General features: G+C 39.7%; 1 non-coding gene across 1 annotated transcript; it reads right to left on the reverse strand.

Moving 5' to 3' along the window:
* Positions 1-32,472: 32,472 nt before the first annotated feature.
* On the reverse strand, positions 32,473-32,580 carry LOC112753763 (small nucleolar RNA R71). Its single transcript, XR_003178131.1, has one exon. It is a non-coding gene; the product is annotated as a small nucleolar RNA R71 (small nucleolar RNA).
* Positions 32,581-72,089: the final 39,509 nt, after the last annotated feature.

Consider the following 72,089-nt stretch of genomic DNA (forward strand, 5'->3'; position numbering starts at 1 on the left):
CACTCCTACTGCTTGTTTTTGAGTTTTGTCAGCCAGCCTGATGACTACATCTGTGGGCATTAGCTCATTGATCTGCAGCTTCTTCATAAGGGATAAAGGCATTAAGTTGATGCTTGCTTCCAAATCACAGAATCCCTTATCAAACATTGTTTCTCCTATGGCACAGGAGATGTGAAAACTCCCTGGGTCCTTCCTTTTTGTAGGCATCTCTGGTTGAATGAGAGCACTGCACTCCTTATTCATCACTATTGTTTGCCCTCCTTTGAGTGAGCTTTTCTTGGTCAGCAGCTCCTTCATATACTTAATGTATGAGGGCATTTGTTGGAGGGCCTTGATGAATGGTATGTTTACATGGAGAGATGCAAACATGTCAAGAAACCTTGAGTATATTCTCTTTTCTACACCACCCTTGAGTCTTTGGGAAAAAGGTGCATAGAGTCTCAGCAGCTCCTTCTGTGAAATTTTGATTTCTTGGTGATCCTCTTCCTGTTTCTCTACTGATGTATCTCCAGGTTGTTCTAATGGTTTGTTCGGCTCTTCCTCAGTCCCCTTATCACTTATAGTGACCATCTTGCAATCTTCCCATCTGACCTTCTTTGCTTCACCTCTCGGGTTCTTCTCTGTGTCACTTGGGAAGCTATCAGTAGGTTTGGGAATCTTCTCAGAGAGGTATCCCACTTGAAATTCCAGCCTCTTGATGGTGTCTCCCTGGTTCTTGATATTAGCTCGCACCTCCTCCTTGAACACTTTGTTATCTTGGATTTCCTTACATATGCCTTCAAGTAGAGTCTCAATCCTTGATAGTCTTTCTTCCGATGATGGTGAGTTGAGATTGGAGGGATGAGAAGGGCCATTTTGGCTTTGGTATGGATGTTGAGGTGTGTTGTTAGGTGGGTGCTGATATTATCTCTGTGTGGAATGTTGGTGAGCTACATTGTTGTTGGGGTTGTGGCGTCTCTGATCTTGTCCTTGGTCTTGTTGATTTCCCCACCCAAAGTTTAGGTGATTCCTCCAACCAGGATTATAGGTTTTGGAGTATGGGTCATAGTTCTGCCTAGGTGAATTTCCAATGTAGTTGGCTTGTTCCTGATCACCCTCTGCTTCTTCATTCACTCCTTCTTGAGCTGCTGTTGAGGTGGTGATTACTGCTACTTGATTCCTCTCCATCTTCTTGGTAAGGTCAACCAGCTGCTTGGTGATCATCTTATTTTGAGCTAGCAGTGCATCCACGTTGTTCAGCTCCATCACTCCTCTAGTGTTGCCTTTTTCAGAAGCATAGAAGTAGTCATTTTCAGCTACAGTCTCAATGACATCTATGGCATCTTCAATGGTCTTCTTCTTGTTCAGAGATCCCCCGGATGAGTGGTCTACTGCCTTCTTTGATTCATAAGAAAGACCTTCATAGAAAATGTGTAACTGCACCCATTCATTGAACATATCTGGCGGGCACCTTCTTGTCAAGTCTTTAAATCTCTCCCATGCTTCGTAGAGAGTCTCACCATCCTGTTGCCTGAAAGTTTGAACTTCAGCTCTCAACCTGTTGATTCTTTGAAGAGGATAGAATCTCGTCAAGAACTTGTTCACCACATCTTCCCAGGTTGTTAAGCTCTCCTTTGGGAAGGATTCCAGCCATTTAGATGCCTTATCCTTGAGTGAGAAGGGGAATAGAATCAGTCTGTAGGTGTCAGGATGAACACCATTAGACTTTACAGTATCACATATCCTCAGGAAGGTGGTTAGATGTTGATTGGGATCTTCTTGAACACTTCCTCCGAATGAACAGTTGTTCTGAACAAGGGTGATGAGCTGTGGCTTTAGTTCAAAGTTGTTGGCATGTATGGTTGGCTTTTGGATGCTACTTCCACAGTTTCCTGGGTTTGGATTGATGTAAGATCCCAGGACTCTTCTCTCTTGCCCAGCATGATTGATGAGCGGATATTTTATACGCTTTTTGGGGTTAATTTCATATAGTTTTTAGTATGTTTTAGTTAGTTTTTAGTTTATTTCCATTAGTTTTTAGGAAAAATTCATATTTCTGGACTTTACTATGAGTTGTATGTTTTTCTGTAATTTTAGGTATTTTTCTGGCTGAAATTGAGGGAGCTGAGCAAAAATCTGATTTAGGCTGAAAAAGGACTGCTGATGCTGTTGGATTCTGACCTCCCTGCACTCAAAGTGGATTTTCTGGAGCTACAGAACTCGAAATGGCGCCCTTCCAATTGCGTCGGAAAGTAGACATCCAGGGCTTTCCAGCAATATATAATAGCCCATACTTTGCTCAAGAATAGACGACGTAAACTGGCGTTCAACGCCAGTTTTCTGCCCAATTCTGGCGTCCAGCGCCAGAAAAGGAACAAAAGTTAGAGTTCAACGCCACAAAAGGATCCAAAACTGGCGTTGAACGCCCAAAACAGCCTTATGCACGTGAGAAGCTTAAGTCTCAGCCCCAGCACACACCAAGTGGTCCCCAGAAGTGGATCTCTACACCATCTGTCATAGTCTACTCACTTTTTGTAAACCTAGGCTACTAGTTTAGTATTTAAACAACTTTTAGAGACTTATTTTGTATCTCATGACATTTTAGATCTGAACTTTGTCCTCTTTGACGGCATGAGTCTCTAAACTCCATTGTTGGGGGTGAGGAGCTCTGCTGTGTCTCGATGAATTAATGCAAGTATTTCTGTTTTCCACTCAAACACGCTTGTTCCTATCTAAGATGTTCAATCGCGCTTAACTGTGATGAAGGTGATGATCCGTGACACTCATCACCTTCCTCAAACCATGAACGTGTGCCTGACAACCACCTCCATTCTATATCCGATTGAATGAATATCTCTTAGATTCCTTAATCAGAATCTTTGTGGTATAAGCTAGAACTGATGGCGGCATTCATGAGAATCCGGAAAGTCTAAACCTTGTCTGTGGTATTCCGAGTAGGATTCTGGGATTGGATGGCTGTGATGAACTTCAAACTCACGAGTGCTGGGTGTAGTGACAGACGCAAAAGGATAGCAGATCCTATTCCGGTGTGACTGAGAACCTGCAGATGATTAGCCGTGCGGTGACAGCGCACTTGGAATCTTTTCACTGGAAGGATGGATGGTAGCCATTGACAACGGTGATCCACCTACACACAGCTTGCCATAGGAGGACGTGCGTGCGTAAATCAGAAGACAGAGGAAAGCAGAAATTCAGAAGACAAAGCATCTCCAAAACTCCAACATATTCTCCATTACTGCATAACAAATAACTTTTAATTCATGCTCTCCTGTTTATTCGCAATTCAACTGATAAACATAATTGACTTCCTGACTAAGATTTACAAGGTAACCATAGATTTCTTCAAACCAACAATCTCCGTGGGATTCGACCCTTACTCACGTAAGGTATTACTTGGACGACCCAGTGCACTTGCTGGTTAGTGGTACGAGTTGTGAAAAGTGTAATTCACAATTCGTGCACCAAGTTTTTGGCGCCGTTGCCGGGGATTGTTCGTGTTTGGATAACTAACGGTTTATTTTGTTGCTTAGATTAGGAAAAATTTCTCTTTTTGTTTAGAGTCTCGTATTATTGTCGTGTTAAAATTTTAGAATCCTTATTTTCTTATTAAAATCTTTTTCAAAAATAATTTTTCTATTAGATCCTGTGCCAAACTTTAAGTTTGGTGTTTTCTTGTTAATTTTTCTTAAAATTTTCGAAAATTTATTTTGGTTTTCAAAAAAATTTTAAGTTTGGTGTTCTTCCTTCATGTCCTTGTGTTCTTGTGAGTCTTCAAAGTGTTCTTGAGTTTTTCTTGTGTCTTGATCTTAAAATTTCTAAGTTTGGTGTTCCTTGGTATTTTCCCTCCAAAATTTTCGAAAATAAGGAGCATTAGATCTAAAAATTTTAAATCTTGTGCTATCTTATTGTTTTTCTCTTTCCTCTTAAAAATCAAAAATATCTTTTCTCTCTATTTTAAAAAAAAAAACAAATTTTCGAAATATATTTCTAAAATTCGGATTTTTATTTAAAAATTAAAATTTTTTTTTTAAAAAATCATCATATCCTTTTCAAAACTTCCTAACCACTTTCTCTCTCCTCAGTTTTTCGAAAATCTTCACTCAATTTTTATTTATTTTATTTTAATTCATTTCATTTTCGAAATAAATATATAAATAAATAAATAAAAATATTTTTTCTATTTTGCATCATCTCCCTTTCTCCATCATGGACCTAAGCGGAAATGAACAGTCCAGGAGGACTCTGGGGTCATATTCTAACCCCTCTACTGCTTTATATGGGAGTAGTATCTGCATACCCTCCATTGGAGTCAGTAACTTTGAGTTGAATCCTCAGCTCATTATCATGGTGCAGCAAAGTTGCCAGTATTCCGGTCTTCCACAGGAAGAACCTACAGAGTTTCTGACACAGTTTTTACAAATTGCTGACACAGTACATGATAAAAAAATAGATCAGGATGTCTACAGACTATTACTGTTTCCATTTGCTGTAAAAGATCAAGCTAAGAGGTGGTTGAATAACCAACCTAAGGTCAGCATAAGGACATGGAAACAGCTGACAGAAAAATTCCTGAATCAATATTTTCCTCCAAAAAGGATGACACAGCTAAGGCTGGACATCCAAGGCTTTAAACAAGGAGATAATGAATCTCTTTATGATGCCTGGGAGAGATACAGAGAGATGCTTCGAAAATGCCCCTCTGAAATGTTTTCAGAGTGGGTTCAGTTAGACATCTTCTACTATGGGCTTACAGAAGGAGCTCAGATGTCTCTAGATTACTCAGCTGGTGGATCTATCCACATGAGAAAGACAGTTGAAGAGGCTCAAGAGCTCATTGATACAGTTGCCAGGAATCAGCATCTGTACCTAAGCAGCAACCCTTCCATGAATGAAGAGATTAAAACAGTAACTGCTGAACTCAGTCCTGTAAAACAAGCTGCTGAATTCAATCAGCAATTGGACTTTCTAACAAATCAGCTAGCCGAATTTAAAGATAGGTTACAAGAGACAAGGATGGCTAATATACATATGGACGAACAGTTTAAGCAAACAAAGCAGCAGCTGTCAAGGCAAATAGCAGAAGAATGCCAAGCAGTTCAACTAAGAAGTGGGAAAACATTAAATACCCCACCTCAAGGCAGCAAAAAGTTAAGAAATGAGCAAACCACCCAAAATTCACCTGAGGACAGTGAGAGCCCAGGGAAAAATAATTCTGGCACTAAAATGCCAGAAAATTGGTGGAAGGCTGGCGCTGAACGCCCAGACCATGCCCAAAACAGGCGTTCAACGCCAGAAACAAGGCAAAACTGGCGTTCAACGCCAGAAATGGGCAAGGATCTGGCGTTGAACGCCCAAAATGGGCAAGATCTGGCGCTGAGCGCCCAAAATGGGCACAGTTCTGGCGTTCAGACGCCAGGAGCAGACAAGGAGCTGGCATCCAGTTTCACTCCAGCTTCTAACTCTGGCACTCAATTGCCAGTGAGGGATCAGACACACACAAATGCTGATAACAACCCCTCTAAAAAGGCTTCTTCAACCACTTCTGTAGGCAATAAACCTGCAGCAACTAAGGTTGAAGAATATAAAGCCAGGATACCTTATCCTCAAAAACTCCGGAAAGAGGAGCAGGATAAGCAATTTGCTCGCTTTGCAGATTATCTCAGGACTCTTGAAATAAAGATTCCATTTGCAGAAGCACTTGAGCAAATACCTTCTTATGCCAAGTTCATGAAAGAGATCTTGAGTCATAAAAAGGATTGGAGAGAAACAGAAAGAGTTTTCCTCACTGAAGAATACAGTGCAGTCATTCTGAAGAGCTTTCCTGAAAAGCTTAAAGACCCTGGGAGTTTTCTGATACCATGCATATTAGAAGATAATTGCACCAAGACAGCTTTATGCGATCTTGGGGCAAGCATCAACCTAATACCTGCATCCACTATCAGGAAGCTTGGCTTAACTAAAGAAGTTAAACCAACCCGGATATGTCTCCAACTTGCTGATGGTTCCATTAAATACCCATCAGGCGTGATTGAAGACATGATTGTCAGAGTTGGGCCATTCGCCTTTCCCACTGACTTTGTTGTGCTGGAAATGGAGGAGCACAAGAGTGCTACTCTCATTCTAGGAAAACCCTTCCTAGCACAAGAGTCAATGATGATGAGTTCAAGTTGAACGCTGTCAAAGCCATGCAGCATCCAGACACATCAACAGACTGCATGAAAGTTGATCTTATTGACTCTTTGGTAGAAGAGATCAACATGGCTGAGAGTCTCGAATCAGAGTTGGAACATATCTTTAAGGATGTTTAGCCTGATTTGGAGGACTCAGAGGACATGAAAGAGCCTCTGAAATTTCTTCTGGAAGAGGAAAAACCTCCTAAACCTGAGCTCACGCCATTACCACCATCCTTGAAATATGCATTTCTGGGAGAAGGTGATACTTTTCCAGTGATCATAAGCTCTGCTTTAAATTCACAGGAAGAGGAAGCACTTATTCAAGTGCTAAGGACACACAAGACAGCTCTTGGGTGGTCCATAGGTGACCTTAAGGGCATAAGCCTAGCTAGATGCATGCACAAAATCTTATTGGAGGATAATGCCAAACCAGTGATTCAACCACAGAGGCGGCTAAATCCAGCCATGAAAGAAGTAGTGCAGAAAGAGGTCACCAAATTACTGGAGGCTGGGATTATTTATCCTATTTCTGATAGCCCATGGGTGAGCCCTGTTCAAGTCGTCCCAAAAAAAGGAGGCATGACAGTGATTCATAATGAAAAAAATGAACTGGTTCCTACAAGAACAGTTACAGGGTGGCGCATGTGTATTGACTACAGAAGGCTCAATACAGCCACCAGAAAGGATCATTTTCCTTTACCATTCATAGACCACATGCTAGAAAGACTAGCAGGTCATGATTATTACTGCTTTTTGGATGGCTACTCAGGCTATAACCAGATTGCAGTAGATCCCCAGGATCAAGAGAAAACAGCATTCACATGTCCATCTGGAGTGTTTGCTTATAGAAGGATGCCATTTGGGCTATGTAATGCGCCTGCAACCTTCCAGAGATGCATGCTCTCTATTTTCTCTGATATGGTGGAAACATTTCTGGAAGTCTTCATGGATGACTTCTCAGTATATGGAGACTCATTCAGCTCCTGTCTTGATCACCTGAAACTTGTTCTTAAAAGATGCCAAGAGACCAACCTAGTTTTAAATTGGGAAAGTGTCACTTCATGGTGACTGAAGGAATTGTTCTTGGGCATAAAATCTCAAACAAGGGAATAGAGGTGGATCAAGCAAAAATAGAGGTAATTGAAAAATTACCACCACCTGCCAATGTTAAGGCAATCAGAAGCTTTCTGGGGCATGCAGGATTCTATAGGAGGTTTATAAAGGATTTTTCAAAAATCGCAAAACCTCTAAGCAATCTGCTAGCTGCTGACACGCCATTTGTGTTTAACACAGAGTGCCTGCAGGCGTTTGAAATGCTGAAAGCTAAGCTGGTCACAGCACCAGTCATTTCTGCACCAGACTGGACGTTATCATTTGAGCTAATGTGTGATGCCAGTGATCACGCCATTGGTGCAGTATTGGGACAGAGGCATGACAAGCTTCTGCATGTCATTTATTATGCTAGTCGCGTTCTAAATGATGCCCAGAAAAACTACACAACCACAGAAAAAGAATTACTTGCAGTGGTTTACGCCATTGACAAGTTCAGGTCATACTTAGTAGGATCAAAAGTGATTGTGTATATTGATCATGCTGCTCTTAAATATCTACTCACAAAGCAAGATTCAAATCCCAGGCTCATTAGATGAGTGTTGCTTCTGCAAGAGTTTGATATAGAAATAAGAGACAGAAAAGGGACAGAGAACCAAGTGGCTGATCATCTATCACGGATAGAGCCAGTAGAAGGGACGCCCCTCCCCTCTCTTGAGATCTCTGAGACGTTTCCAGATGAGCACTTGTTTGCCATTCAGGAAACACCATGGTTTGCCGATATTGCAAACTATAAAGCTGCAAGGTTCATACCCAAGGAGTACAACAGGATACAGAAGAAAAAATTAATTACTGATGCAAAGTACTACTTGTGGGATGAACCTTATCTCTTTAAGAGATGTGCAGACGGAATTATCCGTAGGTGTGTGCCTAGAGAAGAAGCACAGAGGATCCTGTGGCATTGCCACGGATATCAATATGGAGGCCATTTCGGAGGTGAGCGAACAGCCACCAAGGTCCTCCAATGTGGCTTCTATTGGCCCACACTCTATAAAGATTCCTGAGAGTTTGTACGTAACTGTGATAGTTGCCAAAGAGCTGGTAATCTGCCTCATGGTTACGCCATGCCTCAATAGGGAATCTTGGAAATTGAGTTGTTTGACGTATGGGGAATTGACTTCATGGGACCTTTCTCACCGTCATACTCAAACACTTATATTCTGGTAGCAGTTAACTATGTATCAAAATGGGTTGAGGCCATTGCCACACCCACCAATGATACTAAAACAGTGCTGAAGTTCCTCCAGAAACATATCTTTAGCAGGTTTGGTGTCCCTAGAGTACTCATCAGTGATGGGGGCACTCACTTCTGCAATAAACAGCTTTACTCTGCCATGGTTCGGTATGGGATTCGCCACAAGGTGGCTACTCCATATCATCCACAAACCAATGGGTAAGCTGAAGTCTCTAACAGAGAATTAAAGAGAATCCTGGAACGGACAGTAAATACCTGTAGAAAGGATTGGGCACGGAGCTTGGATGATGCTCTGTGGGCTTACAGGACAGCATTCAAGACCCCTATAGGGACCTCTCCATACCAACTTGTGTATGGTAAGGCATGTCACCTACCCGTGGAACTGGAACATAAGGCCTACTGGGCAACCAGATTCCTAAACTTTGATGCCAAATTAGCAGGAGAAAAACGATTGCTCCAGCTAAACGAGCTAGAGGAATTCAGATTCACAGCTTTCGAAAATGCCAAGCTTTATAAAGAAAAATAAAAAAAAATGGCATGACAGAAAGCTGTCATCTAGAATCTTTGAACCAGGACAGAAGGTCCTGTTGTTTAACTCTAGACTCAGGTTATTCCCCGGGAAACTGAAATCCCGGTGGAGGGGACCATACGTGATTACAAGTGTATCACCATATGGTTATGTGGAGCTTCAAGATATTGATTCTGATAAGAAGTTCATTGTCAATGGACAGAGAATCAAGCATTATCTTGAAGGCAACATTGAGCAAGAATGCTCAAGGCTGAAGCTAGATTAAAAGCTCAGCAAGGTCCAGCTAAAGACAATAAAGAAGCGCTTGCTGGGAGGCAACCCAGCCATGGGGCAACAATCCTCTAAGCATTTTGCCCTATTTTTATTTTTATTTTATTTGTTTATATAAATTTCACTGACACTAAAGTGAGGAATCATTTACAGAAGACCTCGGCACACAAAACAGAGAAAAAGAGCTCACTGGCAAGAAAACGCCAGTAAAAGTGTATTTTGGGCGTTCAACGCCCAAAATGGGCATCCACTGGGCGTTGAACGCCAGTAATGGTAGCAATCTAGGCGTTCAACGCCAGAAATGGGCACCCACTGGGTGTTAAACGCCAGTAATGGCAGCAGCTGGGCGTTGAACGCCCAGGAGAGCAGCAATTGGGCGCTGAACGCCCAAAACAGGCAGTGTTTGGGCGTTCAAACGCCAGGATGGCAGGGAGGAGACAAAACTCGTTTTTATTCAAAACTTTTCATTCCAACCTTGATTTTCTTACTTCATTTCATGATTTCTTACATAAACATGTTAAGAACCCTGATTTCTAAATTCCATAATTTTTAAAAACCCTACCACTAAAAATATCAAATGTATTTTAATCCATAAGCACCAGGCATCTTTGCAAATTCAATCCAACTCTTTTCAAAATTGTTTACAAATCTATCTTTTTCAACTCATCAATATCTTTTTCAAAACCTCCACTTTATCTTTTTCAAAAATTAAATCTATCTTTCTCAAAAATCTTTCATATCCTCTCAATTTTAAACTATATCTTCTCTTATCATATCTTCTATCTTATCTTTTCCAAATAAATCTTTTTATCATATCTTTATCTCTTTTTTTTCGAAAACCCACCCTCCCCCCTTATAAATTTGAGTTCGGCCTCCCATCAACAATTGCACCTAGCTCTCCTTCTATCCCTCTCCTTTCTTTTCTTTTGCTTGAGGACAAGCAAACCTCTAAGTTTGGTGTGTTTATCCGCGATCACTAAGATCATGGCTCCCAAAGGAAAACAACCCACTCCAAGAGGCAAGAAAGAGAGCGTTCCAAAACCACTTTAGAATCAAGGGAAGTTCTTATCTAAAGAACATTCGGACCATTATAACAAAATAATGGGTCTGAGATCAGTAATCCCGGAAGTTAGATTCGATCTGAAAGAAGATGAATATCCGGAGATCCAGGAGCAAATTCGAATCAGGAATTGGGAAGTCCTAGCTAATCCTGAAACAAAAGTGGGAAGGAATATGGTCCAGGAGTTCTATGCTAATATGTGGCAGACTGACAAGCAAAAACTATCCGGAACTGCTTTCTATGAATATCGGACCATGGTCAGAGGAAAGATTGTTCATACCACCCCTGACAAGATCAGAGAGATCTTAAAGCTACCTCAGCTGAAAGATGATCCAGACTCCTTCAACAGGAGAATGATGAGAGCAGACAAGGGCCTGGATAAGATTCTAGAGGACATATGTATCCCTGGAGCCAGGTGGACCACCAACACAAAGGGTGTCCCAAATCAACTCAAGAGAGAAGATCTCAAACCAGTCGCCAGAGGATGGCTGGACTTCATTGGGCATTCTCTGTTACCTACTAGCAACCATTTTGAAGTCATAGTTAAAAGAGCAGTGATGATCCATTGCATCATGATGGGAAAAGAAGTGGAAGTTCATCAGCTGATCTCAGCTGAACTCTACAAAATTGCTAACAAAAATTCTAAAGAAGCCAGGTTGGCTTATCCAAACGTGATTTCTCTGCTCTGCAAGGACGCTGGAGTAAGGATGGGAATAACTGAGTACATCTCAGTTGAGAAGCCAATCACCAAGGCATCAATGGAAAAACAACAAGCACAGGATGATCCCATCAAGAAGAAAACGCAGGAATTTCTCCCAGAAATCCCTCAATCTGAATATTGGGAGTATCTTGAGACGTCTGTTACCAAGATACGGGAAGCTATGGAGCAAATAATAAAAGAATAGAAGGAACACAGTCAAATTCTCACCTATATGTTTAAAGAACAAGAAGAGCAAGGGCGTGACTTAAGGGACTTGAAGCGCCAGAAGTTATCTCTTGCAGGACTGAGCACCCCAAGGATCAGAGGAACCCCTGTTCCCCTAGAATAAAGGTTGTTAAATTTCAATTTCTGCTTTAAATCTGTGATAGTGTCATTAGAAAAGTTCACCTTAGGAGTCATATAGTAGTAATTAGTATCTATTTTGATCTTATCTCCAATTAAGCTATAGTTTATTTTTCTCATCATCAGCAAACATGAATAAAATAGTAGATCTTTTGAATAAGAGGCAATAAAATTTCGAGTTTTAATAAGAGAAATTCTAATTAGTTACATGTGGTGGCAATACTTTCTGTCTTCTGAATGAATGCTTGAACAGTGCATATGTCTTTTGAATTTGTTGCTTAAGACTGTTAAATATGTTGGCTCTTGAAAGAATGATGAACATGAGACATGTTATTGATAATCTGAAAAATCATAAAAATGATTCTTGAAGCAAGAAAAAGCAGCAAAGAACAAAGCTTGCAGAAAAAAAAAATAGGCAAAAAAAAAGTATATAGAAAGAAAAAGAAAAAGCAAGCAGAAAAAGCCAAAAGCTCTTAAAACCAAGAGGCAAGAGCAAAAAGCCAATAACCCTTAAAACCAAAAGGCAAGGGTAATAAAAAGGATCCCAAGGCTTTGAGCATCAGTGGATAGGAGGGCCTAAGGGAATAGAATCCTGGCCTAAGCAGCTAAACCAAGCTGTCCCTAGCCATGTGCTTGTGGCGTGAAGGTGTCAAGTGAAAACTTGAGACTGAGCAGTTAAAGTCAAGGTCCAAAGCAGAAAGAAGAGTGTGCTTAAGAACTCTGGACACCTCTAATTGGGGACTTTAGCAAAGCTGAGTCACAATCCAGAGGGTTTACCCAATTATGTGTCTGTGGCATTTATGTATCCAGTAGTAATACTGGAAAACAAAGTGCTTAGGGCCACGGCCAAGACTCATGAAATAGCTGTGTTCAAGAATCATCATACTGAAATAGGAGAATCAATAACACTATCTGAATTCTAAGTTCCTATAGATGCCAATCACTCTGAGCTTCAATGGATAAAGTGAGATGCCAAAACTGTTCAGAAGCAAAAAGCTACTAGTCCCGCTCATCTAATTAGAATCTGAGCTTCACTCAAAAACTCTGAGATATTATTGCTTCTCAACTTATTAGTCTTCTATTTTATTTGTCTAGTTGCTTGAGGACAAGCAACAGTTTAAGTTTGGTGTTGTGATGAGCGGAAATTTTATACGCTTTTTGGGGTTAATTTCATATAGTTTTTAGTATGTTTTAGTTATTTTTTAGTTTATTTCCATTAGTTTTTAGGAAAAATTCATATTTCTGGACTTTACTATGAGTTGTGTGTTTTTCTGTAATTTCAGGTATTTTTCTGGCTGAAATTGAGGGAGCTGAGCAAAAATCTGATTTAGGATGAAAAAGGACTGCTGATGCTGTTGGATTCTGACCTCCCTGCACTCAAAGTGGATTTTCTGGAGCTACAGAACTCGAAATGGCACGCTTCCAATTGCGTTGGAAAGTAGACATCTAGGGCTTTCCATCAATATATAATAGTCCATACTTTGCTCAATAATAAACGATGTAAACTGGCGTTCAACGCCAGTTTTCTGCCCAATTCTGGTGTCCAGCGCCAGAAAAGGATCAAAAGTTAGAGTTCAATGCCACAAAAGGATCCAAAACTGGCGTTGAACACCCAAAACAGCCTTATGCACGTGAGAAGCTTAAGTCTCAGCCCCAGCACACACCAAGTGGGCCCCAGAAGTGGATCTCTGCACCATCTGTCATAGTCTACTCACTTTTTGTAAACCTAGGCTACTAGTTTAGTATTTAAACAACTTTTAGAGACTTATTTTGTATCTCATGACATTTTAGATCTGAACTTTGTCCTCTTTGACGGCATGAGTCTCTAAACTCCATTGTTGGGGGTGAGGAGCTCTGCTGTGTCTCGATGAATTAATGCAAGTATTTTTGTTTTCCACTCAAACACGCTTGTTCCTATCTAAGATGTTCATTCGTGCTTAACTGTGATGAAGGTGATGATCCGTGACACTCATCACCTTCCTCAAACCATGAACGTGTGCCTGACAACCACCTCCGTTCTATATCCGATTGAATGAATATCTCTTAGATTCCTTAATCAGAATCTTCGTGGTATAAGCTAGAACTGATGGCGGCATTCATGAGAATCCGGAAAGTCTAAACCTTGTCTGTGGTATTTCGAGTAGGATTCTGGGATTGGATGGCTGTGACGAACTTCAAACTCACGAGTGTTGGGCGTAGTGACAGACGCAAAAGGATAGCAGATCCTATTCCGGTGTGACTGAGAACCTGCAGATGATTAGCCGTGCGGTGACAGCGCACTTGGAATCTTTTCACTGGAAGGATGGATGGTAGCCATTGACAACGGTGATCCACCTACACACAGCTTGCCATAGGAGGACGTGCGTGCGTGAATCAGAAGACAGAGGAAAGCAGAGATTCAGAAGACAAAGCATCTCCAAAACTCCAACATATTCTCCATTACTGCATAACAAGTAACTTTTAATTCATGCTCTCCTGTTTATTCGCAATTCAACTGATAAACATAATTGACTTCCTGACTAAGATTTACAAGGTAACCATAGATTGCTTCAAACCAACAATCTCCGTGGGATTCGACCCTTACTCACGTAAGGTATTACTTGGACGACCCAGTGCACTTGCTGGTTAGTGGTACGAGTTGTGAAAAGTGTAATTCACAATTCGTGCACCAATGATGCACTGGGCCTTCTCTGTCATGGTTGTGAGCCTATTCTTCATGATGGTTTTCCATATTCTCATCCATGTCTGGTTCAAAATACTCCTCCTCTTCCTCAGCACTAACGACTCTCTTTCCTCTTGCTTCCCTCCTCAATCTAAGGAAGGTCCTCTCTGGTTCAGAATCAAAGGAAGTTGAAGCCCTGCTTCTTCTACCTGTCATACAACCCACAAGTCACAAGCAAGAAAGATAGATGCAGATAGTATTCTCTACAGAAATGCTGTTAGTGTGAGTGATGCAATATATCAAACAGTTAGTGGGTCAGTGAACTAAATAGTAAAAAAATACAGATAACACCACAAACGGGTAAGGGGTAAAGGGAAGGAAATAACTAAGACTAAAAGTAAATTACTCAAATGAAATTAAATCAAACTAAAGAAAAAAAATGCTTAATCTAGTTATCCACCAATTTAATCATTGTTGATGCAAAATCAATCCTCAGCAACGGCGCCATAAACTTGATGCACGGAAACTTGTCTCTCAACAGATTTCCCTCGGCAAGTATACCGAATTGTCGTCAAGTAAAAACTCACAATACAGTGAGGTCGAATCCCATAGGGATTGATTGGTCAAGCAACTTTAATTGGAGGAATGTTCTAGTTGAGCTAAGCAGAATTTGATTTGAAAATTGCAGGAAATTAAATGGCGGGAAAGTAAATGGCAGAAAATGTAAATGCTGGAAATAAAGAGCTAAATATAAATGACGGAAAGTAAATTGCAGAATCTTAAATGGGGAATGGGGAATTTAGCATGAAAGTAAATGACAGAAAGTAAAGAGAATGGGTAAGATCAGAAATGGGGGATTCATTGGGCTTAGGAGATGTTGCATTCTCCGGATCAAGTTCATTTTCATCTATTCCTCAATCAATGCATTCATTGATCTCCTTGGCAATCTTAAGTGATTGAATTCCAATTCCTTGGTAATTCAATCTCTCAAATCTTGATCAATAGCCAATTCTTTGGTCTAATTGCTCATGAGAAGAGATGAAGTATGGTCACTGATTGTACCACATGTATTTCCAAATCAAAGTATTGGGAGAATTATATGTCACCATATCCGCCCAACCCCCAATTTGGTCCAACATGAGAAAGCATTTCTAGCATGATCCCTTCATTCCTCTTCCAAGGTTCCGAAGAGATCCAAGTATGAATAGCTTCTTTTCCATGACAACTATCCAATTGGATGAAGATTGAAAGCTTTCTAGTAAAATCAAGAGAAAAGAAAGAAGAAGAATAATGAAAACTATTATTGATCCATCAAATTACAACAGAGCTCCCTAACCCAATGAAAGGGGTTTAGTTGTTCATAGCTCTGGGAATAGAAAACAAAGATGGAGAATACATTCTGAAAGTAAAACTAGAAGTTGTAGAGAAAGTAAAATTATACAGAGAGTAGTTCTCTCAATCCAAAAAGCTTTTCTCTAGTTCAAAACTACTCCTATTTATACTACTCTTCTGATCTTCTAGTTGGCTCTTCAAGTCTTGGATATGGGCCTTTGCATCTTGAGTTGAAGCAGTTATCATCTTTAGTGGGCTCAGCTTCACTTGCAGAGAAAGTGTGCAGTAGGCATGGACTTTAGCTTAGGGCATTAGTGGTGTTAACGTTAAGTGAAAATGTGGGGTTGAGAACGTTAGTGACAATCACCTTTTTCACTAACGTTCCTAACCCAAAATGGTCCACGTTAACTTCAACGTTAGTGGCACTAACGTGACCACTAATGTTACCTCTTGGCCCTTCGCAAACGTTACTGAGGTTTACCTTTCCCAATAACGTTGAGAGTACCCCTTTCTCCCTACGTTAGAGTTCATGTTAGTATAGTTAACGTGACCTTTAACATAGGCTTGCCAAATCTTCGAGAGCGTTAGTGACACCTACCTTTTTTACTAATGCTCCAAAATGCCCCTTTCCCACGTTAGTGCCTCACGTTAATTACATTAACGTGACCACTAATTTGGTGTTGATTGCCATCTCCAATGTTAGTAACAAAGGTGAGTGTCACTAACGTTGGCTCATCATCCCTTTCCTCTACGTTAGCTTCCACATTAATGTAATTAACGTGGTAACTAACGTGGCTCATAGTGGCTTAGTCCAACGTTAGTGACAAAGGTGAGTGTTACTAACGTTGGCGATTCCTTGCTCCTTCCACGTTAGAGTTCACGTTAACTAAGTTAATGTGGCTCTTAACGTAGCCAATATGGGCTTAGTCCAATGTTAGTGACAAAGGTGAGTGTCACTAACATTGGCATTATCTTCCTCTTCCATGTTAGAGTTCACATTAACTGAGTTAACGTGACACTTAACGTGGCCAATTACCTTTTTGGAGCGTTAGTGGCACTCACTTTTACCACTAACGCTTGGAGGTTCCTTTTCCTCCACGTTAACTACCACGTAATGTAGTTAACATGGTAATTAACGTGGGCTATGATGGCTTCGAAGATGTTATTGGCGATCACTTTTCTCATTAACGTTGCAAGCTAGCTCCCATTCCACGAGTGGTCACGTTAGTTAGACTAACGTGGTTACTAACGTGGCTTTTCCTTGCTTCCTTTGTCCTGAAATCAAGCAGATAAAGTGCATCAAAGCTCTAATCCAAGTTATGAGTCATGCATCATCCAATTTGTCATTAAATTCATGCATAATTCTCATAAAATCATATAAAATTCACAATGTTTGCTTGAATCAAGATGTAAGTAAAATTCTACCCAAAACTTGCTTATTTCCTAAGAAAATGCATGAAACTACCCTAAAACACTAAAGAAAAGGTCAGTGAAACTGGCCGAAATGCCCTGGCATCAATGGTATTCATGTTGATAGAGTAGACTCCCAACTTGACTTGGGTGTTGATTAAATGGAGACACCTGAGTTGGAATGCTCAAGTGATTAGTTAAATTGGAAGTTGTTAGCTAATTCTCTATTTACTAATGCTAGTCCTTCCCAAGGGAGAGGACTAGGATTTGTGAATAAGAGTTAGCTCAATCACTTGACTTTTCTTTATTTAGTAAGGGTTAACTAAGTGAAAACAACAACCTCTTTATACTACACTTGAGAGAATTCCAACAAGGATAGAACTTCTAATTAATCATTCTCCCAGTCAAGGATTTTTATTTTGAATATAGAAATCTCTTTTAATTTTCATTGCTCTAATTTACAATTATTTATTTTCTGTCATTCAACTCTCAAAAATTTTTTGGAAAACTCCTGATTAATAAGATAGCACCCTTTTATCAACTCGTTGGGAGACAACTGACGATCGGAATTTTCTATCGGTAAAGAATAAAAGTAATCGCATTGTAAGTATAGTTTCTAAACCAACAGAAAATCCTTTGGTAGAAACGTTTTGGTTGTCACAAGTAACAAACCCCTAAATAAATTGATAACTGAAGTATTTAAACCTCGGGTCGTCTTCTCAAGGAACTGTAGGGAGGTTTGTTCTTATTATTGGTTATGAGTTTTGTAAATTGGGGTTTTGAAAGTGAGGAACAAGTAATTTAAATGACAAATAAAATAAATAAATAACTGTAAAATAAACTCTTAGCAAGGTATGAGAATTTAGAATTCCTATCCTAGTTATCCTTATCAGGTGTGATGAGAATTGGATTTTAATCCCACTTAGTTAAGTCAAGTGGACTAATTAGATTGATCCTCAAGTCCTAGTCAATCCCTGTGGGAAGACTAGCTTTAGAGCGATCTAGATTAATTAGGAATCTGCCAATTTCAACCACTGCTGAGTTTGACAACTCAAGTGTTACCAATTACTTAACCAAAGCCAAAAGAAAAAAATGTAAATTATTAATGTAAATAAAGGAAAGCAATCATAATTCTGAAATACCTCAAATCATATTAAAAATCAAATCTAAACATGAATGGTTCATAAGCCAAATTGGCAACAAAAGTAATTAAAGGAAAGCATTAGAATATCTGAAAGCAAAGTGAAATATAAAGTAAAGGAATATTGAACCTGATAAGGAGTTGAAATACTAAACTGAAATAATAAGAAATCCTAATCCTAAAACCTAAGAGAGAGGAGAGAACCTCTCCCGCTAAAAACTACATCTAAACTATGAAAAGTGAATAATTGGAGCTCTCCTCCATATGGATGCATTCCCCCACTTCGTAACCTCCAATCTGTGCCTTCTGGACTTGGATCAGGGTCAAAAGGGCTTCAGAAATTGCTGGGGACGTTTTCTATAATTTCTGGTGCGTGGCGTCTGTCACGCGTCTGCGTGGGTCACGCGGTCACGTCATCTGGAGTTTTCCTTATCGCGCGTTCGCTTAGGCCATGCGTCCGCGTCATCTGTGTTCTGCTCATAGCGCGCGTCCGCGTTAGTCACGCGTTCGCGTCACTATCTTTTCGCACTAGGCATGCGGCCGCGTCGTCCATGCGTTCGCGTCGCTGCCAGTTTCTTCAAAAACTCCATTTTGTGCTTTCCTTCCATTTTTGTATGTTTCCTTTCCATCCTTTAAGTCATTCATGCCTTAGGAGATCTGAAACTACTCAACACACAAATCACGGTATCGAATGGTAATAAAGGGTGATTAAAATAATTAATTTTTAAAGCATAGGAAACATGTATTTCACATATATCATATAATAGGGAAGGGAAAGTAAAACCATGTAATTTACATGAATAAGTGAGTGAAGGATTGAATAAATCTCTTGAATTGAGCACAATATATATCATAAAATATGGGTTTATCAACCTCCCCACACTTAAACAATAGCATGTCCTCATGCTAAGTCCAAGATAAAGAGTAAGGTAAGGTTAAAGTGGTGGAATCTCATGCAATGCAATCTATTCTAAATGCAACTACCTAAATGAATCATGCAATTCTAATTGTTATTCATTTGTATATAAAACTTACACGTAGTTAAGTTAATTCACATTCTCAAGGAATCATATATGCATAGCCAAACCCTAGATAATGTTAAAGCACTTTTACAATTGAGATGGGTAAAAATATTTTTCAAACTTGCAAGACAATTAACAATTTAAGCAGAGATATATGGTGATGAGCTATTGAACCCTCACTGGCTTTTGTGTTTACTCTCTAGTCACTCAATGTTTATTGGGTTAATCACTCTATTCTTCTTTTTATCTTTGCTTTCTATAGCTTTGTTCTTCATCTAACCAATCAACAATTATAGAATACAGACATATAAAAATTATGAGGTCTTTTTCAAGGTTGTAATGGGGCCAAGGTAAAGGTAAGGGTATATGTATAAGGCTAAGTGAGCTAATAAGTGAATCCTTGACTAGTCTAAGATCTCACCTAACATACATATTTGTAATTCAAAGTTTCTTATCTTATTTGCCCAGATTTTTCTCACTTTGTATTGCAAGCTCATTAACTTAAATTTTATCCCATGTGCATTGATTCTTTTTATTTTGCAATTGGAGAATTTTTGTATCCCCGTAATTAAATACTGAAAATAAACTTTTTTTTATTGCACATGGTAATTCAATTGTTTTGATTTCACATGAGCATGCTTTCCCAAATTTTTATTTTGAAATATCTTTATTCTTTTTAACTTTCCTACTTGTTTCTATCATCCATGTTCCCATAAAGTTCCCCACACTTAAACAATACACAATTTCTATCTTAAGCTAACCAATGATTCAACTTGGGATTTTTTATTTTGTTTTTCTGCTTAAGGCTAGTAATGTGATTTATATAACAAGAGGGGTTTAAAAGCTCAAGGGGGCTAACAAGGGTGATGTAAAAGGTAGGCTTATTTGGGATAAGTGAGCTAAAGAAGCAATGGCCTCAATCGTCTCTTAGTATGTATCTATACTCTATAATTGGACATATAGATTAAAACAAAGCAAAGAACATCAGAATAAAAAAGAAAGACGAAACACACAGGAATAAAAATTATGGTTTGAATGTAACCATACAATTAAGCTCAAAACTCACAGGCTGTGTGTTCTCTAGCTCAAAATTCATATATCAGTTATACATGTCATGCAAGTAAAAATTAAGAGTTCCCATTATTCTCAACGTAAAATTTCTTGGGTGGCTTTAAAGTTTTAGTGTTCCTCCTTGATGAAATGTTGTTAACTAACTAACATGTTATGTTCTATATACAAGGTGTATGGATTGTTTTTATTCTGTTAAAGTCTCTAGTTTACTTTCTTTTTATTTTCAATTTAAACCAACTATCACATGCTAAAGGGTAAACTATACTAATTAATCCACATATTCTATAACTAATAAGTTGGAATTGCAACTAAACTAACTGGCTAATGGTATAAACTAAAGTGCAAAATGCAGAAAGTAGAGTAAAAACACATGAAAAGAACAATGTATAAGTACTGAAAGATAAAAATAAAAATAAGGATAAAAATACAGAAAAATAACCAAAATAAAATAAAAGAGTCTGTAGTGGTTCACCAAAAAATACGCCAGAGATGGCGAACTCCCCACACTTAAAGTAAAGCATCGTCCTCGATGCTCACTCAAGCCGGGTGTGAAGGAGTGTCATCACTGGAAGGATGGGCTGCTGGAGTCTCGGTGGTGGTCTGAGGATCTGCAGACTGGATGAGGGTAGGTGGGTCTGTCTGCTGGAGTGGAGGCTCTGACTGGATAGGAATCTCTGGATCTGCGGCCTGTAGCTGGTGTGGCTCCCCCTGCTGTGGCGTAGCCTGCTTCGGTCCTGCCTGTGCAGCCTGGGTGGGGGTCTCCTCCTCGTGAGCATCCTTCTCCACCTCAGATGTATCAGAAGGTGTGTCAGGCTCGGAGGGGATGTCGCCGCCGGAATAGATCATCAACTTGACGTGCTCATAGCGTCGCTTGTTGCGATGCTCCATACGATCCAAGCGGGCGAAGAGTCGATGCACCAAATGGTAAATAGGCTCAGGAGCAACTGGAGGTGCAGTGGGTGGGGCAGGTGCAGCAGTGGAAGAAGAGGGGGCAGCTGAATGTGTGGTTGTCTCATCAGAAGCAAGAAGGAATAGAGGTTTGTATCCTAAAGCCAGAAAGTTCCTGCTGTGAGGAATGATCTTCTTGCAGTCCGCAGCAGGTGGCTTCTCATCAGCATCCTCCCAAGGCACGTCAGCTCGACAACCTAGCTGGGTGACCAGGTAAGGGAAAGGGAGGGTGCCTCTGACATGGACCCTGGCCATATAGTGCCGGATGAAACGAGGCAGATATAGGTCCTTACCCTCCATCACACACCAGAGGAGGGGAATCATAGCAGCAGGCAGTTCCGTCTCATGAGTGCTCGGCATAATAAAGTTACTCAGGATCTGGTGCCAGAGCCGAGCCTCATCATTCAAGAATATCTGCTTGATTCCTTTAGGCATGGTGGTGTTCTTACCCATGACCCATGGGACAGTAGGGTCAAGGGCTATCCTCTCCTTGACAGCGTCCCAGTCAAATGTCAGACACCTCATATCCTCTTCAGCCTTTTGGTAACCGTCAGGCTGATCTGACTTAGGTTGAAGGCGTAGAATATCCTCAATGGCCTCTTCAGTGACCAGTATCTGCTTCCCTCTGAGGTGCACTACATCAAGAGAAGTCTTAAATAATTGCAGTAAAATTCTCTTACCCAGGAAGCATTGACCTCAGTCAAATTTCTCTCCAAGAAGAACCAGCCTCTTTGTTTGATCTGATCGGAGGTGTACTGCTGTAGTTCTTCTGGAATTTTCAAAGTCCTCTCCAGGTACAGATTTCTGGAGGTAGCAAACACTGGATACTTCAGCTCACAGTATCGTTTTGCAAACTTAATTGGATCAGTGGCAGGGAGGAGCTGGTCAGCCTTCTTCTACGGGGTAAAGTGCTTCTCCCGCCAGGAGTCATCATGCATAAGCTCCAGGAGAGACATAGAGGATTCACCTCTTTTCCGTTTGCCAGTTTTTGCCTTGTCTTTTTCTTTTCTTTGAGTGTCAGACATCCTGAAAAATAGAAATCTAGGGTATAATAAAAGCAGGAAAACAAGTAGGTAAATAACAAGATAAGCACAAAGTGGCAAAGGAGCAGAAGAGTAATGAAATGGGTTGAATAATTATGCATTTTGGAGTGTTTTGGAGTTTAAAAAGCTAAGATGAGAAAGTTCAATCCAAAATGTAATATAAATAGAATTCATGTTAATTAGGAAAAACCATAATCATGCCTTGAGTTAAAAAAGTAAAAGTAAAGAGTAAGTCAAAAAACAGAGGGGATTGGTAGAAAGTTAAAAGTGGTTTTAAATTGAAAAAAGAGGTTAGAAAGCAAAATTCAGTGAGTTAGTAAAAAGAAATTCATAGTAAGTGGCATGATGATTGGTTTCTAAGGAACAAGAATTTCACAATTTGAAGCAACAGACAACTCATATTCAAGCAAGGAAAGCAAGTTGTTGATGATTCATATAGATATACCAATAGTGAAAATTGAAATATAATCAACAATAATGTGAGTTATTAACCGGGAAACAAAAGGAATAAGAATGCTGGCCCGTGCATTCATGAATTGGTTTGGTAAAAGCTAAGGAAAGCAAAATTGAAAATGCCAAAACCAATACATGAATGAAAATCAAAACGAGTTACAGAAAATTGGGCAGCATTCCGGCTAAAATTGGATGTTCCCGGAAAATAAACAGCAGCGGAATAGTTCATATAAATTAAAATAAACTGTAAATAGATATAAATAATATGAACATGAAAGAGTAGTCGCAATAGCAGCATGAACAGTAAGAACATCATATGAACTATACTAACATCACAGCAACAGCAGAATTGCAAAAATTATAAAACAAGTAGCAAGAACAGCGCAATTAATCAGGCCTAAATCTACTAACCACATCCTAGCTACCTAACCACCTAGAATCCACTACAAACATGCAACTCTAACTATCCTAAATCGACACATAAACTGAAAAAATATGAAATAACTAGGAATGAAAGAAAGGTGGCGTTCGGCGGAACCTGGTGGTGAGAGGCACAAGTGTGGAACGAAGAGAGGTGGTGGGAGTAGGGTGGTTGGTGGCGTTGCAGCGGCGGTGAAGGGTGGAATGGCGGCGAACCTTGGTTGCGGCAGGGAAGGTTTTGTGGTGTTGGTCAGGGCTGGGGTGCAGGGAGGGGTGGGTAAGGGGGAAGGAAGGGAGGGGGTGGGTGTTGGTGGGAGGTGCGGCGGTGAGGGCGCGGTGGTGGTGGCTGGCTGCGGAGGAGGCAGCGGTGGTGGAGGGAAGATGAGAAGAGAAGAAGAAAGAGAGGGAAGGAAGAAGGGGGGTGGTGGCGTTGCGGTCGTGGCTAGGTGGTCGACGGTGGTGCGGCCGGTGGGGGTGGCTGGGGTGGTGGTGATGGGCGTAGGGGAGGGTTGCAGAGAAGAAAGGGAAAAGAAGGAGAATGGGGGGCGCGACGGGGTAGGGTTTCGCGTCATAGGGGGTTGATAAATTTGAATCCACGCGAAAGCATGGGGCACGCGGTCGCGTGGCTAGGGTGGACGGGGGGTTGATGCGAGCGCGTGAGTGACGCGATCGCATGAAATAGGAAAAAGGATGAATGACTCGGTCGCATGAGGCATGCGACTGCGTCGCTGGAATTTGTGCGAAACGCACAATTCCAGCGTCGTTTCAGCGCAACTCTCTGTATCCTTTGGGGTGTTGTACAATCCACGCGACGCGAACGCGTCGCTCACGCTTTCGCGTGGGATAGGTTTTGTGCAAGTGACGCGTTCGCGTGATGGACGCGAACGCGTGGGCCGTTTTGTGCTAAGTGCACGACAGCCGCACGATTCCAGCCCAGATTTCTGGGCGTTGGATTTTGACGCCAATTTCCATATCACGCGGCCGCGTGAATGACGCGGACGCGTGGGAGGTGGTTTTCTTAACTGACGCGAACGCTTTAGCGATGTGATCGCGTCGCACGCCTTTCTTTTTTTTATATGCAAATATGCAGTTATGCAGTATGTAATGCCAATGCAGATGCTTACGAATACTATCCAGGTTCAATGAAAATAAAACAATATAAAAATAAACAAAACGAAATAAAATGGAAACAGGAACGATCATACCATGGTGGGTTGTCTCCCACCTAGCACTTTTAGTTAAAGTCCTTAAGTTGGACATTAGATGAGCTTCCTGTTATGGTGGCTTGTGCTTAAATTCATCCAGAAATCTCCACCAATGTTTGGAATACCAACAGCCTCCGGGATCCAAAACTAGGCATGTGAAGCTTTTGAGCAGCTTCAAACAGGTCTTGAGGCTCCCGGGGTGACGAATGTCAAAATAGATTCCAGGATCCCAAACTTTGCTTTTGAATCCGCCTTCGTCTTGATCTATATTTTTCCATCCGGGCGGTTCAGAAATTAGATTCCCACCAAGATGACCAAACATTTTCCGAGATCCATTCGATTGAACATGATGCCAATCCGTGAACTTCGAGTTGAAGCGTGGAACCTTATTGAACCTTGTGCACCAGCTCTGAGTACGAGCCATTTCCCTCTTACTCTTAAAGCCGCAGAGAGCTCTAAGCTGGCCATCTGTTTCAAGCAAACCATATTCAATTGGAAAAATAAAGTTAAAGGTTAAGGATTGTACCCACTTGAAGCTTGTATTAGGTGGTAATGGCCTTGGGACAGGTGTTTCCAGTGGTTCTGTAAGTTCTACTCCTTTGTGATCTTCTGTGAATTCCTCCACTTCTTTGCAAAATTCTTCAGCTGCAACTGCGTCCTAATTAAAGTCTTCTATGTCTTCCTCATCACTTAAGTCATACGTTGGAGGTTGAGAGAAATCTACCTCGATGTCATCTTCGTATTCACTTGGACAAGGTTCTTCAGGCTCAAGGAATTCAGTTGTGAATGTGAGTTTGTGACTAGGAGAGCTTGATTCGTGATCATTACTGCCCATGGAATCAACCTCTTGGTCTGTTCCGTCTAATTTTTCACAGGATATATGCTGTGGAGGTCGTGCACTATCCTCCTTTGCATTAAATTCGGACTTCTTAGTGGAATCTTTTACGGTTCTTGATTCCCATGGAGTTTCAGCATCTCCTAAATCTTCAACCACTTCTTCCTCTGCAACTATTTCGGCTTCCTCCACTTGTTCCAATATAAAGCCATGTTCCTCATTGTCCACCGAAGTTTCTACTGTTTTCTTCATGCTACGCTCTTCTTTTGATTCTCCACATGCGGCCATGGGAGTACTTCGGGTTCTCAGATGTCGGGAAGCTATTAAATTTACTACCTCAGTTACGGCAGTAGTGAGTTCTAGTACGCCCTTTTCTATCTTTGCTTTCCTTTGAAGAAGAACACAAAGTTTGTCATTCACTGGAGGTTGGGGTGGGTGTGAGGTCTCATTGGTTGGGGGAGAGGGTTCAAAGTAAGAATGTGGTGGTTCTTGGGAGTAATTGGATTGGGATTGTGGTGGATAAGGGTCATATGGTGCTGAATGGTGAAAAGGAACTTGTGAGTGTCGTGGTTCAAATCTACGTTGAGAGGATAGTTTATAAGCACAGGGTGGGGCTTGTTGGTAGTTACAAGGTTGTCCACCATATCTATTAGCTTGGTATGCATTGTAAAGTGGTCCTCGTCCATGATATCTTGGAGGGTGTTGCTGCCTAAAGGGTTGATCAAATCCTCTTGGCTCCATCCATCTTTGATTGTTTAGACCTTGATGCATATTCCTGCTATAACTTCCGTTCCCTTCAACAATATTAGAACCAAAATCAAAGCGAGAGGGGTGAGAGTTCATAGTGGCTAATGGAAATAAAAGGAGAAAACAGAAGCAAATAAACAAGTAAAAGAAAAATATTTACAATAACCAATAATAAGGCACACGTTTGTAAATCCCCGGCAACGGCGCCATTTTGACGATCGGAATTTTCTATCGGTAAAAAATAAAAGTAATCGCGTTGTAAGTATAGTTTCTAAACCAACAGAAAATCCTTTCGTACAAACATTTTGGTTGTCACAAGTAACAAACCCCTAAATAAATTGATAACCGAAGTATTTAAACCTCGGGTCGTCTTCTCAAGGAACTGTAGGGAGGTATGTTCTTATTATTGGTTATGAGTTTTGTAAATTGGGGTTTTGAAAGTGAGGAACAAGTAATTTAAATGACAAATAAAATAAATAAATAACTGTAAAATAAACTCTTAGCAAGGTATGAGAATTTGGAATTCCTATCCTAGTTATCCTTATCAGGTGTGATGAGAATTGGATTTTAATCCCACTTAGTTAAGTCAAGTGGACTAATTAGATTGATCCTCAAGTCTTAGTCAATCCCTGTGGGAAGACTAGCTTTAGAGCGATCTAGATTAATTAGGAATCTGCCAATTTCAACCACTGCTGAGTTTGACAACTCAAGTGTTACCAATTACTTAACCAAAGCCAAAAGGAATAAAATGTAAATTATTAATGTAAATAAAGGAAAGCAATTAATATTCTGAAATACCTCAAATCATATTAAAAATCAAATCTAAACATGAATGATTCATAAGCCAAATTGGCAACAAGAGTAATTAAAGGAAGGCGTTAGATTATCTGAAAGCAAAGTGAAATATAAAGTTAAGGAATATTGAACCTGATAAGGAGTTGAAATACTAAATTGAAATAATAAGAAATCCTAATCCTAAAACCTAAGAGAGAGGAGAGAACCACTCCCTCTAAAAACTACATCTAAACTATGAAAAGTGAATAATTGGAGCTCTCCTCCATATGGATGCATTCCCCCACTTCATAACCTCTAATCTGTGCCTTCTAGACTTGGATCAGGGCCAAAAAGGCTTCAGAAATCACAGGGGGCGTTTTCTGTAATTTCTGGTGCGTGGCGTTTGTCACGCGTCCACGTGGGTCACGCGGTCACGTCATCTGGAGTTTTCCTTATCGCGTGTTCGCTTAGGCCATGCGTCCGCGTCATCTGTGTTCTGCTCATAGCGTGCGTCCACATCAGTCACGCGTTCGCGTCGCTGTCTTCTCACACTGGGCATGCGGCCGCATCGTCCATGCGTTCACGTCGCTGCCAGTTTCTTCAAAAACTCCATTTTGTACTTTCCTTCCATTTTTGTATGTTTTCTTTCCATCCTTTAAGTCATTCCTGCCTTAGGAGATCTGAAACTACTCAACACACAAATCACGGCATCGAATGGTTATAAAGGGTGATTAAAATAATTAATTTTTAAAGCATAGGAAACATGTATTTCACATATATCACATAATAGGGAAGGGAAAGTAAAACCATGCAATTTACATGAATAAGTGAGTGAAGGAATGAATAAATCTCTTGAATTGAGCACAATATATATCATAAAATATGGGTTTATCAACGACCTGGGATTCATACTCCCAGTATTTTTATTCTAATTTTGTGACAACCTTTCTAAATTGATGAGCGAATTTTTACTGGTTAAGAACTATACTCGCAACGTATTCCCATATTGATTTCTTAATCGGCCGACTTAAGCTACACATAAATTTTTGGCGTCGTTGTCGGGGAGTTGCAATAGCGTGCTAAATTATTAGTTGGTGTACATATTTTTAATTTTCGCATATTTTATTTTATTTTATTACCATGAGCTATATGTTTCTCTCATTGAATGACGCGTTCACTGCCTGATCCGAGCTTAGCCGCATTTGATCCTGAAATTGAAAGAACTATTTCACGTATTAGGCGAGCTCGGCGTCGGTTAGCCTCTAAGGGTGGTGAAGTGATTGTTATCGATTCATCAGTCTCATCCGAGGGCAAATCTGAACTGCCATTTGAGGAAGAAACAAGCTCCTCTACTACTAATTCAGTTGATTCACGTGCAGATAATATGGCAGCACCTAGGAGGATTATTCTCCAGGAAGCAGGAGCCCCAGATTTTACACTGCAACCGTATCAAGTGCGTCACCCAAATCTGCCTGCAGATTTTAAACTGAAGACTGCACTAATCAACTTGATACTTAAGTTTCATGGCTTACTGGCTCAGGAGCCTATCAAGCACCTCAGGGATTTTCAGACAGCCTGTTCTACTGTTAGGCTTCATGGTGCAAATGAAATTTCTATTCTGCTAACTGCCTTCCCGTTTTCTCTTGAGAAAAAGGTGAGGGAGTGGTACTACTCTCAACCTGAAGCAACTGTTACCAACTGGGATACGCTCAGGAGAGAATCCTTGGAAAAATACTTTCCAGCTGAAGTTACAGATAGATTGAGGAAAGAGATTTCCTGCATCATTCAAGGTGAATCGGAGACTCTCTATGAGTACTTGGAACACTTCAAGAACCTTCTGGATGCATGCCCCCCACCACATGATCGACAAGTTGGTGTTGATCAGTGATGAGCGCATAATTTATACGCTTTTTGGCATTGTTTTTAGTATGTTTTTAGTAGAATCTAGTTACTTTTAGGGATGTTTTCATTAGTTTTTATGTTAAATTCACATTTCTGGACTTTAGTATGAGTTTGTGTGTTTTTCTGTGATTTCAGGTATTTTCTGGCTGAAATTGAGGGACTTGAGCAAAAATCAGATTCAGAGGTTGAAGAAGGACTGCTGATGCTGTTGGATTCTGACCTCCCTGCACTCAAAGTGGATTTTCTGGAGCTACACAACTCAAAATGGCGCGCTTCCAATTGCGTTGGAAATTTGACATCCAGGGCTTTCCAGCAATATATAATAGTCTATACTTTGGCCGAGTTTAGACGACGTAAAAGGGCGTTGAATGCCAGTTCTACGCTGCTGTCTGGAGTTAAACGCCAGAAACACGTCACAAGCCAGAGTTGAACGCCAGAAATACGTTACAAACTGGCGTTCAACTCCAAGATTGACCTCTACACGTGTAACATTCAAGCTCAGCCCAAGCACACACCAAGTGGGCCCCGGAAGTAGATTTATGCATCAATTACTTACTTCTGTAAACCCTAGTGACTAGTTTAGTATAAATAGGACTTTTTACTATTGTATTAGACATCTTTTGATCATCTTTTGATCATTTTTAGATCTCTAGACCTCCATGGGAGGCTGGCCACTCGGCCATGCTTACCCTATGTTCACTTATGTATTTTCATACGGTAGAGTTTCTGCACTCCATAGATTAAGGTGTGGAGCTCTGCTGTTCCTCAAAGATTAATGCAAAGTACTACTGTTTTTCTATTCAATTCAACTTATTCCACTTCTAAGATATTTATTCGCACTTCAACATGAATGTGATGAACCTGACAATCATCATCATTCCCTATGAACGCGTGCCTGACAACCACTTCCGTTCTACCTTCGATTGAATGATTATCTCTTGGATCTCTTAATCAGAATCTTCGTGGTATAAGCCAGATTGATGGCGGCATTCATGAGAGTCCGAAAAGTCTAAACCTTGTCTGTGGTATTCCGAGTAGGACTCTGGGATTGAATGACTGTGACGAACTTCAAACTCACGAGTGCTGGGCGTAGTGACAGACGCAAAAGGAGGGTGAATCCTATTCCAGAATGATCGAGAATCTCAGATGATTAGCCGTGCTGTGACAGAGCATTTGGACCATTTTCACAAGAGGATGGGATGCAACGATTGACAAGGGTGATGCCTCCAGACGATTAGCCATGCAGTGACAGCGCATCGGACCATTTTCCAGAGAGGATTAAAAGTAGCCGTTGACAACGGTGATGTTCTTACATAAAGCCAGCCATGGAAAGGAGTAAGACTGATTGGATGAAGACAGCAGGAAAGCAGAGGTTCAGAGGAACGAAAGCATCTCTATACACTTATCTGAAATTCTTACCAATGATATACATAAGTGTTTCTATCCTTATTTTCTATCTATTTATTATTTATGTTCGAAAACTCCATAACTATTTTAAATCCGCCTGACTGAGATTTACAAGGTGACCATAGCTTGCTTCATACCAACAATCTCCGTGGGATCGACCCTTACTCACGTAAGGTTTATTACTTGGACGACCCAGTGCACTTGCTGGTTAGTTGTATCGAAGTTGTGAATGAAAAAAACGATTTATTAAGACGTGCGTACGATTTATTAAGACGTGCGTACAGAGTTTCTGGCGCCGTTGCCTGAGATCACAATTTCGTGCATCAAGTTTTTGGCGCTGTTGCCGGGGATCACAATTTTGTGCACCAAGTTTTTGGCGCCATTGCCGGGGATTGTTCGAGTTTGAACAACTGACGGTTCATCTTGTTGCTCAGATTAGGTAATTTTCTTTTTGTTTTATTTTCAAAAAATTTTCAAAAATCTTTCAAAAATTTTCTCCTTTGTTTTCGAAAAAAAAATTTAAAAAAAAATTAAATCTTTTCAAAAATATATTTTTCTTCAGAATTTTTAAGAATGAATTCTAGAGTTTCATGAAGTATGTTGAAGCCTGGCTGGCTGTAAAGCCATGTCTAATTCTTTTGGATAGGGGCTTCCAACCATCAGCATAGAGGCAAGTTAATTGGAATGTCAGCCGTGGCATGTCTGAGTTACATACTAAAGCTTGACTGGCTATTAAGCCATGCCTAACCCTCGGATTAGAGCTTTAGACTAAGAATACAAGATTCCTGGAATTCATATTAAAAAATTTTGAAATCCTTATTTTCTTTTTCCTATATGTTTTTTTCGAAAAAAATATACAAAAATCCAAAAAAATAAAAAATTCATAAAAATAAAAAATATTTCATGTTTCTTGTTTGAGTCTTGAGTCAAGTTGAAAGTTTGGTGTCAATTGCATACTCATCTTTCATTTTTCGAAAAATTCATGCATTCATAGTGTTCTTCATGATCTTCAAGTTGTTCTTGGTAAGTCTTCTTGTTTGATCTTGATGTTTTCATGTTTTGTGTCTTTTCTTGTTTTTCATATGCATTCTTGCATTCATAGTGTCTATACATGAAAAATTTTTAAGTTTGGTGTCTTGCATGTTTTCTTTGCATTAAAAATTTTTCAAAATAAGTTCTTGATGTTCATCTTGACATTCAAAGTGTTCTTGGTGTTCATCTTGACATTCATAGCATTCTTGCATGCATTCATTGTTTTGATCCAAAATTTTCATGCATTGAGTCTTTTTCATGTTTTTCCCTCTCATCATTAAAAATTCAAAAATAAAAAAAAATATCTTTCCCTTTTTCACTCATAAATTTCGAAAATTTGAGTTGACTTTTTCAAAACTTTTTAAAATCTAGTTGTTTTTATGAGTCAAATCAAATTTTCAATTTAAAAATCTTATCTTTTTCAAAATCTTTTTCAAAAATCAAATCTTTTTCATTTTTTATTTATTTTCGAAAATTTTAAAAATATTTTTCAAAAATCTTTTTCTTATCTTTATCTCCTAATTTTCGAAAATAACATCATCAATTAATGTTTTGATTCAAAAATTTCAAGTTTGTTACTTGCTTGTTAAGAAAGATTCAAACTTTGAGTTCTAGAATCATATCTTGTGATTTCTTGTGAATCAAGTCATTAATTGTGATTTTTAAAAATCAAATCTTTTTCAAAACTAATTTCAATCATATCTTTTCAAAAAAATCTCTTTATCTTATCTTTTTCAAAATTTGATTTTAAAATATCTTTTCTAACTTCTTATCTTCTTATCTTTTCAAAATTGATTTTCAAATTTGTTTCAACTAACTAACTAACTTTTTGTTTGTTTCTTATCTTTTTCAAAACTACCTAACTAACTCTCTCTTTCTAATTTTCGAAAATATCTTTCCTCTTTTTCAAAATTTCTTTTTAATTAACTAAGTATTTTAATTTTTGATTTTAATTTTTGAAAAATTACTAACCTTTTTCAAAAACTATTTTCGAAAATCACTAACTCTTTTTCAAAAATTATTTTCGAAAATTCTCTTTCTCTCTCATCTCCTTCTTTTCTTCTACTCACACAGGGACCTCTATACTGTGGTAAAAAGGACCCCTATTATTATTATTTTTCTGTCCCTCTTTTTCATATGAGCAGGAGCAAGGACAAGAATATTCTTGTTGAAGCAGATCCAGAACCTGAAAGGACTCTGAAGAGGAAACTAAGATAAGCTAAATTACAACAATCCAGTAAGCACCTTTCAGAAATTTTTGAACAGGAAGAAGAGATGGCAGCCGAAAATAATAATAATGCAAGGAGGATGCTTGGTGACTTTACTGCACCTAATTCCAATTTACATGGAAGAAGCATCTCCATTCCTGCCATTGGAGCAAACAATTTTGAGTTGAAACCTCAATTAGTTTCTCTGATGCAGCAGAACTGCAAGTTTCATGGACTTCCATCTGAAGATCCTTTTCAGTTCTTAACTGAATTCTTGCAGATATGTGATACTGTTAAGACTAATGGAGTAGATCCTGTCTACAGGATCATGCTTTTCCCTTTCGCTGTAAGAGACAGAACTAGAGTATGGTTAGACTCTCAACCTAAGGATAGCCTGAACTCTTGGGATAAGCTGGTCAAGGATTTCTTAGCCAAGTTCTTTCCTCCTCAAAAGCTGAGTAAGCTTAGAGTGAATGTTCAGACCTTCAGACAGAAGGAAGGTGAATCCTTCTATGAAGCTTGGGAGAGATACAAAGAACTGACCAAAAAGTGTCCTTCTGACATGCTTTCAGAATGGACCATCTTGGACATATCCTATGATGGTCTGTCTGAATTAGCTAAAATGTCATTGGACAACTCTGCAGGTGGATCCATTCACTTAAAGAAAACGCCTACAGAAGCTCAAGAACTCATTGACATGGTTGCTAATAACCAGTTCATGTACACTTTTGAGAGGAATCCTGTGAGCAATGGGACGCCTATGAAGAAGGGAGTTCTTGAAATTGATACTCTGAATGCCATATTGGCCCAGAATAAAATATTGACTTAGCAAGTCAATATGATTTCTCAGAGTCTGAATGGAATGCAAGCTGCATCCAACAGTACTCAAGAGGCATCTTCTGAAGAAGAAGCTTATGATCCTGAAAACCCTACAATAGCAGAGGTGAATTACATGGGTGAACCTTATGGAAACACCTATAACCCCTCATAGAGAAATCACCCAAATCTCTCATGGAAGGATCAACAAAAGCCTCAACAAGGCTTTAATAATGGTGGAAGAAATAGGTTTAACAATAGTAAACCTTTTCCATCATCCACTCAGCAACAGACAGAAAACTCTGAACAAAATACCTCTAATTTAGCAAACTTAGTCTCTGATCTATCTAAGGCCACTGTAAGTTTCATGAATGAAACAATGTCCTCCATTAGAAATTTGGAGGCACAAGTGGGCCAGCTGAGTAAAAGGATCACTGAAATCCCTCCTAGTACTCTCCCAAGCAATACAGAAGAAAATCCAAAAGGAGAGTGCAAGGCCATTGACATAGTCAACACGGCCGAACCTAGAGAGGAAGGGGAGGACGTAAATCCCAGTGAGGAAGACCTCCTGGGACGTCCAGTGATCAATAAGGACTTTCCCTTTGAGGAACCAAAGGAATCTGAGACTCATCTAGAGACCATAGAGATTCCATTGAACCTCCTTATGCCCTTCATGAGCTCTGACGAGTATTCATCTTCTGAAGAGAATGAGGATGTTACTGAAGAGCAAGTTACCAAGTACCTTGGTACAATCATGAAGCTGAATGCCAAATTATTTGGTATTGAGACTTGGGAAGATGAGCCTCCCTTGTTCACCAATGAACTAAGTGATCTGGATCAACTGACATTGCCTCAGAAGCAACAGGATCCTGGAAATTTCGTAATACCTTGTACCATAGGCAACATGATCTTTAAAAAGGCTCTGTGTGACCTTGGTTCAGGGATAAACCTCATGCCCCTCTCTGTAATAGAGAAACTGGGAATCTTTGGGGAGCAAGCTACTAAAATCTCATTAGAGATGGCAGACAATTCAAGAAAATAGGCTTATGGACAAGTAGAGGACGTGTTAGTAAAGGTTGAAGGCCTTTACATCCCTGCTGATTTCATAATCCTTGATACGGGGAAGGATGAGAATGAATCCATTATCCTTGGAAGACCTTTCCTAGCCACAGCAAGAGCTGTGATTGATGTTGACAGAGGTGAATTAGTCCTTCAATTGAATGAGGACTCCCTTGTGTTTACAACTCAAGGTTACCCTTCTGTAAACATGGAAAAGAGGCACAGTAAGCTTCTCTCAAAACAGAGTCAACCAGAGCCCCCACAGTTAAACTCTAAGTTTGGTGTTGGGAGGCCACAACCAAACTCTAAGTTTGGTGTTGAACTCCCGTATCCAAACTCTAAGTTTGGTGTTGGGAAGTCTCAACAATGCTCTGAACATCTGTGAGGCTCCATGAGAGCCCACTGTCAAGCTATTGACATTAAAGAAGCGCTTGTTGGGAGGCAACCCAATTTTTATTTATCTAATTTTATTTTTCTTGTTCTTTCATGTTTTATTAGGTTCATGATCATGTGGAGTTACAAAATAAATATAAAAATTGAAAACGGAATCAAAAATAGCAGAAGAAAAATCACACCCTGGAGGAAGACCTTACTGGCATTTAAACGCCAGTAAGAAGCATCTGGCTGGCGTTCAAACGCCAGAACAGAGCATGGTTCTGGTGCTGAACGCCCAAAATGGGCAGCATCTGGGCGTTTAAATGCCAGAATTGCACCCTGGAGAAGAGCTGGCGCTGAACGCCCAGAACAAGCATGGTTCTGGCGTTCAACGCCAGAAATGGGCAACAAATAGGCGTTCAACGCCCAGAACAAGCACCAATCTGGCGCTGAACGCCCAGAGTTATGTGCAAGGCATTTTGCATGCCTAATTTGGTGCAAGGTTGTAAATCCTTGAACACCTCAGGATCTGTGGACCCCACAGGATCACCTCAGGATCTGTGGACTTCATAGGATCCCCACCTACCTCCACTCACTTTTTCTCACCCCTCTTTCACATAATCCCATAAACACTCTTCCCCAAAACTTTTCACCAATCACCTCAATCTCTCTTCCCTATAACCACTTCACCACTCACATCCAAACACTCTTCCCCATAAACCTACCTCATAAACCCCACCTACCTTCAAAATTCAAAATCAATTTCCCACCCAAAACCCACCCTTATGGCCGAATACACCCCCCTCTCCTCCATATTTTCTTCTTCTTCTTCATCTATTCTTTCTTCTCTTGCTCGAGGGCGAGCAATATTCTAAGTTTGGTGTGGTAAAAGCATAAGCTTTTTGTTTTTCCATTACCATTGATGGCACCCAAGACCGGAGAATCCTCTAGAAAAGGGAAAGGGAAGACAAAAGCTTCCACCTCCGAGTCATGGGAGATGGAAAGATTCATCTCCAAAGCTCATCAAGACCACTTCTATGATGTTGTGGCCAAGAAGAAGGTGATCCCCGAGGTCCCTTTCAAGCTCAAGAAGAATGAGTATCCGGAGATCCGACATGAAATCCAAAGAAGAGGTTGGGAAGTTCTAACAAACCCCATCCAACAAGTCGACATCCTAATGGTTCAAGAGTTCTATGCCAATGCATGGATCACTAGGAACCATGATCAAAGTAAGAACCCAAACCCAAAGAATTATATTACAATGGTTCGGGGGAAATACTTAGATTTTAGTCCAGAAAATGTGAGGTTGGCGTTTAACTTGCCTATGATGCAAGGAGATGCACGCCCCTACACTAGAAGGGTCAACTTTAATCAAAGGTTGGACCAAGTCCTCATGGACATATGTGTGGAAGGAGCTCAATGGAAGATTGACTCCAAAGGCAAGCCGGTTCAATTAAGAAGACTGGACCTCAAGCCTGTGGCTAGAGGATGGTTGGAGTTCATCCAACGCTCCATCATCCCCACTAGCAACCGATCTGAAGTTACTGTGGATCGGGCCATCATGATTCATAGCATCATGATTGGAGAGGAAGTAGAAGTTCATGAAGTCATCTCCCTTGAATTCTACAAAATAGCCGAAAAGCCCTCTCCTGGGGCAAGGCTAGCTTTTCCTCATCTTATTTGCCATCTATGTTACTCAGCTGGAGCTTTCATAGAAGGAGACATTCCCATTGAGGAAGAGAAGCCCATCACTAAGAAAAGGATGGAGCAAGCAAGAGAGCCCATTCATGGATCTCAAGAGACGCATGAAGCTCATCATCATGAGATCCCGGAGATGCCTCAAATGCATTCTCCTCCACAAAACTATTGGGAGCAAATCAACACCTCCCTATTTTCAGTATATTCTCTTCTTTTTATCCTATTTGATTTTCAGTTTCTTGGGGATAAGCAACAATTTAAGTTTGGTGTTGTGATGAGCGGATAATTTATACGCTTTTTGGCATTGTTTTTAGTATGTTTTTAGTAGAATCTAGTTACTTTTAGGGATGTTTTCATTAGTTTTTATGTTAAATTCACATTTCTGGACTTTACTATGAGTTTGTGTATTTTTCTATGATTTCAGGTATTTTCTGGCTGAAATTGAGGGACTTGAGCAAAAATCAGATTCAGAGGTTGAAGAAGGACTGCTGATGCTGTTGGATTCTGACCTCTCTGCACTCAAAGTGGATTTTCTGGAGCTACACAACTCAAAATGGCGCGCTTCTAATTGCTTTGGAAAGTAGACATCCAGGGTTTCCAGCAATATATAATAGTCTATACTTTGGCCGAGTTTAGACGATGTAAAAGGGCGTTGAACGCCAGTTCTACGCTGCTGTCTGGAGTTAAACGCCAGAAACACGTCACAAGATTAGGAGAAGTGGTGGTTCTAGTTGTATGATTATGTATTGAGGTTGCATGCTTGTGAAAACTTGCATGGGAGCTCATAGGCAGGACATAAAGTTCAAAGAAGTATTGTGGAGATTCTCAAAAATTTATTGATCCAAGAAGCAGCAAACAAAACAAAAGAAAATAAAGAAAATACAAAAGCAAAAAGAACATGGCCCAAGGCTCTGAGCATCAATTACTAGGCAGAAAAAGAAAGAAGAAACAAAACTCAAAGAGTTGTTAGCCTAGTAAATGCTTGTGGTTGAGTTGTGTCAAAGAAAGAGGCTTGAGCAAGTAAATCCTTAGGGGTGCTTCAACACCTAATACCTTAAAACCAACTGGTTTAGGAGTATTGATTGAAAGCTTATCTAAAGAGCCACTTTGAGACATGACACTTAGAGTCAAGGCCAAAGCAAAGAAACTATAAGCTGCTTCAAGGTGACTACATATAAAGAGATCTCCATGATACCATTTGGATGAAAATCCTAAGACCTAAGACTCCCAATATGTGAGGACTAGTGAGCACTGAAGCCCTTGCATGAGCATATGATTTAGAGTTCACCCCACTGTTACTTGATCACTTCACTCACAGGACTTTACAAGCTATTCTTCAATCCGTCTTAATTGAAAGAACCCTGGAGCATAATTCATTTCTTGCTTGGGGACAAGCAAGCTTTAAGTTTGGTGTTGTGATGACAAGTCATCTTAGCCTAGTTTCACTAGCCTTTTTCTTTAGTTTTCAATTGAATTATGCACTTTCTTGAGCCATAAGCAAGCCAATTGGGTAGATTTTCATGCTTCCTTTGATTTAATCAACCATGTATGAATTCATGCTATTTCATGAGGTTTTATGCTATAATTGTCACATATTATGAAAGAATGAATATCTCATGATTTTGAGCATAGCTTTGATATGTTTGGTTGATTAATGATAGGTGAAGAAAGCTTGGAGAAAGGTTGAAGCAAGAAGGAATGGCTAGGAGGAAGAGAGGACAAAAAGTTTGAGCAAAAGTTTGCCTCAAACTTTAGCTCAAACCTTTGGATTAATTGAAAATGAACCAGGAAGCAAAAAGTTGGAGCAAAAGTTAGCCTCAAACTTTTTGGCTAACTTTTGGCATCACAAAACACACCCTGGAGAGCAAAAGTTTGCGCCAACGTTAGCCTCTAACTTTTTGGCTAACGTTGGCGCATGAAAAACACTCCCTGGATGAGCAAAAGTTTGCGCCAACGTTAGCCCCTAACTTTTTGGCTAACGTTGGCGCCATGAATAAGCAAGGGGAGGCCAACGTTGGAGCAAAAGTTAGACCCCTAACTTTTGCCCCAATGTTGGTATCAGCAAGGAAGGGTGCTGATGTGAAAAGTTGGAGCAAAAGTTAGACCCTAACTTTTACTCCAACTTTTACTCAAGCTTTCATGATTCCAACCCGGTTCAATTCGGTTCTTCTCCAAACTCCAAGAGCAATCAACCAAGGCCTCTATCAACCCAATTCCATCAAGAGCAAAGGCCCAATTGAAGGCTTGAAGACCATTTGAAGAAAGTGTATAAATAGCATAGGATTTAAGTTTTTAAGGGAGCTTCCCTTTTAGTTTTTCAGAATAGCTTTCTTTTGAGTTTGGCTGAGAGCTCACTTTTATTTTTCTTAGCATTGTTGTTTAATTGAAGAGAATTTGGGAGGAGAATTGATCTCTCTTCTTCCTTGTTCTTGCCCAGCACTCTTTACTTTTCTTGTCTTGGATTTTGGGTGGAGAATTGAAGAAATTCTGTTTCAATCTCACCTTGGGATCTTGTTTAAATTTTCTGCTTAATTGAATTTCAGTTTCGGTTACTTGCTTCTTCATCTACTTTCTTTGCAATTTACAATCTCCTTTGCAATTGTTCTTGTTGGATCTAGGAAGGCATTAAGATCTAGACTTGGTTTTCTAGTCTCTTGGGTCCTGAGATCTGAATTCCAATTTTACATCCTCTGTTTACTGCTTTCATGCTCATTTTACTTTTCTGTTTTAGATCCGATTCAATCCAAGTCTTCTTCTATTTCTCTGCTTGTTGCAATTTTACATTTCCTTGTTTAATTTCTACAAATCCAACTCCTCATTCCCTTTACAATTTAAGCCACTTACATTTCTTGCACTTTAAGATTTCGCAATTTACATTTCTTGCGTTCTAAGTTTCTGCCATTTAATTTCTTGTTCTTTAAGATTCAGCACTTTAATTCCTGTTCTCTTTAATTTCATGCCAATTTCCCATTCCCTTTACTTTCTATGCAATTTAAATTCTGCAAATCACAAATCTCTCAACCAAATCTTGATTCGCTTGACTAAATCAACCACTAAACTAAAATTGCTCAATCCTTCAATCCCTGTGGGATCGACCTCACTCCCGTGAGTTATTATTACTTGATGCGACCCGGTGCACTTGCCGGTTAAGTTTGGGTGTTTTGGAGAAATTCGTTTTTCCGCAAAAATATCCCATCAAGTTTTTGGCGCCGTTGCCGGGGATTGATTAGATTGACAATGATTAAGTGAGGTGGTGATCTAGATCTAGCATTTTTATTTTCTGTTTCTCTAATTTTCAATTAAGCCACTAACTGTTTGAATTTTCGCCTGAGATGACTGAAACTTCGCTTTAGCAACAAAGTGATGTTTTCCGGGAAATTTCTGGCTCTATGCAATGCTCTTGCTTACACAAGAGAAGCAATTTCTGCCACTAATCTCCCAAGTCCATCAACTGTTTGATACTTTGTGCCAGCTAACCTTCTGAATCACATTCTGAGCTTGAAAATATTCAATCATCACTTGAATTGTTTGTGACTGTGCAGATCATGGAGGGGAACTCAACAAATTCTAGCAATCATGAGAGTAATATCCCTACCTTGGATGATAATGTAACCCATAGTTCGAAGCAACTATCCATAGCCATGAATGATGTTGCCCAATGGTTTGAAGCTTTTCCACAAGGAAGCATTATCGGATGGGAAGAACTGATGAGTGGACTCCTAGTCAAGTTGAACCCATCACAGAGAGTTGTTAAGCTAGAGGCAGAAGTGCATCCATTCACACAAGAGAAAGAAATTGAAGGTGCTCGTGCAGTCATAAGCCAAAACAAGCAAATGCATCAGCAGACTCTACAACAACTAGACATGATGGCTAGAAAAATCACTGAGTTGAGACATGCTGTAGTACATACATACAACCTGACTCAAAGCTCATATGGGTGTAATCAAGCTGAACACAGTTTTGGGGCCATTAACCATGAGCAACAAAGTTATGAGCAACTACAATCTCCAAGCAATCACTCTAGCATGCTCCAACACAGGCCTCAGAATGATGTGTACAATCCACCTTGGAGAACTCATTCTAATGGGAAGGGGGTTGAGAACCAAAACCAAAGACCAAGGGACTTCAACTGCAACAATCCCAGCTTCAAAAATCAACTTAAAACACACCCCACAACAACAATCACACACACTTCCAACCCTGTCCTACCTCACCATTCGCCCAAAATGACCTTCATCGACCACCACAATTGACACAGCCACAACCACTTCCAACCTTTCAAAGAATCTATATTCTAGAAATGCTGATGGAGAGGTCCATAAAAATTCAAGAAATGATGGCAATAGAGCAGGAAGAAATAAAGAAACATCAAGAGATGATAAGCAAGAACCAAGAGGCTTTACTCAGAAGACTTGAAAGGCAGATGGAACAACTGGTTCAAAACCTTGCTGAATTGGGTGAGAAGAAGGGGACTCTGAACCCAAAGAGCCATGAAAAGGATATTGGATTGAAAGAGAAGGAAGTCATGGAGGAAAGTAAGAAGGCTATGGAAAGAGAAACAGAGAGAAGGAAGCCCATAGCAAGAGAAGGAAACCTAAGGCAACAGAAGCCTCAACTTCTATGAGCACAGAATGAAGGATGTCAAGCTAGTGACAATAAAAGAGCGCTTGTTGGGAGGCAACCCAACCTGAGGTAGTTTTCTTTCCATAGTTATTTTAATAAAAAGGTTAATTAACTTCATCTATATTGCAAGAAGCTAAGTTTGGTGTTGCACACCAAAACAATATAAGGGAGAATGAAGAATTCTAAGTTTGGTGTTCCACCAAAATCCCATCATAAAACACATTCTCACTTTCTGCATCATGCTGGCTTCAAGCATGTTGGATGAACTAGTTAACTATTCTGCTGTTTCCTAGTTTTCAGTTTTATTGCTTTTGAAAAAGAAAAAAGAAAAAGAGTTTCACACATGGTTAATTCAATGCATGAGAACCATTGGCAAGGTACTAAGTTTGGTGTTCCCACACCAAAGTAAGTTCAAAAGCCCACAAATAAATCATGCAAGCTAACCATTTCTTCTTTCAAGTGCTTTGGGAACAAGCAACTTTCAATATCACTGTAGAGTACCATACAAACTTTTGGAGAGATTAGGCATCATCAACCAAAGAGATGAAAGATGAATGTGAAGGCCAGCAATGATGATGATGAGAAGAAGGAAAGCAAGTGAACTCCAAAAGGTTGTATTGTTAAGTAATTGTTTTACATCAAACACTGCTATGATTGAAAGTAATATCATACCCTTATCTGTCCTTCTGTCTAGTATAGTTTTTCTGCAATTCAATAAGCAAGATGCTTGATCATTCACAACATTTTTCTCTTCAAAACTTGTTTGCACTCAATGTTCAAAAAAAATTGCATCACATGAATGTTCTTTGAAAAGAAGGATTGAGGAATTAAACAATTTTGAGGCAAGCAAAAGATTAGGAGAAGTGGTGGTTCTAGTTGTATGATTATGTATTGAGGTTGCATGCTTGTGAAAACTTGCATGGGAGCTCATAGGCAGGACATAAAGTTCAAAGAAGTATTGTGGAGATTCTCAAAAATTTATTGATCCAAGAAGCAGCAAACAAAACAAAAGAAAATAAAGAAAATACAAAAGCAAAAAGAACATGGCCCAAGGCTCTGAGCATCAATTACTAGGCAGAAAAAGAAAGAAGAAACAAAACTCAAAGAGTTGTTAGCCTAGTAAATGCTTGTGGTTGAGTTGTGTCAAAGAAAGAGGCTTGAGCAAGTAAATCCTTAGGGGTGCTTCAACACCTAATACCTTAAAACCAACTGGTTTAGGAGTATTGATTGAAAGCTTATCTAAAGAGCCACTTTGAGACATGACACTTAGAGTCAAGGCCAAAGCAAAGAAACTATAAGCTGCTTCAAGGTGACTACATATAAAGAGATCTCCATGATACCATTTGGATGAAAATCCTAAGACCTAAGACTCCCAATATGTGAGGACTAGTGAGCACTGAAGCCCTTGCATGAGCATATGATTTAGAGTTCACCCCACTGTTACTTGATCACTTCACTCACAGGACTTTACAAGCTATTCTTCAATCCGTCTTAATTGAAAGAACCCTGGAGCATAATTCATTTCTTGCTTGGGGACAAGCAAGCTTTAAGTTTGGTGTTGTGATGACAAGTCATCTTAGCCTAGTTTCACTAGCCTTTTTCTTTAGTTTTCAATTGAATTATGCACTTTCTTGAGCCATAAGCAAGCCAATTGGGTAGATTTTCATGCTTTCTTTGATTTAATCAACCATGTATGAATTCATGCTATTTCATGAGGTTTTATGCTATAATTGTCACATATTATGAAAGAATGAATATCTCATGATTTTGAGCATAGCTTTGATGTGTTTGGTTGATTAATGATATGTGAAGAAAGCTTGGAGAAAGGTTGAAGCAAGAAGGAATGGCTAGGAGGAAGAGAGGACAAAAAGTTTGAGCAAAAGTTTGCCTCAAACTTTAGCTCAAACTTTTGGATTAATTGAAAATGAACCAGGAAGCAAAAAGTTGGAGCAAAAGTTAGCCTCAAACTTTTTGGCTAACTTTTGGCATCACAAAACACACCCTGGAGGGCAAAAGTTTGCGCCAACGTTAGCCCCTAACTTTTTGGCTAACGTTGGCGCATGAAAAACACTCCCTGGATTAGCAAAAGTTTGCGCCAACGTTAGCCCCTAACTTTTTGGCTAACGTTGGCGCCATGAATAAGCAAGGGGAGGCCAACGTTGGAGCAAAAGTTAGACCCCTAACTTTTGCCCCAACGTTGGTATCAGCAAGGAAGGGTGCTGATGTGAAAAGTTGGAGCAAAAGTTAGACCCTAACTTTTACTCCAACTTTTACTCAAGCTTTCATGATTCCAACCCGGTTCAATTCGGTTCTTCTCCAAACTCCAAGAGCAATCAACCAAGGCCTCTATCAACCCAATTCCATCAAGAGCAAAGGCCCAATTGAAGGCTTGAAGACCATTTGAAGAAAGTGTATAAATAGCATAGGATTTAAGTTTTTAAGGGAGCTTCCCTTTTAGTTTTTCAGAATAGCTTTCTTTTGAGTTTGGCTGAGAGCTCACTTTTATTTTTCTTAGCATTGTTGTTTAATTGAAGAGAATTTGGGAGGAGAATTGATCTCTCTTCTTCCTTGTTCTTGCCCAGCACTCTTTACTTTTCTTGTCTTGGATTTTGGGTGGAGAATTGAAGAAATTCTGTTTCAATCTCACCTTGGGATCTTGTTTAAATTTTCTGCTTAATTGAATTTCAGTTTCGGTTACTTGCTTCTTCATCTACTTTCTTTGCAATTTACAATCTCCTTTGCAATTGTTCTTGTTGGATCTAGGAAGGCATTGAGATCTAGACTTGGTTTTCTAGTCTCTTGGGTCCTGAGATCTGAATTCCAATTTTACATCCTTTGTTTACTGCTTTCATGCTCATTTTACTTTACTGTTTTAGATCCGATTCAATCCAAGTCTTCTTCTATTTCTCTGCTTGTTGCAATTTTACATTTCCTTGTTTAATTTCTGCAAATCCAACTCCTCATTCCCTTTACAATTCAAGCCACTTACATTTCTTGCACTTTAAGATTTCGCAATTTACATTTCTTGCGTTCTAAGTTTCTGCCATTTAATTTCTTGTTCTTTAAGATTCAGCACTTTAATTCCTGTTCTCTTTAATTTCATGCCAATTTCCCATTCCCTTTACTTTTTATGCAATTTAAATTTTGCAAATCACAAATCTCTCAACCAAATCTTGATTCGCTTGACTAAATCAACCACTAAACTAAAATTGCTCAATCCTTCAATCCCTGTGGGATCGACCTCACTCCCGTGAGTTATTATTACTTGATGTGACCCGGTGCACTTGCCGGTTAAGTTTGGGTGTTTTGGAGAAATTCATTTTTCCGCGAAAATATCCCATCACCTATTCCATTTTCACACCTTGCAAGGAAGCCCAGGAAATAGATGGAACTTGATCCTAAAATGGTAGAAATTTTCAAAATGGTTGAGGTAACTGTTTCCCTTTTTTATTTTATTCAACAAGTACCTAAATATGCAAAGTTTCTGAAAGATTTATGCATACATAAATATAAAATCAATGAATTAGAAACTTTTCCTTTAGGTAGTTCTATATCTGCTTTAATGGGAGGTATACCTGAAAAATGTAGTGATCCAGGTCCATGCATGGTTAACTGTACCATTGGGGGTGTAATATTTTCTGGCTGCATGTGTTATTTAGGAGCAAGCGTGAGTATTATGCCATTGTCTATATATGATGCTTTGAGGCTCTCTCCCTTAAAAAGGTCGGCAGCTTGTTTTGTTTTAGCAGATAAAAGCATCATCACAGTGGTTGGAATTGCTGAAGACGTGCTGGTAAGCATTAAGGGGCTCACATTTCCCATTGACTTCTATATCTTGGAAATGCCCCCCTAATGACTCAGGAAGACCATCATCAATCCTGCTTGGAAGGCCTTTCCTGAAGACTTCAAAGTTCAAGCTGGATGCCTTCTCAGGAACTTACTCCTTTGAGATAGATGGCAGAGCAGTGAGTTTCAATTTGAATGAAGCTATGAGGCACCCTCCAGAAGATCATTCCATCTTCCAGTGTGACATCATTGATGAAACTGTAGTTGCAGTTCACCAAGAAGAAGCAGAAGAGAGGCACATGGAGCAAGGTCCAAGTGTGGGGACACCCTCTGAACACAATGAGAACACTTTGCCATTATCACTAGCTCCAGATGATCCAATGCCTAGCCATGAGCAGAAATTGGAATTAAAACCCCTTCCACCCCACCTCAAGTATGCTTACCTTGAGGATAATCAGAAGCTCCCAGTTATCATTGCAAGGGAACTCACTTCCCAATAGGAGGACCAGCTGCTCAGTGTGCTGAAAAGACACAAGAAAGTAATTAGGTGGAGCTTGGTGGATATAGTAGGCATCAGCCCTCAAGTTTGTGAGCACAGAATATTCTTAGAAGATGGATCAAGGCCTGTCCATCAACCCCAAAGAAGATTGAATCCCACCATCTTAGAAGTTGTCAAGAAAGAAGTGACCAGGCTTCTTGAAGCAAATATCATTTACCCCATCTCAGACAGCGAATGGGTTAGTCCAGTACAAGTGGTGTCCAAGAAGTCTGGAGTCACAACAGTAAAGAATGAGTATGGAGAGCTCCTGACAACTAGAGTGCAGAATTCATGGAGAGTTTGCATTGATTACAGGCGTCTCAACCAAGCTACTCGCAAGGATCATTACCCCTTGCCATTTATTGATCAGATGCTTGATCGCCTGTTAGGTAAATCCCATTACTGCTTTTTAGATGGTTATACAGGCTATTTTCAAATTCATATAGCTCCTGAAGATCAGGAGAAGACTACTTTTACATGTCCCTTTGGAATGTATGCATATAAAAAAATGCCTTTTAGCTTATGTAATGCACCGGCTACTTCCAAAGATGCATGATGAGCTTCTTTTCAGATCTTATTAAAAGCTGTATGGAAGTTTTTATGGATGATTTTAGCGTATATGGTGATTCCTTTAACCTTTGCTTGGATAGTTTGGCTAGAGTATTAGACAGGTGTGTTAGCTCAAACCTTGTTTTAAATTTTGAAAAATGTCACTTTATGGTAAAACAAGGTATTGTACTTGGACATGTTGTGTCTAATACTGGTATTTCTGTAGATCCAGCAAAGGTAGATGTCATTTCTAGTTTACTTTATCCCTCTTCTGTGAGGGAAGTTCGTTCGCTCTTTGGCCATGCAGGTTTCTACAAGAGATTCATTAAGGACTTCAATAAGGTAACATTGCCTTTATCCAGACTGCTGCAGAAAGATGTTGAGTTCGAGCTAAGTAAGGACTGCATAAATACATTTGATCAGCTGAAGACCACCTTAACTCAAGCTCCAATTGTGATGGGACCAGACTGGAGCTAGCCATTTGAGATTATGTGTGATGCCTCCAACTATGCAGTAGGGGCAGCGCTGGCTCAGCGTGAAGGTAAGGATCCTTTCGTAATTGCTTATGCTTCTAAGACCTTAGACGCTTCTCAGTCTAATTACACCACCATTGAAAAAGAGCTTCTGGCTATTATTTTTGCTCTGGATAAATTCCGAGCCTATTTACTTGGTACTAAGGTGGTAGTGTACTCAGACCATGTAGCTCTAAAATATTTATTAGCTAAAAAAGAGTCCAAACCAAGGTTGATATGTTGGATACTGTTGCTGTAAGAATTTGATTTAGAAATTAAGGATAGGAATGGTAACCAGAATTTAGTGGCAGACCACTTGAGTCGCCTTGAGTACATTAAGACTGACTCCACTCCTATCAATGATGCTTTTCCATTTGATAGCTTGCATGTAGTATCTGAAGTAGTTCCTTGGTATGCATCTGTAGCTAATTATCTAGTTAGCCATACTTTTCCTCCTAATTTTAGTAAGCATCAAAGATACAAGCTGAAAAGCGAGTCTAAATATTATATATAGGATAACCCATACTTTGGAGGTATGGTGCTGACCAGATAATTAGAAGGTGTGTGCCTCAATCAGAATTCCAGTCCATTTTAGAGGTTTGCCACTCTTCTGAGAGTGGATGACATTTTGGCCCTCAAAGAACTGTTAGAAAAATTTTAGACTGTGGATTCTGGTGGCCTACTCTTTTTAAAGATGCTGCTACCTTTTGTAAATCTTGTTCCCCATGCCGAAGGTTTGGTAATATATCCAAGAGGGATGAGATGCCCCAACAGATTATGCTATTCTATGAAATTTTTTATGTTTGGGGCATTGACTTCATGGGTCCATTTCCAAACTCTAGTGGTTACCTTTATATACTGTTAGCTGTAGATTATGTTTCTAAATGGGTGGAAGCAATTCCTACCCGTACTGATGATGCTAACACTGTTGTTTCCTTTGTTAGAAACCATATTATCTGTCGCTTTGGATCACCATGAGCAATCGTGAGTGATCAAGGCACTTACTTTTATAACAGGAGATTAGCAGGATTACTGAAGAAGCATGGGATTGTTCACAAAGTGGCAACAATATACCATCCCCAGACCAATGGGTAAGCAGAGGCATCTAACAGAGAAATAAAGCACATCCTGGAGAAGATAGTAAAGCCTCATAGGAAGGACTGGAGCACCAGAGTTGTTGATGCGCTCTGGGCGTATCAGACAGCGTACAAGACACCCATTGGAATGAGCCACTTCCGCTTAGTGTACGGAAAGGCTTGCCACCTTTCAGTAGAGGTAGAACACAAGGCTTTCTGGGCTGTGAGGGAGTGCAACATAGGAGTTGAGGAAGCTGGCGCTGAAAGGAAGCTGCAACTAGCAGAATTAGAAAACCTTCGCCAAGAAGCATATGACAACTCCAGGCGATACAAAGAGAAGATGAAGGCTGTGCATGACAGGCACATAAAAAGGAGAGAATTCAGACCTGGGGAGTTGGTTCTCCTTTATAACTCCAGACTGAGGCTCATGCTAGGCAAGCTGAGATCAAGATGGGAAGGTCCCTATAGAGTAGAAAAGGCAGAGCCATACGGAGTCTTTCACCTGCGTCATTCTTCTAGCTCCAAATTCATCAAGGTCAATGGACATCGCCTAAAGCTTTATCATGGTGAGAAGATGAAGGAACGCAAAGAGCTAGAGGTCTTCCTCTTGGAAGACCCACCAACAGAAGCAGAATGATCCTGAAGACTGTCCAACTTAAGGACGTAAAAGCAAAGTGCTAGGTGGGAGACAACCCACTATGGTATGATCATTCCGTTTCAGTCTTAGTTCTATTTTATTTTATTCTACTTTATTTTTATTATTGTGCATTCATAATTTTTGCATAATTCAACTGCATGCTGCATTTTGCATTCTGCATAAAAAAAAGAACACACGACGCGCAAGCGTCGCTGACGCGTACGCGTCATATGTGCATGCGAAACAAAGAAGAACCAAATAGAGAGTTGTGTGGGAGCATGGCTGGAGGCGTGCTTTATGCACAAACACGCCCACGCGTACGCGTCCCTGACGCATCCGCGTCACTTGCAGAATCAGCCTTCCACGCGTACGCATCACCCACGCGTACGCGTGACCCTATAAATCGGCGTAAATGGGTGTATGGCCAGAAAGTTATGATGGTGTGGGGCTGGAATTGTGCTGGAAGCACAAGCCCTATCACGCATACGCGTCCTTGACGCGTACGTGTCATTTTTCTAATTCAGGCCATTCACGTGTGCGCGTCCCTGACGCGCACGCGTCGCCTCAAATTTTAGCAATGTGCGTTTTAAAACAGAGGGTTGTGCTTGCGCGAGGCTGCCTCCACACCAATTGCACAACCCTATCACGCATACGCGTCGCAAGCGACGCACAGCTAAACCACCTCAGCGCCTGATTTCAAATCTCACACACCAACCAATCCTACTTATCTTTCTCTTATCATTCTTTCTTCTTTCTTCTTCCTTATTTCTTCTTTATTCTTTCTTACTTTCTACTACTTTCACCCTCCTTCTTCATCTTCTTCCTCAAGGTTCTTTTCTTTTTCCCCTTTTACTTTTCTATTATTACTTTAATTTATAATCCCTTCTTCTTTTTCTTTTTAATTTCATTATCTATGTTTTCTTTGTCTTTCTTTTTCTTTTTACATCCTTTTAATTGGTGTTAGAAATTTAATTGGGTGATTGTTTTCTTCTATATTTTGCTTGTGGATATATAGAGGGGTTAATTGACAATTAATATTAACTTTTTGGGTTGCTTGCATGTTCAAATTTAATACTTTCAATAACATCTTTACCATGCATACTAAGTGTTTGTGAAAAAGTCCGTATGGCATTAATCATTTTTAATTATTCTATCCTTCTACTCTAATGCCTGTTTTTCATAAAACCCTTTCAATATTTTATTAATCAAATATAAGTGTCAATACAAACGTGATTATTAGTTTCATAAAACCCATTTGATTATTAGTTTTTTAATCCTTCTTTACCTTGGCATTGATTATCACTTGTACTATCCTCCTCCTTGCTTTAACCTTTGGCTTTACATGTTACTTTCCTTTTCCCTTTTCAGGATGGCTACCAAGAAGGATAAAGAGAAAGCTACTCCCAAACCACCGGCAAGGAGAGGAACAAAAAGAGCACTAGCTGCGGAACCATCCTCGACATCAGTAAAGCCCTCAACAAAGCGAGTCAAGAGGATCATTAAGGTCAATGACACAGAGAAAGGCTTTCCAGCAAGGGACACTGTGTGGTTCACTAACCTCTACTGTGAGCAGATGTTCCCCATCTTGGCTGAGTGGAACTATAACAATGAGCACATACTCATCCTCCCGACCCACATTGTTGATTTTGTTGAGCCCCGGATTGAGCGCAGACAATGAGGATTCTTACGGAAACAGCCACGACAAGTTAATCTCTCATGGGTAGTTGAATTCTACTCCAATTTTCACATGCCCGCCTTGCAATCTATCTATGTCCGTGGGAAGCAAGTCCCTATATCCGAAGGGGCCATTCAGCAAGCTTTAGATCTTCCCCCTGCTCCAGAAGGATTGGATGCATACCAAGAAACCTCTTTCAAGCGCCAAACATACCAATTTGACTGGGATGCCATCCTCAGAGTTATAGCACAACCTGGCAACAAATGGATCTATGGATACCATCATTCCCGACCTAAGAGCATATTGGCTTCAGCAGTTACCTTGGAGGCTCGAGTGTGGGCACAGATTATGTCCCATTACGTCTTCCCGAGCACTCACGAGTCCTTCTTCACTGCAGATATGGCTGTTCTCCTCTGGTGTATCCTTACAGACCAGCCTTTCAATTTACCAAGACACCTTCAGCATGCCATGGGACACGTATAGATTGCGGACAACCTACCTTTTTTCCCGCCTTGGTTTCAGATCTAGTCTCGGCAGCCGAAGTCTCCTACAGAGCTGGGGACACCAAGGCCATACTTCCACGGGATGATCAGTACGTCCCCAACGGGAAGTACATCCGACCCCAGTAGCCACTACCAGTCGACCGCAGACCCGGTCGAAGATATTCCTCCTCCTTCCATATCACAAGCACCTTCAACAAATCAACTGCTCCTTCAGATACTTGAGAGGTTGGACCGGCTTGACCGGCAGGCAAAACGAAGGGAGTGCCGTAACAAGCGCCGATTTACATACCTCAAGGAGCTGATTGTTGGCAACCACCCACCTGAAGAAGACCTAGACACTTCGGACTCTACTTCATCCACCAGCATAGGGAGCCATGTTAATCTCGACTGTGGAGATGCTGCTACCAGCCCCCCTTTGTTCCTGACTGATGGCACCGAGGATGGTGCCAAGCTTTAAGTGTGGAGAGGTCGGTCAGTTCCTGACTTCCGGAGGTAATTGCTCTTTCTTAACACCAATAGGTTATTTTTTCTTATGTTAGGATAGGATAAATTGCATAGTAATAGGTGTTTGCATGCATGTTCTATTTGGTTGAAAAATAATAAGTTTCTTTTCAAGACTCTATTTTAAAAATTTCACTAATTTAAATTAAAACTTTTGAGTTAAAACTTGTTTGAAGATTGTAATTTGGAACATGAATTGTAGCTAGAACACACAACCTGTGAGATTTGAGCTTAATTACATGGTTACACTATTTAACCATAATATTTTATTCTTGTGTGTTTTCTTCTCTATGATTGTAATTTTTATTTTGTTCCATCCTATATGTCCAATGTTTAATGTGTTTATATGCACGCATATTATTGAGGCTATTATTTGATCATTAGCTCACTTATCCCAAATGGCCTACCCTTCCATTTACCTTTATTAGCCACTTTGAGCCTTTTAATCCCCATTTGTTCTATATTTTACCACATCACTAGTCTTAAGCAGAAAAACAATTAAACACCCCAATTGAATATTTGGTTAGCTTAAGATAGAGATTGTGTGTCAATTAAGTGTGGGAAAACTGTGGGAACATGGGTTAATAGGGAATGTGTTATGATAAAATATTGAAAATTTTGGTACCTACTCATGTGAGACCAGAAAAAAGAAAAAAAATCCATGTGCATTGATAAGTTGTGTTTACTTTTATATTCGTTAAAAAAAATTCAATAAATAATTAAATAAATAAGGGGACAAAAAAAATTATCCCAATGCTAAGTTAAGGAAAAAGATCAATGCATATGTGATAAAATTAAAAGAAAAGTTGATGCATGAGTATGAGATGAAAAAGTGGGAACTTTGGGTAGCTAGGCATGAATTTAAAAGTATATAGAGTGTGTGTATAGGTGAGAGCTTAGGTTAATCAAGGATTCAACTTATAGCTCACTTAGCCATATATATATACCCTCACCTTTACCTTAGCCCCATTACTACCTTGAAAAGACCTCATGATGTTTGCATTGGTACATTAAATACTTGTTGATTGGTTAGGTGAAGAACAAAGTTTAGAAAGCATGACTAGAGAAGACTAGAGTGGATTACCCTATACACTTGAGTGATAAGAGTGCATATACACCATTAGTGAGGGTTCAATGCTTGATTCTATGTTCCCTGCTTTCATGAGCTATCTTCTTACAGGTTTACTTGTCTTTACTGTATGATTTTAATTAGTGATATCTGATTTATGTTTGTCTTGAAGAACTTATTTACTTTTAACCAAGTAGGCAGAATCATCGTAGCATATAGTTCCATTCATACATAGGTTGCATTTCATGAGTCTTACTTTCCCTTATTCAGTCTTTTGATCTCCTTGAGCTAAGCATGAGGACATGCTAATATTTAAGTGTGGGGAGGTTGATAAACCACTATTTTATGGTTTATCTTGTGCTCAATTGAGTGGTTTCATCAAGTCTTTGCCCACTTATTCATACAAATTGCATGATTCTACAATACCTTCTTAGTTTTGTTCCATGATTGAAAACTTGCTTTCTAAGCCTTTAATTTGTGTATTTTAAATCCTTCTTTATACCATTCGATGCCGTGATTTGTGTGTTCAGTGTTTTTAGGCTTTATAGGGTAGGAATGGCTTAGAGGATAGAGAAGAAGCTTGCAAAAATGGAAGGAGCATAAGAAATAAAGGAGACAACCACCGAGCATCGGCGCGCACGCATGGCTCATGCGTGCGCGTGATCTGGAGATTTTACAGTGACGCGTGCGCGTACCTGACGCGTACGCGTGTATTGGAGTTCTACAAGATGACGCGTGCGCGTGCATGACGCGTACACGTGACTGACGCGTACACGTGACATGTGCGATCTGTAGAAATAACAGAAAATACTGGGGGCGATTTTGGGCCGAGTTTTGACCCAGTTTCCGGCCCAGAAACACAGACTAGAGCCATGAAACATGCAGAGACTCAACACACATTCTCATTAGCATAGTTTTAGTTTTAGATATGAATCTAGAGAGAAAAATTACTCTTCCTCTAGGTTTTTTTACATTTATAGATTTCTAGTTTTATGCTTTTTCTTTTGGATATTGAGAAGAGTCATCACCTCCGTTGAAGTTACTATTCTAGTTTGTTTTCTTATTCCCTTACTATTCCATATTCTTAATTCTTGTTTAGAGTTACAATTGGATTGTTTTTAGAATTTATTAATGCAAGAGGTACTTTTCTATTTAAATTTTATTATTTGTTTAATTGCTTCCAATTGATTTTAATTACTATGTTCCCTTTTTTCTTCTCTTATAAAACAACAAAGATGGTATTCATGTTGATAGAGTAGACTCCCAACTTGACTTGGGGGTTGATTAAATGGAGACACTTTAGTTAGAATGCTCAAGTGATTAGTTAAATGGGAAGTTGTTGGCTAATTCTCTATTTACTAACACTAGTCCTTCCCAAGGGAGAGGACTAGGATTTGCAAATAAGAGTTAGCTCAATCACTTGACTTTCCTTTATTTAGTAAGGGTTAACTAAGTGAAAACAACAACCTCTTTATACTACACTTGAGAGAATTCTAACAAGGATAGAACTTCCAATTAATCATTCCCCCAGTCAAGGCTTTTTATTTTGAATATAGAAATCTCTTTTAATTTTCATTGCTCTAATTTACAATTATTTATTTTCTGTCATTCAACTCTCAAAAATTTCTCGGAAAACTCCTGATTAATAAGATGGCACCCTTTTGTCAACTCGTTGGGAGACGACCTGAGATTCATACTCCCAGTATTTTTATTCTAATTTTGTGACAACCTTTCTAAATTAATGAGCGGATTTTTGCTTGTTAAGAACTATACTCGCAACGTATTTCCATATTAATTTCTTAATCGGCCGACTTACGCTACACATCAGTGCATATAGCAACGTCTCCGACAGAGGCATGCGATGAGATCTTTGATTTTTTTGTGAGTGACGGATCTGCCATCTTAAACCCATTGGTTGAGAATGTGGGTCACCGGGTTTATGGGGTTCTGATGGAGAGAGATGGATAGAGCACGAGCTTGACCACAACAGAAGTGACAAGGACAGAGATGACAATGTGATGGGGGGCCGACGACAATGAGGATGGGTTCGGGCTTGACGATGGGGATAGAGATGATAACAACTGCTCTGAAGCAATGCGATAAGAGAAGCATACCTTCAAGAGGACAAGAAGGCAACCGCTGTTATCACTACCAGCGATGATAGTAATGGGTGCTGATGGTGGCTGCTTTGGTCTGGTGATTTCCTCTGAGGCTTTGATAGGGTTAGGTTTCTTCAGGAAGGGGTTTTTATTTTGAGAGAGAATGAAAGAGGGAGGGGTCCGGTCCGTCTTCTGCTTCAGGTATTTTCTTTTTTGGGAAAACGATGCCATTTTGAGGGGTGAGTGCAACAAACTGGGCTTTCAAAAAACCCGGACGGTTCATTTAGTTTACCTATTAATTGCTGGTTTGATCGATTTTTTAGCCAATTTTCTGCAAACGGTTTTCAGAGTCAACTGGACTGGCCAAATAACCGATTTCCATTTAATCCGGTCGAACCGACCAATCCAGTTCAATTTCCAGAACCCTGGAAAATAGGGACAAAGAAAAATAATATGGAATCTAAGAAAACTATGGAAGAAGGAATTTAAACCGAAAAAGGAATAAGCATTTAAAGCACGAATTAAAAATTCAAAATATTTTTTTAAGCGAAAATTTACCTTAGTGGAATAAAAGAGAAATAAGAGGAAAAAGAATTTGAACAAGATAAAGAAACTAAAAGAGAGTAAAAGGAATGTGAAAATTGTGGAATAATGAAACTAAAGAAAAAAGGATTTAAACCAACAGATTTCAAAGAAAATAAAAGAAAGTAAGTCAAGATCTTAATTGTTAGAAAAGATTTAGACAAAGAAAATAAAAAAGAAATAAAAAGCATTGCAAAATAAAAGAAAAAAAAAAGAAAGAACGTGAAAGAAAAATAAAAAAGACAGTAAACAATATCTAAGTTAGGATTTAATCGGATGTATATTGTCAATTTCAATTAATCCTCAAAAATAGCACCAAGAACTTGATGAGCGAAAATCAAAGCTTACGAATATCGGCAAGTGCACCAAATCGCTCAAATAATACCACGGTGAATGGATATCATTCCCACGAGGATTAAATGATTGAACAAGAAAATATCATATTAAAAGCCTAATAAGATTAATTACACCTGATTGATGATCGGAGAGGACAAGAGAAAATCTTGGAATCTTGCTGAAAATCTTCAGAATGCTTGAATGCTTTGGATAGTAGATCTTGAATATTGATTGAGAGAAGATAGTGATGATGAAAGTCAAGGGCTTTGGAGATGCTTGTGCTCTAAAGATCCAATCTTGTTCATTTATCTTGAAGTTTGCAAAGATCTTTCATGACAAAACCTTTAGTAACTTATTTTCAACTCCCTGGCTCCTCAGTTTCTCAAGCATTAATTAGGGGTCACTTTAATTAATCAAGAGATTAAGTACAAAAACTAATTTTTGATTCAAATAAGATTTAAAAGTAGTCCTTAGATCAAATTATATGTCACATATTCAAGCTAGTCTTGTCCAGTTAAATCTTAAAAGAAAACATAATTTTCAATAGTTGTTCTAATCCAAATTATATCTCTGTTATTCAAAATTAGAGTGATTGAAAATCATGAATGTGTCGCAGACTAATTGAACCACTATTCCTAACTGTTCATACCATGGGTCGAGCTATGCGATCCGGCTTGGACGAAGATCAGAACGACCGACCTCTTGAAAGGTTGGTCTATTACCGACCTCTTGAAAGGCTAGTCCATTACCGACCTCTTCACAAAGAGCTCGGCCAAATCGCTATAAAGGCCCAAATAAGCCCAAACAGAGGGACACAACCCACTCCAAAGGCGGTTGGCCTAAAAGATAAGATGACTTCACTCAAAGATAAGATAAGATAACTAACTTATCTTATCTAGAAAGGTCAGCCCACACCACTATAAATATACTGGAGCACCTAGGTATAATTCATACTCTGATTCTACACAAAATACCTGCTCAAAGCCCATGCTAACTTAAGCATCGGAGTCTCTTGCAGGTACCACCACCCTCTGGTGACCAAGGATCAGCAGCACCACCAGGTCCAACAAGTCGGACACGATAGCTCTGGCCACCATAACAGATCTCATCTGAGATCGACCTTCAGTTATAATACAAAAATCCAAAAAGAATTAGTTTACCTTCAGATTTACTAATCCGAATGAAGAATGAATAACTCAATCATGAAATAGATCAATGCAAGACTTTGAAATAAAATAAACATAGATTAATTATCCATGGAAAACATAAACAGAGCTCCTAACCCTTTGATAGAGAATTAGTTACCCATGAGAAAGTAAGAAAAACAAGAAGAGAAGTAGTTTGTGGATTTGATGCCCTCCTCTGTGAGCTATGCTCACTTATTTATAGCCTAAATTCTTGAATTCAAACTCAAAACTAAACTAATCTTACCTTTTGGAGAGATAAGATAACTACTTATCTTCCGGAGAGAAAGATAAGCTATTGACTTTAATTCAAATTTAAAAATGATAATTCAAATCAAATCCTAACAACCAAATCTCTTATGTTTCTAGAGAGAAGTAATAACTAATCTTCTTGATCTACAACTCTTCTAAATGTGATTGAGGCTTTTAACGATGTCAATAATTAAGCTTGGGCCTTAATTGTTGCTTCCTGAGAGTTGGAATATGTCGGCCTTACATTTTGAGTTGTATGGGGTGATGTTTTTTCGTATCCTAAAGATGATGGTGGTATGTGGCTGAAACTAAATGTCCACTATAGACATATAAATATCATTATGAAGCTTTGGACTTTGGCTTTCTAGCGCAAATAAAACCTCTCCATTTGGACCTCTATAGCTTAAGTTAGACTGCTGGAGTGTGAAGAGGTCAGGGCTGGTGGACATGTACGCCAGGCGTATGTATTTTGGGATCCAGTTTCCCTCCCTTTGGACAAGCTTTTGTTCCTTAGGCTATGGTTCTTGGGCCATGCTTCTTGGGTCCTGCTTCTATTTCATTTGTGCTTTCTTTGTGAAAAAACATTGATTCTTGCTACTTTTTAAGCCCAAAACTCCTGAAAACATAAAAACACTATTCCAACTCTAAATAATTGATTATTTGTTAAATTCTATTAAAAATCATAAGAACTTTAATTAAAAACCTAAGAAAAAAAAAGAACCCTAAAAATTGCTTAAGATGAGGTGTCATCAACGTCTTTCACAATTCCATTGACCTAGTATTTGTTGGAAGTTGATGTACCAGCAGCTAAAGAAGAAGGGATACTTTCATCTTCTTCTTCTTCCATAACCGTGTCCCTACAGCCTTAGTCGCTTTCGCTTTGGTTTCTTTGACTGCACCACTGCCTTTAAGAGATGAAATTTCATTATCTTGGATCTCATTGTTTAGATCAACACCAAAGTGCTCAAAGAAACAAGTAAAAAACAAGCCATATGGTAATAAAATATTTTTATCACTTTGATGCAATCATACATATGATGCATCATAAGATATGTAAAAGAAACTTTAGTTCTGTTGATAATGGCATAGAGAACCAAGGTGTCACAGAGAGTAACTCATTGATATGAACCGCTTTGTGGCAAGAGAATGTGGGTAATGATACGGTTTAACTGGGCTTTGATAGGACCTAGGACACGATGGTTATGGGTAATTGATAAACCGCTATTTTACGGTTTACTTTATATTGAATTCAGCAGGTTTTATCCATTTTTCTCACACTTATGCATATAAATTACGTGTTTTACATTTTCCTTCCTAATTCTGTGACACAGTTGAAAACATGTTTCCTAGGCCTTTAAACTGTCAATTTTAATTACCCTTTATTACCATTCGATGCCGTGATCTGTGTGTTAAGTGTTTTCAGGCTTTATAAGGTAGGAATGGCTTAGAAGATGGAAAGAAAACATGCAAAAATGGAAGAAACGTGAAAAAATGAAGTTTTGAGAAGCTAGCAGCAACACGTACATGTGGACGACGCATACGCGTGACTGACACGTACGCATGACAAGGATTTTTGCCAAGCGACACGTACGCATGACCGACGCATACGCGTGACATGCGCCACGTGCAGAAATTTCAATATCGTGGCCTGATGTACTTCCCATTCGGGACGTACTGGTCGGCCCTAAGGGTCATGACCTTCGTGTTTCCTGCCCAATAGGACGCACCTACTGCAGAGACTAAGTCTGAAACCAAGGCGGGGAAAGGCAAGTTACCCGCTATTTGCACGTGTCCCATGGCCTTCCAGATGTATCGGGGCAGGTTGAGAGGTTGCTCTGTCAGGATGCACTAGATGAGAATAGCCATGTCTGCTGTGAACGTCGACTCGTGAGTGCTCGAAAAGATATAGTGGGACATAATCTGTGCCCACATGCGAGCCTCCAAGGTAAGTGACTGAGCTGAGATGCTCTTGGGTTTTGATCGATGCTGCCCATGGATCCAGGTGCTACCAGGTTGGGCTATAACTCCAAGGACGCTATCCCAGTCGAACTGATACATCTGGCGCTTAAGAGAGGCTTCTTGATAAGCATCCAACCCCTCTGGGCTAAGTGGGAGATCTAGTGCTCGCTGTATGGCACTCTCGGAGATAGGAACTTGTCGCTGACGAACATAGACAGTCTGCAATGTAGGCGAGTGGAAGTTGGAGTAGAATTCAACTACCCATGATAAGTTGGCCTTTCACGGCTACCTCCTCAAAAATCTCCACTGTCTCTTCTCAGTTCGGGGCTCCACAAAATCAACAAAGTGTGTTGGGACAATGAGCAGATGCTCATTGTTGTAGTTCCTCTCAGCTAGGATGGGGAACATCTGTTCGCAATAACGGTTAGTGAACCGTGTGGGGTCCCGTGCGGGAAAGGCTTTTTCTGCTTCATCAACTTTAATGATCCTCTTTACCCGCTTTGTAGGCGGCTTGACACTGGTAGATGGGGGTGCCTTAGTCGATGTTCTCTTGGTTCCTCTCCTTGCTAGTGTCTTATCAGTGGCCTTCTCTTTTCCTTTCTTGGTACCCATGCCTAAGGAAGAAAGAAAGAGGAAGGATGTTAAATATATATAATTCCAAACCGACGGGAGAAAATTCTAAGTGATAATGAATGCCAAAGAAAATATAATAGCTTAAATACATGGTAGCTACTACATGTAGGTAAGACATCAATGAAGAGCAAAAAGGCAGTTCATAGTAATTAGATGCAAGAGGTTAAAAGCATGCAAGTAATAGGCATGAGAAGCATAACTCAAGCATCAATTATTAAAATAAGCTAAATTAAAGAGCACTTGTATGGTGATAATTGTGAATGATAATCTCAAATACATGTGGATTACAAGTGTTATAAAAAAGAGGCATGAAGGTGTAATAGTAAAATAGGATTCAATATGCCATAAGAGCTTTTTCGCAAACACTTGGTGGGAAAGTTAAAATAGGAATGAAAATAAAGAATCCAAATGTATATGAGAGCCAAATTTAAATGTCAATTGTCAAATCACTCCTCATAAGATCTACAAGCTCAATGATAATAAGGTACTACCCAAATAAAACTCCAAAACCAATATAAAAATTTCATGATAAAAGAATGAAAAAGAAGCCATGAATAACTAAGCTAAAAGAAAAATTGAGAAGAAAGAAAAATAAATAAATGTAATAATTTAAAGAAGAACGAAAAAGTAGAGGGAGAAAAGAAAAGAACCTGAGGTAGAAGATGAAAAAGGGAGGAAGAAAGTAATAGATAATAAGAAGTAATAAGGAAGAAAGAAGGAAGAAGGAAAAAAGAAATAGGATTGAAAAGGAATTAAGATTGGGGTAGGGGATAATTGAAATCTGGCGATGTACTGGTTTAATTGTGTGTCGCATGTGACGCGTACGCGTCTGAGACGCGCATGCGTGCTCTCAGTTGTGCGAATCGCACGAAGGCGTCCCCGCATACGCACAACTCTCTGTTCATTCTGGGTTGGGGCCATAATGGCAAATGACGCGTGCGCGTCAGTCACGCGCACGCGTGGATGGTGGTTAAGGGAAAATGATGCGCACGTGTTAGGGATGCGTACGCATGATGTGGTTTGTGCTTCTAGCACAGTTCCAGCCCCAAACCAGCACAACTCTCTTGTCAAACACCCATTTACGCCAATTTCTAGGGTCACGCGTACGCGTCAGGGATGCTTACACGTGGGCTGCTGAAAGCTTAAGCGACGCGTACGCGTGAGGGACGCGTACATGTGAGCTTGCTTGTGCGCAAAGCATGCTTCCAGCGCCACTCCTGCCCAACTCTGTGGTCAATTCCTATTATTCACGCATTCACATATGACGCGTACGCGTCATAGACGCTTGAGCGTCGAATGCGTTTTTTTTAGAATGCAGAATGCAGAATGCAGATGATTATGCAGAAACTATGAATGAATACTTATGAAAAACAAAATAAAATAAAACTAGGAATGAAAAGGGACGATCATTCCATGGTGGGTTGTCTCCCACCTAGCACTTTGTTTTTACGTCCTTAAGTTGGATGATCCACAAGCTCAGTCTGCTTCAGTTGGTGGATCCTCCAAGAGGAAGACCTCTAGCTCTTTATTGTCCTTCATTTTCTCACCATGATATAGCTTTAAGCAATGTACATTGACCTTGATGAATTTGGAGCTTGAAGGATGACTCAGGTTGAAGACTCCGTATGGCTCTGCCTTCTCTACTCTATAGGGTCCTTCCCACCTTGATCGCAGCTTTCCTGGCATGAGCCTCAGCCTTGAGTTGTAAAGGAGAACTAGCTCTCCAGGTCTGAACTCTCTTCTCTTGATATGCTTGTCATGCACAGCCTTCACCTTCTCCTTGTATAGCCTGGAGTTGTCATATGCTTCGAGTCGAAGGTTCTCCAGCTTTGCTAGTTGCAGCTTCCTTTCAGCACCGGCCTTGTCAAATTCCATGTTGTATTCCCTTACAGCCCAGAAAGCCTTGTGCTCCACCTCCACTGGGAGGTGACAAGCCTTTCCATAGACTAGACGGAAGGGACTCATCCCGATGGGTGTCTTGTACGCTGTCTGGTAAGCCCAAAGCGCGTCTACAAGCCTGGTGCTCCAGTCCTTCCTATGAGGCTTGACAATCTTCTCCAATATGCACTTTATCTCCCTGTTAGACACCTCGGCTTGCCAATTGGTCTGAGGATGGTAAGCTGTTGCTACCTTGTGAACAATGCCATGTTTCTTCAGTAGACCTGTTAATCTCCTGTTACAAAAATGAGTGCCTTGATCACTCACGATTGCTCGTGGTGATCCAAAGCAACAGATAATATGATTTCTAACAAAAGAGACAACAATGTTAGCATCATCAGTACGGGTAAGAATTGCTTTCACCCATTTAGAAACATAATCTACAGCTAACAATATGTATAAAAAACCACTAGAGTTTGGAAATGGACCCATGAAGTCAATGCCCCAAACATAAAAAATTTCACAGAACAACATAAGTTGTTGGCGCATCTCATCCTTCTTGGATATATTCCTAAACCTTTGGCATGGGGAGCAAGATTTACAGAAGGCAGTAGCATCTTTAAAAAGAGTGGGCCACCAGAATCTACAGTCTAAATTTTTTCTAGCTATCCTTTGAGGACCAAAATGTCCACCACTCTCAGAGGAGTGGCAGGCCTCTAAAATTGACTGAAATTCTGATTGGGGCACACACCTTCTAATTATCTGGTCAGCACCATACCTCCATAAATATGGGTCATCCCATATATAATATTTGAACTCGCTTTTCAACTTGTCCTTTTGATGCTTAGTAAAATTGGGAGGGAAGGTGCGACTAACTAGATAATTAGCTATAGGCGCATACCAAGGAACTACTTCAGATATTGCATGCAAGCTATCAAATGGAAAAGCATCATTGATAGGAGTGGAGTCATGCTTAATGTGCTCTAGGCGACTCAAGTGGTCTACCACTAAATTTTGGGAACCACTCCTATCCTTGATTTCTAAGTCAAATTCTTGTAGCAACAATATCCAACGTATTAACTTGGGTTTGGACTCTTTTTTAGCTAACAAATATTTTAGAGCTGCATGGTCTGAGTATACTACCACTTTAGTACCAAGTAAGTAGGCTCGGAATTTATCCAAAGCAAAAACAATAGCCAGAAGCTCTTTTTCAGTGGTAGTATAGTTAGACTGAGCAGCGTCTAAGGTCTTAGAGGCACATGCAATTACAAAAGGGTCTTTACCTTCGTGCTGAGTCAGCGCCGCTCCTACTGCATGGTTGGAGGCATCACACATAATCTCAAATGGCTGGCTCCAGTCTGGTCCTCTCACAATCAGAGCTTGAGTCAAGGCGATCTTTAGTTTATCAAACGCTTTCATGCAGTCCTCACTCAGCTCAAACTCAACATCCTTTTGCAGCAATCGGGATAAAGGCAATGCTACCTTACTGAAGTCCTTGATAAATCTCCAGTAGAAACCTACATGACCAAGGAACGAACAGACTTTCCTCACGGAGGAGGGGTAAGATAAACTAAAAATGACATCTACCTTTGTTGGATCTACAGAAATACCAGTAATAGAAACAACATGTCCTAGAACAATACCTTGTTTTACCATAAAATGACACTTTTCAAAATTTAGTACAAAGTTTGAACTAACACACCTCTCTAATACTCTAGCTAAACTATCCAAGCAAAGATTGAATGAATCACCATACACACTAAAGTTATCCATGAAAACTTCCATACAGTTCTCAAGAAAATCTGAGAAAATACTCATCATGCATCTTTGGAACGTAGCCAGTGCATTACATAAGCCAAAAAGCATCCTCTTATATGCAAACATTCCAAAGGGACATGTAAAAGTAGTTTTCTCCTGATCTTCAGGAGCTATATGAATTTGAAAATAGCCAGTGTAACCATCTAGAAAACAGTAGTGTGATTTACCTGACAAGCGATCAAGCATCTGATCGATAAAGGGCAGGGGGTAGTGATCCTTGCGAGTGGCCTGGTTGAGTTGCCTGTAATCAATGCAGAACCTTCAGGAATTCTGTACTCTAGTTGCTATGAGTTCTCCCTGCTCATTCTTCACTGTTGTGACTCCAGACTTTTTGGGCACCACTTGTACTAGGCTAACCCATTCACTATCTTAGATGGGATAGATGATGTCAGCTTCAAGCAGTCTGGTCACTTCATTCTTGACAACTTCTAAGATGGTGGGGTTCAACCACCTTTGAGGTTGACGAACAGGCCTTGCTCTCTCTTCTAAAAGTATCCGGTGCTCACAAACTTGAGGGCTAATGCCTACTATATCCGCCAAGCTCCACCCAATAGCTTTCTTGTGTCTTCTCAGCACACTAAGCAGCTGCTCCTCCTGTTGGAAAGTGAGTTCCCTTGCAATAATAACTGGGAGCTTCTGATTATCTTTAAGGTAAGCATACTTGAGGTAGGGTAGAAGGGGCTTCAACTCCATTTTCTGCTCATGGCTAGGCACTTGATCTTTTGGAGCCATTGGGGGTGGCAAGGTGTCTTCAGTAAGCTCAGAAGGTTTCCGCACACTTGTACCCTGCTCCATGTTCATCTCTTCTACTTCCTCTTGGTGAACTACAGCTACAGTCTCATCAATGATGTCGTACTGGAAGATGCAATGATCTTCCGGCGGGTGCTTCATAGCTTCATCCAGGTTGAAGCTCACTGCTCTGCCATATATCTCAAAAGAGTAAGTTTCTGAGAAGGCATCCAACTTGAACCTTGAAGTCTTCAGAAATAGCCTTCCAAGCAAGATGGCTGACGGTCTTCCTGAGTCAGTAGGGGGCATCTTCAAAATATAGAAGTCAATAGGAAATGTGAGCCCCTTAATGCTCACCAGCACGTCCTCAGCAATTCCAACCACCAAGATTATGCTTTTATCTGCCAAAACAAAACGTGCTGCCAACCTTTTTAAGGGAGGGAGCCTCAAGGCATCATATACAGATAATAGCATAATACTCACACACGCACCTAAATCACACATGCAGTCAAAAAATTGTACACCCTCTATACTAATAGTGACCATGCATGGACCTGGATCACTACATTTTTCCGGTATATCACCCATTAAAGCAGAAATAGAGCTACCTAGGGGAATAATTTCTAAATCATGTATTTTATCTTTATTCATGCATAAATCTTTTAGAAACTTAGCATACTTAGGTACCTAGCGAATGGCATCAAAAAAGGGGAATTGTTACCTCAACCTTTTTGAAGATCTCCACCATCTTGGGGTCTAGCTCCATATGCTTTCTAGACTTCCTAACAAAGTGTAGAAAGGGAATGGGAATGGCTTCTCTTGTAACTGCATCTTCCTTTGGTGCTCCATTCTCTGGTTGAGCCGCTCTTTCTTCAACTATGTCTTGTGCTTCTTCCTCCTCTTCAACATCCTCTACCTCAACAATGTGTTCAACTTGAATGTCTTCCTTTGAGCTTGGCTTCTCATGACTCCTCTCTTGCAGTGTGGTTCCAGACCTCAAGGTAATGGCATTGATTCTACCTTTGGGGTTGGGTATAGGTTGAGAAGGAAGTGTACTGGAGCTTCAAGGTTGATTTTTGGGGGTAGTTAAGGATTCCATCCGGGAGAGGAGAGCTTGTATAGTGGAGCTAAGACCATTTATAGAAGAGCTAATCGTATTATGAATGTCTTGTTATGCTTGCGCAAGGGAGCGAAGCATCTCATCATTAGAAGAAGAAGGGGGTAAGTAATTTGAGGAGTCTGCTGTTGGTTGTTCTGAGGCGCTTGGGACTGCCTTTGGTGAGGTGCTCTGTAAGGCTAGTTTTGGTTCTGCTGTCTGTTATTATTGTTCTACCTCTGATTTTCACCGTTGTCTCTGCCTCCTCAGTTGTAGTTGTCCCTCCACCCTTGGTTGAAATTATCTCTCTATCCTTGGTTGGAGTTGTCTCTCCATCCCTGGTTGGAGTTGTCTTGCCAACCTTGATTGTAGTTCCCACCTTGGTTATAATTACCGCCTTGTTGATAGTATCCTTGATAAGGGCGGTCATAGAAATTATGGGTAGCTGCCAAGGTGTTGTCTTCTTGTTGGAGCTGCGGACATTCATCGGTGTAATGAGTATAACAAGCACATATTCCGCATACTCTCTAAGGGACCAACTGTTGACACTGTGGTTGTGGGGCAGGCTTAGGTTGTTGTTGATTCAGCTGTAGCTGCTTCAGTATGTTGGTCATCTCTCCAAGAGTCTATGTGGGAGCAGTAGTCTCACTACTAGAGGAAACTTCCACAATGGCCTTAGGATGGTTGTTCCTGTGCCTGGCATTCTGGGTAGACTCAGCTAAATTGGTTATCAGTTGCCACGCTTCTGTCACCGTCTTGTACTTCTTCAGAGAGCCATTACTCGCAGCATCTAATGTAGTCTTGTCTTGAGGCTTCATGCCCTGTGTGAAATAGCTAATCAACACCAACTGGTCAATCTTGTGGTGGGGACATGAGTCTAGGAGATTCCTGAAGCGTTCCCAATACTCGTAAAGAGTCTCTGGTTCGTGATAAACCCCATTTGTAGGGTTTATCTTGTGCTTGATTTAGGAGATTTTATGAACTTTTACCCACATTTATTCAATGAAATAGCATGGTTTCATGATTGTCTCCCAATTTGTGCTTAAGTGTGAAAACATGCTTTTTAGGCTCTTAATTGTTAATTTTAATTTACCTTTGATTCCACTAGATGCCTTGATATGTTTGTTAAGTAATTTCAGGTTGAAAAGGCTAGGAATGAATCAAAGGAGTGAAGAGAAAAGCATGCAAAGTGGAGAACACATGAAAAAGCCAAAGATTTGGATATATTCATTGATAGGAAGCAGAAGTTGGTGAATTAAAAATTTATTAAAATGGTTACGTTGCGAGTATAGTTCTTAACTCACCGAAAATCTGCCTATCAATTTAGAAATATGTCACAGAGAGTTTAAATTAAAATTTCTGGGAGTTTTAAGTCCCAGGTCGTCTTCCAACGAGTTGCAGAAAAGTGTGCTGTTTTATTAATCAGATGTTCCAAGAAGTTGAGCTAAGTAAATTGGAATTTAAATTGAGGAATTTTAAATAATATAAATAAAAGCCTTGACTGGGAATTGATCAGTTAGAATCTCTATCATTGATGGAGTGATTTTTAAGATTGATTTATAATTAACGGTTACTCTGTTTGGTTATCCTTTACTAGGTAAGGAAAAGTCAAACAAGTTGGACTGCCAAATCTATTCACGAGTTACAACCCACTTAGTTCAAAGGGATTGGCGTTGGTGACAGGATAGCAATCCAACATTCAACCCAACTATAAATTTCTCCTTCGATCCTTCCAACTCAAGAGTTCCTTTTAATCAACTCCCTATCAAGTAATGAAACTACTCACGCATTGTAAATAAAGAATCCATGGCACATAAAAGGGAATTAAAAGAAGACATGATTATTGGAATTGAAATTGAATTAAAGAGAAATAATCCTTGCATTAATTAATCATAGGAGTATCTGAATGACAAAATTGAACATAACAAAGAACATGGAAGAATAAAACCAAGTTAAGAGAACAAACTAGAATGATGAAGTCTTGATGAGGAAATAACTCTTCTCACTGTTCCAATGCTAAGATCAATTGAAAATTAAAATCCTAAAAACTAGAGAGAAAAACCAAAGAGAGTGAAAAAAACTAGATCTAAAACTACTGAATGAATGTGTGTATTGTTTCTGCATATTCTCTGACTCTAGTCTGCTGTTCCGGGCCAAAAACTGGGCCGAAATAAGGTCCAAAATCGCCCCCATCGAATTCTGTAGATTATGCAGATCGCATATGTCACGCGATCGCGTCATCCATGCGGACGCGTTGCTTGCGCTTTTTCCTCTCCACGCTACCGCGTCGCTTGCGCTTTCCAATCCGCGCGGCCGCGCAAGGCATGCGGCCGCGTCGCTACGATTTGCGTTCCTTCGCGCAGTCGCGTGAGCCATGCGACCGCGTTACTTCTCGCTGGTTATCTCCTCAAATTCTTGTGTTCCTTCCATTTTTGCTAGCTTCCTCTCCAATCTCCATCTCATTCATGCCCTATAAGGCCTGAAACACTTGACACATAGATCACGGTATCGAATGGAATAAAGGAGAATTAAAAGTAAATAATTAAAGTCTCTAGGAAGCAATTTTCAAACATGTACTGAATTTAGGAAGGAAATCTAAATGCATGCTAAATTGATGAATAAGTGGGCAAGGATCATGACAAAATCACACAATTAAACACAATATAAACCATAAAATAGTGGTTTATCATTCATCCACGCGCACGCGCACTAGATGCGCACGCGCGAATTGCAAAACATCAAGGGACGCGCACGTTCACTATACGCATACGCGTCGGTGGCCGCACGTGATTTTTAAATAGAAAACGTGCCCAGCAATTTCTAAGAGCTGGCGGGCCCAATTTACAACCAACTTTGGCGCCAAAATGCATAAAAGGACCAAGGATTGAAGGGAAAATTATCAATTCACATCACTTCACACATTCACTCACATTAGGATTAATTTAGGGCTAGTTTTAGAGAGAGAAGCTCTCACTTCTCTCTAGGATTAGGATTAGGATTAGGTTTAGGTCAATAATCTTAGATCTAGGTTTTGATTCATGCTCTCTTCTACTTCTTCTTCTTAATTCTTTGTTGTTACATTCATGATTCCTCTATTCTTTTGTTGTAATCTCTTCTATTTTGTTTCTATACTTTGTTGTAGATCTACTTTTGTTCTTTCTATTCTCTTTCAATTCAATTAGAGGTAATTCATAATAATTGTATTCCTTTTTATTGTTGTTGTTGATTTCTTACATTCAATTGTTGTTAGATTTCATTGTTGTTGTCAATTTACTATGCTTTTTCTTTTATGCCTTCCAAGTGTTTGATGAAATTTTTGGTTTGATTTTAGTATAGATTTTGTTCCTCTTTGCCTAGGTAGAGTAATTAGTGATGCTTGAATTATTTAATTCCTTTGTTGATTGACAATTAGAATTTGCTAATTGATTTGGATACCACTAAAGCTAGTTTTTCCCTTGGGAGTTGGCTAGGACTTGTGGAATCAAGTTGATTCATCCACTTGACTTTTCTCCATGGTTAGAGGTTAACTAAGTGGTAGCAATGGACAATTCTCATCACAATTGAGGAGGATAATGAGGATAGGACTTCCAATTCTCATAACCTTGCCAAGAGATTTTCTAGTTGTTAGTTCATTTTCAATGCCATTTACATTTCACGTCTCTTATCCCAAAAACCCAAAAACATACCTCATAACCAATAACAAGACACTATGTTGCAATTCCTAGGGAGAACAACCCGAGGTTCCAATACTTCGGTTTATATAGGGGTTTGTTTTAGTGACAAACAATCTTTTATATGAAAGGATTATTGTTTGGTTTAGAAACTATACTTTACAACGAGACTTCATTTGTGAAATTCTATACCGTCAAAAGATCCATTCATCAAAATAGCGCCGTTGTCGGGGAATTGCAATGATGTTGTGTTATTGGTTATTGTATATATGTGAATAGCTTTATTTTTGGATTGCTTGTTAGTTTTTGCTAGTTTTAAGACTTTGTTTCATTATTTCTTATTAGCTTTTGTCTTTATTTTCTCTTTTCATCATGAATTCTCATTTTGGCTATGAGTGTGATTACAACTATGTTGTAGGTAATGAGAACTTCAATGAGAATGTATATCAAGGATGGGACAATCAAAGGTGGGAGGAGCCATATGCATATGATCAATCTTCATGGCAACAACCTCCCCCAATAAACTATGAACAAGAGCCATTCTATGATGCATATCAATCCAATGGCTATGGTGAATCTCCTTGTGACTTTCAAGAACCACCACCATATGCCTATGAGCCATATCCTCAATATAATCCTCAACCATACTCACAAGCCTCTTTTCACCAAACACTTCCATATGACCTTGACCCATATCCACCATACCAACCTTCTTTTAAACCATATGAGCCATACATGGAACCACCATTCCAATATCAATACTCCCAAGAACCACCTGAATATACACCACCACATCCTTATCAAGAAGAACCACCTTCCTATTATGAACCCCTTCTCCAAGACAATGAACCCTCTTATCCACCCCAATCCTCAATGGATGAAAATCTTAGCCTTATACTTCAAGGGCAAGGAGAAATACAAAGGGAGACACTAGAATTTGTGGCTACCTTGACCGAGGTCGTATGCCGATTAGCCTCCCAATGCTTGAGCACTCAAAGCACTCCCATGGTCACATGTGGAGAATTAATTGAAAAACATAGCATGAAGGAGAGATTGGATACTCCGGTGGAAAATGAGGGATGTTATTTTGTATTAGAGCAATTGGAAGAGCCTACGATCATTGAAGAAGAGGAAGAAGTGGTTGAAGATCTAGGAGATGAAGAACCTCCTTGGGAACCTAGAGTTGAAGAGAACCTCTCCAAAAAGATTGAATTTGATGTTGAGGAGGAGAGTACACAACCTCCAAGACAATTGTTGAATGAAGACTTGGAAGGAATGAAGCAAGAATTGAGTCCCCTTGGTGTTGAAGATCATGCATCCAATCCTCTTGGTGGTGAACCCTTTGAACTTGAAGAACCTTCTCCCAATGTGATAGAAAGTAATGTGGAGGTAGATTTCTCTCAACCTCCCATTTATGATTTGAGTGATGGAGAAAAGTTGGATGAAAATGATGAACAAACGATTGAAAGTGAAGAAGTTTGTGAAGAGGTGGAGGCCATCAATGAAGAATATAAGCAAGTAGAGCTTGCAAGGATATTGGAGACACCTCTCCCCAAGCCATCACCATCCATTCTTTCATTCAAGTGGGTAAATTCCTTGTACTTAAGCTTTATAATTCCCCTTGAATATGGTTTGCTTAAGACGGATAGTCAACTTAGAAATATTTGTGGCTTTAAGAGCAAGAGGGAGATGGTTATGGTGACATGTTCAAAGCGTAATAGCAAGGGTTGGTATAGTACTAGATTGCTTGGGTTTAGGAGGATGTTTGGTCGCTTACATGAGAATTCTAAAGTCATGACACCCGGATGGACTAATAATGATCAACTTCAAGACGGGTGTGAAAATAAAGTGTGGGATCCCGGATCGCACAAGGAGAATCAATTTTTGGAGTCCCAAGCTTGTGACGAACTCCATCAATACTTGGTGCAACAAATAGGTAATCTTGGGGCACAATGGAGGACCAAGCATTGGTGGATGTTCAAAGATAGCTTCAAGCACAAGCCACCTTGAGAGGAGCTCCTCATAAGTCCAACTTAAAGACAATAAACAAAAGTGCTAGGTGGGAGACACCCCACCATGGTAATATCTTTTCAATTTCTCTTTTGTACATATTGGTAGAATTAGTTTAATTTCATGTTTAGATTAGTTGGTTGAGTTTATTTGGTAGTCTAATGTGTTAAATAAGGTTTTATGGTGTTTTGGTAGCTGTTTGGAGGTTTGGAATGCTTGGTTTGGTGCAAAAACATAGAAAAATTTTGAAAAATATAGCACCATCAACGCGTAGGCGCACCTCACGTGTACGCGTGCATCAAGCGTTTTCAACCATCCACGCATATGCACACTGCACGCGTACGCGTGTATTGAAAAAATTCCACCTCCCATACATTGACCCAAGAGTTGTGCGAACGTTGCGCGCGCACTGTGCCTTTCGCGCAAGCCAACTCGCGCGTACGCGTACATGACGCGTACGCGTCACTCTCAAAATAAGCCATTGACGCGGATGCGCCATTCACGCGTACGCGTCGTGTCCATTGCACCACCATCCATGCGCGCGCGCCATGCACGCGTACGCGCGGATGCCCTTCCTTTACTACACTTCTTTTCTTCTCCTCTTTCCATTTCTTTCCTTTCCCTTTCTTCTTCCCTTCTCCTACCCCTCATCCAACACTTTCAAACACCATTGATAACCATTTATTTTAGTTAGTTAATTAGTTGGTTAGTTAGTTAGTTAATTAGTTAGTTTTAGTTTAGTTTTCATTTCATTTTCTCTGTTTTCATTATAAGTGTTGGATTATTGATTTTGTTTACTATGCATTGCTGCCTCTTATTGCCTAAATGCTATTTTAGCATGAATGTTTTTAGATGTTCATTATTGGATGTTATTATTGAGGTTATATTTTGCTACTTGGTTTTGAGTTCTTCATGCTTACCTTTTGAGAATACCAAGTGACAAGAATCGCCTTCGAGCTTGTAACTCTTCTTGAATTGCATGATTTGGCCACCATGTAATTTGAATCCTTACCTCTATTAGGCAATTTCTTGATGGATGATGTTATACATTTACCTTAATGCCTTAGGTTTCATGATCATATGCATCCATATATGTTTGGCTTGGATACTTTTGTGCTTCTTTATAGCTTGTTTTACCTTACAAGTTTACTTAAAGCATCTCAAGCATACTAGAATGGGTAAAGTGCATGCTTCTTTTGTGACATCGCTTTTTATGCTAATGTGTGTTCTAAAAGGCGCGTAATTTTAGAATTTACACACCTATTTGTCCTTAATGTCGCACTACTCCACTCACTCAATTCTAGTGATTATTACCTCATTCCAACAATGTGTGCTTCCTTGCTTTTGTATTTCCTTATCTTATGGTGTTATTTTCTATTTTTCATGATTGATGCACCACAAGAAAAAATGGAAGCAAGAACACGCAGCACCTGTTGAACTACCAGCTAAAGGTAGCAATCCGGAGAGTCGCCGTACCCCCTTGCTCATCTATGAGTGCACCGAGGACGGTGCAAACTTTTAAGTGTGGGGAGGTCGTCCGACCGTGCGGCGGTTTTGGGTGACAAATTTCTAATCTCAACACTTTTGCATTTCATTTTAGGTTTTTGGATATTTAGTTTCATTTCCTTAATTTTTGCATATATATACATAATAAGCTTAGTCAAAATAATGAAATTTTTCAAGAATTCTATCCATAGGGCACCAATTGATTTGAGTGAAAAATTCTTCATAGAACTTGCTTGAATTATATATATATATTGTGGAACATGTTTTGAGCTAAGGACACACAACCTAGTAAGATTTGAGCCTAATGGTGTGGTTACATCTTATAACCACTTATTTTCCTTCTTGTGTGCATTATTCTCTTCCTATGATTGTAATCTTTGAATTGTTTGATTCTCTATGTCCATTATTTTGGGTATTCATGCATTTATATGATTGAGGCCATCATTTCAAATAGCTCACTTACCCAAATAGCCTTACTTTTTTATCTTCCATTGTTAGCCAATTTGAGTCTACAATTAACCCACTTGTTCTTAATTTAGCACATTACAAGCCTTAAAGCAGAAAATAATAAATGTCCTTATTTGGATCTTTGATTAGCTAAGACTAGTGTGTGTGTGTATTATTCAAGTGTGGGAAAACTTGGAACATTGGGTGAATAAAAGGGTAGTTTTGTATTTTTATTGTAAATATCGGGAATTGGATACATGCTCATGTATTAATCAAATATAAAACTTTATGCATTGATGCTCTTGTATATACCTTAATGAAAAAGAAAAAAAATGAGAAAAACAAAAAGAAAGAAAAAAAGAGAAAAAATATGGAAAAGAAAAAGAAAAAATAGAAATAAAAGAAAAAGAAAAAGAAAGAAATAAAAAGGGGACAAAATGCCCCAAACCAAAGTGAAGCT

The sequence above is a fragment of the Arachis hypogaea genome, chromosome 15 (assembly GCF_003086295.3).
Source record: "Arachis hypogaea cultivar Tifrunner chromosome 15, arahy.Tifrunner.gnm2.J5K5, whole genome shotgun sequence".
NCBI lineage: Eukaryota > Viridiplantae > Streptophyta > Magnoliopsida > Fabales > Fabaceae > Arachis > Arachis hypogaea.